The sequence below is a fragment of the Microcebus murinus genome, chromosome 1, assembly GCF_040939455.1.
Source record: "Microcebus murinus isolate Inina chromosome 1, M.murinus_Inina_mat1.0, whole genome shotgun sequence".
Classification (NCBI taxonomy): domain Eukaryota; kingdom Metazoa; phylum Chordata; class Mammalia; order Primates; family Cheirogaleidae; genus Microcebus; species Microcebus murinus.
The window spans coordinates 67,990,913-68,044,344 of record NC_134104.1 but is presented as its reverse complement, the minus strand read 5'-3'; the positions used below and the strand labels follow the sequence as shown (position 1 = coordinate 68,044,344).

The 53,432-nt window shown below is 51.7% G+C and overlaps 1 protein-coding gene across 9 annotated transcripts; it reads left to right on the top strand.

Moving 5' to 3' along the window:
• The first annotated feature begins 12,514 nt into the window (after positions 1–12,514).
• Positions 12,515–52,456, top strand: TNK2 (tyrosine kinase non receptor 2). 9 transcript variants are annotated; one of them, XM_012780380.2, is made up of 16 exons: positions 12,517–12,861; positions 31,495–31,675; positions 33,058–33,128; positions 35,067–35,288; positions 36,431–36,583; positions 37,018–37,295; positions 38,827–38,953; positions 39,331–39,477; positions 39,572–39,666; positions 44,327–44,521; positions 47,193–47,284; positions 47,844–47,888; positions 48,601–49,949; positions 50,033–50,128; positions 50,216–50,343; positions 51,643–52,456. In XM_012780380.2, exons 2-16 carry the CDS (start codon positions 31,513–31,515, stop codon positions 51,647–51,649), a joined length of 3,168 nt encoding a protein of 1,055 aa, XP_012635834.2. In that variant the 5' UTR covers positions 12,517–12,861; positions 31,495–31,512; the 3' UTR covers positions 51,650–52,456. The 9 variants fall into 9 exon arrangements, with proteins under 9 accessions (XP_012635836.2, XP_012635834.2, XP_075858678.1 ...); XM_012780374.2 differs by lacking the exon at positions 12,517–12,861 and adding an exon at positions 24,979–25,133 and having other exon boundaries at positions 50,039–50,128; XM_012780373.2 differs by lacking the exon at positions 12,517–12,861 and adding an exon at positions 24,981–25,133.
• Positions 52,457–53,432: the final 976 nt, after the last annotated feature.

Sequence of the window (53,432 nt, the reverse complement as noted above, 5' to 3'; positions counted from 1 at the left end):
AAGAAATTAATTGGCCAACTGATATATATATAAAATAATTAGCCGGGCATAGTGGCGCATGCCTGTAGTCCCAGCTACTCGGGAGGCTGAGGCAGAAGGATCACTCGAGCCCAGGAGTTTGAGGTTGCTGTGAGCTAGGCTGACGCCACGGCACTCACTCTAGCCTGGACAACAAAGCGAGACTCTGTCTCAAAAAAAAAAAAAAAAAAAATCAAGAAAAAAAGAAAAATTAGAAATCAGTAACAAGATATCCAGAAAACCCCCAAATAGGAAATTAAACAACAGGCTTCTAAATAGTTTATGGGTCAAAAATCACAAGGAAAATTTGAAAATATTTTGAATAGTAAATACAAAATAAAATGTGTTGATATAGGTAAAGCAGTGCTTATAGCTGCATTTTCCAATAAGGTAGTGACTAGCCAGCCACATGTGACTATATAAATATATATTAAAAAGTTAAATTCCTTGGGCAGGGTGGCCACATTTTAAGTGCTTGGTAACAGAATGTGGCTAGTGACTAGTGTATTAGACAACAGAAAATAGAATATTTCCATCACTGCAGAAAGTTCTATGAACAGTACTGACTGCTTGTGCTGCTATAACAGAATACCTTAGATCAAGTAATTTATAAAGAACAGAAAATGTATTCCTTATAGTTCCAGAGCCTAGGAAGTAAAAAATCAAGGTGCTGGATGACTTAATCACCTCCTAAAGGCCTTCCCTCTTAATATTACACTATCACGTTGGGGTTGAAGATCCAACATGAATTTTGTAGAGATATATACATTCAAACCATAGCACTGACCTAGAAACTTACGGTTTTAAATATTTATATTAGAAAAGAAACACGTAAAATCAATGACCTAAGTTTTCACCTTAACAAGCTAAAGAAAGAAGAGTCCCAATTAAATAGAAGGAAATAATAAAGTACAAAAATAGGGGGGCATGGGCAACATACGTAACTTTAACACTTGTACCCCCATAATATGCTAAAATAAAATAAAAATTAAATGGAAATCAGACAGTAGATAAAATTAACAGAGCCAAAAACTGTTGGCTAAAATCTGATTCTTTGGAAAGAATAAGAAAATGGAAAAACCCCTAGCTAGACTGATCAAAAAATAATTACAGAAAACAAATTATCAATATTAGGAATGAAAAAGAGATTATTACCACAGATCCTACAGACATTAAAGGATAGTAAAGACATGCCACGAATAACTTTATGCCAACAAATTTAACAATGTAGATAAAGTAGACAAATTTATTGATAAGTTCAACTTACCAAAATTAACACAAGAAAAATCAGGAAACCTGAGTAGCCTTATATCTATTACAGAAATAGAATTTATCAAGTTTTCAAAAAGAAAACTAGACTCAGTTTTACCGGTAAATTCTACTACACAACTTTTTCTGAAAATAGAGGAACAATTGCCTAACTTGTGAGGCCAACATACAATACCAAAACCTGATAAAGAGTTACGATAACAAAACTTACAGACTAATATTCTCATGAATATATATGCAAAAATCCTTAAGAAAATACTAACAAATTGAATCCAACATATAAAAGGATAATATCATGACCAATGAGGGTTTATTGCAGGAATGCAAGATTAGGTTAATACTCAAAAACCAATGTACCCAGCAATTCCATTCCTATGTATATACCCAAAAGAAATGAAAACATGTCCACACAAAAATTTATTCATGAATGCTCAGAGTATCATTATTTACAGTAGCCCCCAAAATGGAAATAAGTCCATCACTTGATGTATGAAGAAACAAAGTATGGTATAAGCATACAGTGCAATAGTTTTTGGCAATACAAAGTAATGAAGTGGAGTGATGTCATAGATAACACAGACTAGGAAGCTCCAGAAAATCATCTTTTCATCTGAACAACTATGGAGTTGGCAGGAACTGTCTGAAGTAATTATTTTGGAACTCAAGTTGAATGTATACAATGTCCAGGAAAGAACTTGATGAAAAGCCTGGTCAATAAAGGCATAGAGAAAAACCAGGCTTAAAAAAAAAAAAAAAGAAAAGAAAAGAAGAAAAAATGTAAAATAAAGAAAAATAAAATAAAAATAAAAGCCTGGTCAAGTTCAGTAAATTCAGGTTTTTTTTTTTGTTTTTTTTTTTTTGATACAGTCTCACTCTGTTGCCCTGGCTAGAGTGCCGTGGCATCAGCCTAGCTCACAGCAACTTCAAAGTCCTGGCCTCAAGCAATCCTGCTGCCTCAGCCTCCCGAGTAGCTGGGACTACAGGCGTGCGCCACCATGCCTGGCTAATTGAATTCTGGCGTTTTATGTAGTGGCTAACATCCTCACTTCCCAACACAAGGGCAGGCAGCCCAGAGATGGTACTCTGCATTCCTGGTGTGGCTTCCTGGAGCCACGGTGAACAATAATGACCTTGTCTTCCAAATATCAGGATTACGATTTTGATTGCCAATGGCTGCTTTTGATTGCTGAGGGTCCAGTACAGGTTGGCCATTGTTTGAACCCCTGAGAGTTGAAGCACCTTATGGGGAGATTTAAAGAGATAGTACTTCCTTTTGGGAGCCAGACATTTAAGAGAATCTTTTTCAGGGTGTTGGATGACTATCAAGATAACAGAACCAAAACCTCAGTGACCACACATAATGAGGCATACACACTTTGTAAAAATAGTTTGGAAAAGTCTCAAATGGATGGCTCCAGCCCTCAAAGAGCAAGATTCAGCAACCCCTGAAGATTGGGAGAATTAGATTTCCAGAGTTACCACCACAATATGCTTTAAATGTCCAGTTCTCAACCTAAAATTACAAGACAGAAACAGGAAAGTAAAGCCCAATCACAAGAGGGGAAAAAGATAGCTTGGCAGAAACCAGGAAATTTAAGCAGGCAGAAGAAAGGATCGGTAAACTTGAGTATAAGACAATTGAAACTATCAAGTCGGAAGAGCAGAGGGGAAAAATAATGAAGAAAAATGAACAGAGTGAGAGGGACATGTGGAATACCATCAAACATGCCAACGTATACATTATAGGGGTCCCAGAAGAAGGAGTCTCAGGAAAAGAGAGATAAATGGGCAGAAAAATATTTGAAGAAATGATCATTAAGACTTCCCAAATATGAGGAAAAACATGAAATACACATCCAAGAAGCTCAGTGAACTTTAGGATACATATTAAAGAAATCCACACTGAGACATATTATAGTCAAATTGTCAAAACCCAAAGAAAGGAAAAGAGAGAATTTTTTTCTCTCTTTTGTTTTTTAACTTGTCACTGAATTGAAGCTCAAGAAAGGAGAAAAAAATTTTTTGAGACAAGGTCTCACTGTGTTGTCCAGGCTGGGTGCAGTGGCACAATCATACCTCACTGAAACCTCCAACTCCTGGCCTCATGCAATCCTCCTACCCCAGCCTCCCAAGTAGCTGGCACTACAGGCACACACCACCATTCCCAGCTAATGTTTTTATTTTCTGTGAGATAAGGTCTTGCAGTGTTGCCCAGGCTGGTCTCAAACTCCCAACCTTAAGCAATCCTCCTGATCTTGATGTCCTCAAAGTGTTGGGATTACAGATGTGAGCCGCCATACCTGGCCAAGAGGAGAATTTTGAAAGCATCAAAAGAGAAGTGACACGTCACATACAAGAGAGCCTTATTAAGGTTATAGGTATTTTGTTTTGTTTTGTTTTTTCCAAAACCATGGAGGCCAGAAGGCAATAGGCAAAGCTGTCCTTCAAGAAAGAAGGAGAAATAAAGACATTTCCAGAATACCAGAAGCGGAAAGAGCTCATTACCAGCATGCTTTCCCTACAAGAAATGCTAAAGGGAGTCAGGCTGAAACGAAAGGACACTAGAGAGTAACTCAAGCCATGAGAAAAAATAAAGAACACTGGCAAAGGTAACTGTGGAGATAAATATAAAAGCCGCTATTATTGTACTTTTGGTATGGCTTGTAGCTTCCCTCTTTTTCTTATATGATAGGCCTTTATTTTGAAGACATTTTTCTCCATATGTAATTATAATTTCCTTCCTTCTATTATTTTGTCCTATCTGGAACTCTTTTTATTTGGATATTGGATTTTTTTGACTAATCCTCTAATGTTATCTTTCTTCTGCAATTTTCTGTCTCTTTGGCTACCCCCCCCCTTAGATTATTCTGAATTCAGAAAAAGTTCTCTAATTTTAATTTTTTTTTTCACTCTTTGTAGAGTGAGGTCTTACTGTGTTGCTCAAGCTGATCTCAAACTCCTAGCCTCAAGTGATCCTCCCACCTCCGCCTCAGGTGTGCCTGGTGTCCCCACCCAGAACTTCTCTGTTCCAACCTCTCTGGTCAGTTAATCTCTTGTCTTCTGGTAGCTGTGATGGGAAAGGGAACCTGCAGATCTGAAGGTTCTTAACAAAGACTTTACACCAACCGACATATTCCTGATTTGGTCTTCTTTCCACCCCTTTGCTCTCTAACACCATAAAAAACCTCAGTGTGGCTTCTGGTTTCTGGCAACCATGGTGTCATCTCATCTCTGGATTGGTTAAAAGTGCTTTTGAGAGTTTCTAGCTTTAAAACAAAGCAGAGCCAATAGTAGCCATGTAGAAAAATAAAATAAAATTGGATTCCTAATTGAATTCCTATTTCAAAGTAAATCTCATATGAATTATAAAGATTCAAATTTAAAAAAATAAAACCATAAACATTCTAGAAGAAAATACAGGAGATTTCTAAAATAATCTTAGGGGAGGGAAAGGCCTTTCAATGTATGACAAAAAAGCTCAGGTGCTATGTGAGAAAAGATTGATAAACTGATTTCATACAAACTATGGCTACATGGGAAAAACATTAGCATAAACCAAATCATAATGTAATTGACAAACTGATAAAAAAATATTTCCTCAACACATGAAGGACTAATTTCCTTAACACCTAGAAAGATTCTATAATGCCTTTTGGATTCTAGATCCTTATAAATCTTATCTCTGAATGAGGATAAAAATCTTTTCATTTTATTATACTTCTTTCTGGCGTACTTGCTGTCCTGTTTCCTACTCCCCTCCTTGATGTAAAAGCCATTCTACATTAAGTTCTAAAATCAGGAGCAGGAACCTCAACAGCTCAAAGTGTGTTTGACTATTACCCACGTATGCTATTAGTATTCAAGGAAAAAGTGCGTGGGTGTGAGCTTGTTCATGTATGTGTTGGAAGATAGCAGGGAAAGCCCAGTGGTATACTGCTAGCTCTCAATCCCAGCCTTCCTTGACATCTTGCTGGTCCCTCAACTAATCCCATAAAATGCTTTTTCATCAGCTTTAACCAAGCAAATAGAGATATATTAATATGATCCCTATATTAATATGATCCCTATATGTAAACCCCCAGGATTCACTGAAATATTCACTCTCTTCTTTTTGAGCTCATCTTTGGTGAGGTACACTTATGTATGTATTAGAGGGATTAGGGAGCTGGGTAAGAAAGAAATAGAGGAGCAGCCCTGGATTTCTATCTGAGTGTGGAGATTCTAATCCAAGTTCAGTCATTACCCTTAAATTGCTGACTGTCCTTGAATAACCTGCTACACCTCTCAGAACGTCATTTTTTCACTGCTAAATGAGGGGTTAGACCTAATGTTCTCTAAGATCTTTTTCAGTTCTAACATAAAACGTCTCTCCCATTGAGAATATTCATTCCCTCCTCCAAAACCAGATTCAATCCTGTCTTTCAAATTTATCCTTTTATAATATAATCCTTTCCTCTGCATCCTAGTAACTAACACAGAAGTGCTATTGCTAAGATTGTATTACTCTGCACGTATCTTGTATTTAATAGATGGCCTTCAAAAACTTGTGCAGGTGTCCTGCATTCCCCTCATTAGTGTTCCTCTTGGCCTAACCACTTGATCACCCTCTTTGAGGCTATTGATATTGAGGTGTCTTGAACATCTAAGACTAATGTTCCCATCATTGCAGAACCTATAGATTAGCATCTTTGCTGATGGTGACTTGTGCCTGCTATTCCACCCGCCTCCCTGATTTCTGACATACTAATTGCCTTGTCTTCTGGAAGCAGGCTTTCCATGAGTACTAACCCACCCACCAATCTTGACCTCTAGTTTTGGCTTATTGGCCCTTCTAGACCCAATGTCCACTCTGTTACCATGATGAATCAACCCCTTTGGGATTGCCATGATTTGAAGAACACTTGGGGGGACCTAGGGAGCAATTATGAGGTCTTGAGCAATGGAGTGACATGACGAAATTGATGTTTTAGGAAGATTAATGGGGAATTAATAAGGAGGCACAGAGACTGAAGTCAGCAAGGTCATCTAGAGAATGTTTACAGTAATAACATCATTCAAGGGTGTAAATATCGCAGCATTATCTTGTCTAATCCTTACAATCTCCCGGTGAGGGGTTCATGTCTGAGAAACAGAGGCTTGCTGATGAAAGGATTTGTTTCACCTCACATTGAAGTAAATTCATGGTTAGGTGTCTGGCATTTCAGAGATACTTGATTACCATTTGAGATACTTAGCTCCACGTGGTGGAGCTAAGACTCGGACACCGTTTCCCTAAGTGGACTGAAGTGGTAGCTGAGAGGCAGTGCGGCGGGAGAGGCGGCGGGAGGGTGGAATCCTGTAGTATTGGGGGCCTGCGTGTACAGTGCTGCAGGAGGAGATGGGTAAAAGACACTGCCAAGAATTTGAGTCTGGTTTCTGGGTGACTGAGAGAGCCAGGGGGGAGGAAGGGCTGGATTTGAGAGTTTGGATTCTGTGGCTACCTCCACAGATCAGTGTGACCAAAGAGAAATGTCTGATTGTCAACTGAACCTTGGGTCTCAAGAGGGCAGCCACAGATGCAGGGAGCTCTGTGGGCCTGATAACTCAGAATGGGTGGGGGTGGGGGGAATGGAGTAGGGGAGGGACAGTGAATGGAAATGATCTTACCAAGCTGGAGAGGGTGGCCAAAAAATCAGCAGGTACGGGCTTGCTTGCGATGGTCACCCTGGGAGCAGGAGAAAGGAACAGACAGCTAAGGATTGTTTGATGTCTACACTGCAAACAGGGAGTTTTAAGCAAAGGAGAGAGGAGCAGTAGAAACAGACAAGAGTGTAGCAATACCTTACCAAGACTGCTGCTCTTTCTAAACTTAGTACAGTAGGTTCCAGCGGAAGCTGGATTTCAGGGAGTTAAAGAAGTAGGTGAAGAATAAAAGGAGCCATTCATTCATATGATTAGCTGTGACTCCACTAGAAGTTTCTTGATTGTGTGTACTGGGCCACGTCTGCTATGCTTGTGCCTGACGCTGCCTGAACACAGATGTTGAGCCTCTGAACTGACTGGGTCCACTTGGTTACATCCGCAACTCCCGGTGTCCACCAGGGGGCGCCAGAACCCAGGACTCCGTGGTGCTCCGTTTCGGAATAGCCCGTGGTGACCTCTGGGTTCGTAATCTCCTGGCTCATTAGGCTCCTTACTCCCCCGGGGCAGAGGGGGCGGGCGTGTGGGAGCAGCTGGCAGCGCCTCCTCCCAATGCCCTAGTAAGGTGTTCACACGCTTGGGGGCCTGTGAGCGCAGCCCCCTTAGCAGCTTCAGGGACCTCGGACTTGGGTGAAGGCACAGGCTGTTCTTGGTCCTGGGAGGACTTGGCCTGGGTTAGAAGATAAACTCCACGCCTAAAGAACCCTTAGAAATCCCTCCCTTCACCTCCACTAAGAGGAAAATGGTCCCGCCCTGACTCAGAAATCTTTTGTCCTTTGTCAAGTCCTGCTCCCACCCCCTACTTCCCTTGGACTGCAGCCCAGGCACCCTTCTAGGCACTGAGATGCACTTGGGAACAGAGACCAAAATCTCTGGCCCCTCCTGCACCTTGCCTGAGCATACATTCTAGTCACGCACTTCCATTTCTGGTTGCAGGTTGGAATCACCTGGCAAGCTTTTCAAAAAATGAAGACTCCAAGCCCCATCCCAGAGAGTCCAACTTAATTGTTCTAGGGTGGGGCTGGAGCATCATCATCTCACTCTGTTGCCCTGGCTAGAGTGCCGTGGCATCAGCCTAGCTCACAGCAACCTCAAACTCCTGGGCTCAAGCAATCCTCCTGCCTCAGCCTCCCGAGTAGCTGGGACTACAGGCATATGCCACCATGCCCGGGGAATTTTTTCTGTATATTTTTAGTTGTCCAATTAATTTCCTTCCATTTTTAGTAGAGACATGGTCTCACTCTTGCTCAGGCTGGTTTTGAACTCTTGACCTTGAGGGATCCACCTGCCTCGGCTTCCCAGAGTGCTAGGATTACAGGCGTGAGCCACCAAGCCTGGCCTGGCATCAGTATTTTTTAAAGCTTTTCAGTGTGATTCTTAACGTGCAGCAGTATTGAGAATCTGGGTCTAAGGCTTTGCTACTCAAAGTGTGGTACGTGGACCAGCACCAGAAAATTTGACAGAAATGCTGAATTTCAGCATCCCCCTTCCAACTTGCTAAATGAATCAGAATATGCATTTAACACGATCCCTGTGTCACTTAGCTTCTCAAACACACTGAGGTTCGAGAAGCCCTGAGCTAGTCGGTATACAGTTGTTCTTCACCCATGCTCATCATCCTGGCCTGAACCACAGCTTGTGTGACTTTCTCAAGCTGTAGCAGTGGCTTTCAGAATTTTCTGACTATGACTTACAGAAATAGATTTTACATCAAGACATAGAGCACAAATGTGTATATGTAATGAAATAAGAATGTCACAAAAACAATACCTTTACTACCTGTGATGCACTCGCATTCATTCAGCAGATATTTTTGGCACCTGCTTCATGCTAGGCATTGTTCTAGTTGCCTGTGCCTAGAACAAAAACCCCTGCTGTTGTGGAGTTTATATTCTCTATGTGTGTGGCAGGAGGAGGGATCAGAAAGTTAAAAATAAACCCGGAATATAAAGGGCATGCTAGAAGATTAATATAATACAATTTCTTTAAAAAATTACATGAGCTTCTGGTTATGTTCTGTATCTTGATCTCAGTGCTGGGTATATTCTGTAAAAATGCAAGTTTGTACACTTCTTTGGATGGCTGTTGTACTCCAATAAGAAGTCCAAAAAATTACATTCTTATATTTTCTATTCTGTTATTATCCTCTTTCATTAACAAAAAAGATCAAAATGCACTAGACTCGGTTCACCTCCCAGCAATAGGTTGAAACAATAGTTTTAAAAAACTTTTTTCTCTTTAAGAAAACAAACCAGAATGGAAAAATTTCAGCCCAGTTGCTCAGCAGCACCTACTACTCTTGGCTGAGCATGTGCTTGCATCTATGAGCCAGGCTGTCACCCAGCAGTGGCCTTTCTTGCCCTCTTGCTTACCCCACAGTGCAACCATCTCACGGTGGAGATTCTTAAGGACACCACCAAAGGCCTCCCTCCAGCAGCTAGGTCCACCTCCGCTTAGAACTAGACCTGACAAGCCTTCCTGCTTGCAGAATCATTCTGCTGTGGGCAGCTCTCCTAAAGTTCCAGGTCTGGGGAGAGACTGGCTCAGGCACGTTAGAGGGTTAGGGTTATGCCTTCTGAATCTCCTGAGCCTTATGCTTCTAGTCTGGGATTCATTTTCTCCATTATGCTGTCAGCTGCCTGAAGGCAGAAGAGTTTCCCTTGATATCTCTCTGGCCACAAGTAGCAGAGTCACAGAATGATGTGAAGATGGAGACAGCCTCAGAGACATCTCCCAGCATAGCCCCAGTTCTCAACAGCATGGTGGGAACATTCCAGGACTTGGTGCAGAATGGGGCAGGGTGGCAGAATGAAGCGGGAGACTTCCCTTTTTCCCTCAAGCCTAAAGTTCCAGATAACCTGCACTGGAGTTGTATAAGGGGCATGCATCTGGCTCTCCAGGGAAACTTGAGATATGGGGTACTGAGGTGCTGGGTTCCCTAAGAGAAGCACCTAACAGGACCAACCAGGATAGAGGTGCTTTGACCCCTAGCTTTGTTTGATCTGGAGCTTGATTCACTGGTAGGGAAGTTTGTTCTAAATCAGTTGTTTGCATCTATTGACCAGTAAAATTTAGTCAATTCTGATGCTTCTAGAGGCAAGGCTCCTGGATTTGGCATTGCTGTATTGTGCTTTAGTGGTTCAGATCACAGACTTTGGCATCAGGAAATTGGATCTGAATCCTGGCTCCACTGCTACCAGCTGTATGACCCTGAATAAGTCACTTAACCACATAGAGCCTCAGTTCTATCATCTGTAAAATGGGGATGATAATAGATATCTTATTAGTTTATGGTGGGGTTGGGTGACAATAAATGCAAAATGCAGGGCCTTGCTCATAGTAAGGCTCTGTGAACTTTAGCAACTGTCATTATTGAGGTAATGTGAGGGAGCTTGGGGAGAGAACCCCCCTCAGGTTCCTTCCCCCAAATCTGTTTGTCCTACTGACTTTCTTTCCTGAGGCCAGGCAATAAGGGGGAAGACCCTGGCTGAGGCAGGCTGCATTTACCTCCGCGGCTCCATGGGGAACTGCTGCTGTAACTTGCTGTGTTACCAAATGATTTAGTAGAAAGTTGCCCTGCCCAGCTCACAGGGCAAGGCACCACAATCCAGATCCACCCAGACTAGGCCCTGTGTAGTGTCTGGAACCTGTATCCTTTCTCATTGCCCTATTGCCCTCTGGTCATGGCCCTTGGGCCCAATGCTGGACAATGTGAGTGCAGAAAGAGGCATCCCTTATACAGTTCTCTGATGTCTGATTCTTCATTCTGTCCTGAGCTGCTTTGTTTTTATACCCATTTTATAGATGAGGTGGAGACACAGTAACAAGGGCTGAGCCTTCACGTTCTAAACCCGGATGCCCAGGGCTGCCTCCCTCCATCTGGGCTAGGATCTAGGTCTGCAGGCTGCATTGTGGCTGAGAATCAGAGCTCTGATTGTTTACTTGCGGGGGGAGGGGGCGGTGCGGGGAAGAGAAGGCCTAAGAGGCGGCAGTTCAGGAAGGAGGAATGCCCCCTTGGCCTGAGGCTGTTTCTGCCCAAGTCACTAACAAGGAATATCAAAGGCCTGAGACAGTCTCCCCCTTCAGCAGCCCTCCCTTGGCCCCAGGGAAAGAGCTGGGATGGTCCAGGTTCCTAGGCTAAAGAGAGATTAGGACTAAAGTCCCATCATCACTGGATGTGACCATGGAAACTTCCCAATCCAACCTCCTCATTTTAGAGCTGAAGCAACTGAGATCCCATGGAAGTGACTTTTCACACTTTAACACAGTACATCAGCAGCAGCTGAATTGCTACTTAGAGACTCTCATTCTAGTGCTCCTCCACTGGGCCCCGTTGATTCGGTGGGACCTCCCTTTCTGCTTCACCTCACCTTCCTTTGACACCACAAGAGCGTGCAAACCTGGCCTGGGGAGTTGCGGAGGGGGGCGGAAAAAGAGGATGGGCCAGGGAGGCTGAAGGGAGGAGGAAGGGGGAGGAGTAATGAGACCGGGCCCTTTAAGAGGGCGGGCCGATCCTCCGGGCCCCGCCCTCGCGGGGCGGCGCAGGCGCAGGCGGGCTCCGGGAACTCAGGCTGGAGGGCGGGCGCTCGCTGGCTGGCAGCCGGCGCGCGGGGCCGCAGCACCTGCGGGGGCCGGCGCGGGGGCGGCGCCCGGCGGGCGGACGTCGACGCCTGGAGGCCAGGGCGAGGAGGCGGGCCCGGGACTAGGGGGCGGCCGCAGAGCCGGAGGGGACGGGACCCGGCAGCCCGCCCCCCCGGGGCACCGGGCGGAAGGAGCCGGGCGGGGGGCGAGTGAGCGGGCGCCGAGGGCAGCACCATCTGGAGGGGCGGGACCGCGCGGCCTCTGGGGGGCAGGCGAGTGCGCTGGGCTGTGCAGGCTGGGGGCCCCCGGCGGGGAGCGCAGGAGGAGCGCGGCGGGCTCAGCCCCGCGCTGCCGGAGCAGCAGCCGCAGCGCGTCGGGGTCCTCAGCTGGGGCCCGCAGCAGCTCCGCGGGCTGAAGCTCGGCGTGGAGGAGCAGGGCGGGGTGGGTCCGGCGGTGCAGGAAGAGGGCGGGGTGGGCCAGGGGGTGCAGGAGCGGGGCGGCCGTGGCCGCGAGCCCAGCCTGGGGGTGGTGTGGGGGCTGCCGGACGGCGCGGACTGGAGGCGCCCGCGGCCGTGGGCTGGCTCCGCGGGCTGGCCCGTGGCGCAGGAGGAGGGGTTGGGGCCCCGCAAGCAGTACCAGGAGAAGGGGGGAGGCAGCCCCGCAGTGCAGGAGCGGGGCGAGGCCCGCACCGGGGTGCAGGAGCGGGGGGAGGGGAGCCCACGCAGGCTGCTGCAGCAGCCGGAGCGGCAGCCCGAGTTCGGGGACCGCTACGGCGAGCGCGGGGAGGGGCTCGAAAGTTCTGGCGAACGGGGGGAGAGGAACTGGGAGAGCTGCGGGCACCTCGGACGGGAAGCGGTGGTCCTGGGAGCGGCCCCGGCGCGTCGAGGCAGACTCGAAGTGGTGGGGAGGGCCCGGCCTGTGGGGCCCCAGGGGCCTGAGGGGGAGGGGCGCCTAGGGGTGCAGGAAGCAAATTGGCTGCCAGGGGTGCAGGAGGGGCAGGTGGTGCAGGCTGTCCAGGAAACATATCTGAACGGGAAGGGGTCCCAGCAGGGAGGGGGACCCCCTGAGGGCTACAGGACTCGGAGGCGCAGGCGGAGGAGAAGGTGGTAACTTCCCGGCACCTGGATCCTTCCTAGTGCCAAGGGGAGCGCAGGATGTAGGGGTTTAGGGAGTGGGGAGCAGGAGAGCGCCGTGAACCTGGGAGCTTCAGAAGCCACTGCCCGAGGACAGGCAGTGGCCCGCACAATCCTGTTCTGCTACCTCAGCCTGAGCATCACTGAAGCTGTGTCTCCCGGAGGCAGCAAAAGTTGGCAGGTAAGGGATCCCAGTTCCGTTCTCAGCTGGAGTTGGTGTGTTTGGAAGTAAGGGTCTGCAGTTACCTCGGGAGAAGGTGGTCTCAAACCACCCTTGTACTGTGGGGTTTTCAACCCGGGGAGAGAGGAAGCAGTGTGGTTTTCAAGCGAAAGGTAGGACTCCTCCCTCCAGTACTGTATACGGCAACCGGAGGAATGGGGCATATTCTTAGTGTCTAGACTGGAGATGAGACCGTCTGGGTGACTGCCAGGTCTGGGCAGAGGGAAGAGAGGGATAGCCCCAGGGCTGAAGTTGCAGGGTAAGTCACCCTTCCACCTGCCTACCGGTGGTGGTAGGGGTGCCTTAGTGCCATAGCTGGGGTGGTGCAATCAGCACAGGTTGCCTCAAGTCCTCAAAACACATTCCAAAGAGGGGAAGAGGGCAGTGTTGCATTAACAGAATCTTATCTTCTAACCCTGTTGGCCATGTGAGCTGAGATGAGAGTGCAGCAGCCAGTGGCTTGGGCACGAGCCTGGCTTGTTCCTGCCACACCGTCTTGTCACAGCTCATTTACTGAGGGCCCAGAGCCAAGGATGATTAGTGGCAGAAGGGCAGAGAGCAGCTGGTGAAGCCTCCTGTCTCTTTGTGTGACCTGGAGACCCTAACCTATACCTGCACTGCTGGATTCTGGGCTGCCTGTGCAGCCCAGGCCTTGGCCCCACACGGTGGAGGATGGCAGATGAGCAGCTGCAGTATCACCGGCTCTGCACCCACCAGGGCCAGCTCCAGCTCTTGGCCACCCTAGGGGGATTGCAGGGCCAAGGCTGGGGGCTAGATTTGGCTTCTTATTGACTCTTTTGTGGACTGAGTGGCAGGTCTACTCATTCCTGGCCTAGGGGCTTTTGGGCATATGGGCCTTGCTCTCCTAGGGCTGTTCACTTCTTACCTGGCACTGTCAGGGTTCTTGCTTCCCTAGACCTGGGGTGCGGGTGGGTGCATAGTGGCTGCCTGCCCAGGCTCTGAGCTGGGACCCATCTCTGTCTCAGCTCAAGGTGTGGCTCTGAGTCAGCTGGCCCCCAGACTCCTCTCCTGAACCAGACTGGGTGGAGATAGTGCTCTCTGTGGGGGCAGAGGGAGTGGTGGCAGTGGCTGCTGGAGGAGCCGGTTGGCCTGCTCCTTGTGCAAACCCAAACCTGTCTGTTAGCTTCACCCCATGCCTGTCACACTGCCACCTGAACACTCATGCACCGGAAGTTCACTGCTGTTTCCACGGCGCCTGGCTCTTCTGGAATGGCCAGAGTGGTTCTGGCTCTCTGAATAAATTGGAGAGAAATATCTGTTTTAAACACATACACACAAGCTTATGTCTTCATTTATTTTAGGTCAGCGTTTTGAATTTGTGGTAGACGAGAGGGAGAAAGGCATTGGCATCAGATTGGTTTTGACCTGGTGTTATACCGCATACTAGCTGTATAATCTCCTTGGGCACAGTAATTGTCTCTGGGCTTCAGTTTCCTTTTCTGTGTGTTGTTGGCCTTTGGCTTTCTCTACTGTCCTGAGTGCGGAGGGCTCAGACCCTTCTTTGCCAGCCTGGTGCCCACCTTCCAGAAGCCCTGGCTAGCAGGTATTGGGGAGGAGGGGTTAGTGCTCCCAGACCTTTTCCTCTGGGATGATCCCCCTGCCCTGTGCTTATTCTGGAAGGTGAAGTGGGTTTTTGTTTTTGCTTTTAATAACAGGTTTATTGAGGTATAATGACATATGGTAAACTGAGCATATTTAAAACATACAATTTAATAAGTTTAAACGTGTGTATACCTGTGAAACCACCACCATAATCAAGATAGCGAACATACTCCTTATTCCCAAATCCCCAGAAGTTTTCTGTGCCCTTTTGGAATCCCTCCATCCCACCCCTCCTCTGCCATCCCCCTTCCCCAGGTAACAGACTGGTCCATTTTCTGCCACTACACTTGAGTTTGCAGCATTTTATGTAAATAGAATCAAATACCAGGTGCTTTTTCTTTTTGGTCTGGCTTCTTTCATTCAGCGTAATTAATTTGAAATTCATCCATGTTGTTTCATGTATTAATAGTTTATTCTTTTTTATTGCTAAGTAGTTCATGAATATGCCAGTCTATTTATCCATTACCTGTTAATGGGTTTTCAGTTTTGGGCTGTTACACATAAAGCTGCTATAAACATTTGTGTTAGTCTTTGTGTGGACATATGCTTTTATTCTCTTGGGTAATCTCTGGGACCAAAATGGCTGGATCAAAAGGTAGGTATACATTTAACTTGTAAGAAACTAACAGACTATTTTCCAAAGTGATTGTACAATTTTGTATACCTACCAGCTGTATGAGAGTTCTAGTTTGTCGACATCTTTGTCAACTTCTAGTATGATCAGTCTCTTTAACTTTACACATTCTAATATATCTGTAGTGATATGGCAATGTGATTTTAATTAATGTTTCCCTAATGACTGATGCTGTTGAGAATCTTTTCATGTGCTCATTTGCCATATGTGTATCCTTGGTGAAGTGTCTGTTCAGATTGTTTACCCTTTTTTAATTGTGTGGGGGTTTTTTCATGTTGAGTTTTGAAAGGTTCTTTATGTGTCATGGATATAAGCCTTTTATCAAACATATGATTTGCAAATATTTTCTTCCAGACCGTGGCTTGCATTTTAATTCTCTTAACAGTGTATTTTTGAAGAGAAATCTTAAGTTTTACTGAATGCCAGTTTACCAATTTGTTATTATATAGATTGTGCTTTTGGTGTCCTAAGAAATGTTTGCCTAAGCCAAAGCCACAATGGTTTTCTCATATGTTTACTTGCAGAAGTTTTATAGTTTTGGGTTTTACATTTAAGTCTGTGATTCATCTCGGGTTAATTTTTGTATATGGTGCAAGGTATGAATCCAAGTTCAGCTTTTTGCATGTGGAGATCTAATTGTTCCAGCATCATTTGTTGAAAAGATGTGTCTCTCCGCTGAATTGCCTTTGAATCTTTGTCAAAAATCAATTGTGTGTGTATGTCTATTTCTGTACTCTCTTTTGTTCCTTTGATCTGTTTGTCTATCTTTATCCCAATATCACACTATCTTGATTACTATGGGTTTATAGTAAATCTTGAAATCAGGGTAAGATCTCAAACTTTGTTTTTCCTCTTCAAAATTATTTTAATTATTCTAGGTTCTTTGCACTTCCATATACATTTTAGAATTAGTTTGTCAATTTCTACAAAAAAGTATGCTGGGATTTTTAGTGGAATTGCAATCAATTTGGGGAAAATTCATACCTTAGTAGTATTGAACCTTCTGGCCCATGAACACCATATATCTCTGTACTTATTTAGATTTTCTTTAATATCACTGAGCAGTGTTTTCTAGTTTTCAGTGTATAGGTCTTTTCTATCTTTTGTCAGTCATATCCTTAAATATTACATATTTTTTGATGCTATTGTAAATGATACTGTTTTTTTTTATGGTATTGTTTTTTTTATTTTAAAAAAACTTTTAATTGCGGTTAAATACACATACCATAAAATTTACCATTTTAACCATACAGTTCAGTGATATTAAATACATTCATAATGTTGTGCAGCCATCACTGCTATCCATCCCCAGAACCTTTTTTGTCTTGTGAAATTGAAACTCTGTACCCATTATGCTGTAACTTCCCCCAGCCCCTGATAACCATGATTCTATTTCCTGTCTCTATAAATTTGACTACTCTAGCTGCCTCACAGGAGTTATGCAGTATTTCTCCTTTTGTGACTGGCTTATTTCACTTAGCATAATGTATTCAAGGTTCATTCATATTGTAGCATATGTCAGAATTTTTTTTTTTTTTTTTGAGACAAGGTTTTACTCTGTCACCTGTGCTAGAGTGCAGTGGTGGCATCATCATACCTCACTGCAACCTCAAACTCCTGAGGTTCAAGCAATCCTCCTCCCTCAGCCTCCTGAATAGCTGGGACTATAGGCACACATCACCACATCTGCTGATTTTTAAACGTTTTGTAGAGACAGGGTCTGACTGGTCTCAAACTTTTGGGCTCAAGCAATCCTCCCACCTCGGCCTCCCAAAATGCTGATAATAGGCATGAGCATTGCTCCAGGCTAGAATTTTCCAAAATGCTGATTATAGGCATGAGCATTGCTCCAGGCTAGAATTTTCTTTTTTTTAAGGCTGAATAATAGTCTATAGTATGAATATACCACATTTTGTTTATTCATCCATTCATGGACACTTGGGTTGCTTTCACCTTTTGGCTGTTACCAATAATGCTGTTATAAGATGGTATTGTTTTTTACATTTCAATTTCCAATTGTTTGTTGCTAGTACGTACAAGTACTATTGATTTTTGTATATCAGTATTTGAATCCTGCAACCTTGCTAAACTTACTAGCTCTAGTAGCTTTTTTTTTGTAGCTTCCATTGGACTTTCTACATATAGAGCATCATATCATCTAATAAAGAAAATTTTATTTACTTTTTTCTGGTCCTTATGTTATTTCTTTTTCTTACCTGATTGCACTGGCTAGATCCTTCTGGTGTAATGTTGAATAAAAGAATAGATACATTGTTTCTGTTCTTTAGGAGAAAGCGATCAGTCTTTCACCATAAAGCATGATGTTAGCTATGTTTTTCATATATGATCTTTATCAGGTTGTGAAAGCTCCCCTTTTATTAACTACTATGCTGAGAGTTTTAATTGGGAGTGGATGTTAAATTTTGTCAAGTGCTTTTTTATGTCTATCAAAGTGATCGTTGGATTTTCTCTTTCAGTTTGTTAACATGGTGATTTACATTGATTTTCATATGTTTAAATAACCTTGCATTCCTGGGACAAGCCTCATTTGGTTATGATGTCTTATTCTTTGTCTATGTTGTTGGATTCTATTTGCTGAGGAATTTGTTAAGAATTTTTGCATCTATGTTTATGAGGATAGTTTTCTTTTCTTGTAATATCTACAGGATTCATCATAATAGTTGGACCTCTATCTGTGGGTTCAACCAACCATGAATTGAAAAAAAAAAACAGTAAAAAACACCAACACTTTCCAAACTCCTGGGTAATTTCAGTGCACAACAAGGCAAAGAACCACCACTCCAGAGCTTAGAGAAGACCCTTCTCACATTGTGGTATGTCAGCATAACTTGGAAACTTGTTAGAAAGGCAGACTTGGCCAGGCATGATGGCTCATGCCTGTTATCCCAGCACTATGGGAGGCTGAGGTGTGATGATTGTTGAAGCCTGGAGTTCGAGACCACCCTGGACAATATAGTGAGACTCCATCTTTACAAAACAAAAAAAAATTTTTTTTTTTTTTTTGAGACAGAGTCTCGCTTTGTTGCCCAGGCTAGAGTGAGTGCCGTGGCATCAGCCTAGCTCACAGCAACTCATGGGCTCAAGCAATCCTGTTGCCTCAGCCTCCCGAGTAGCTGGGACTACAGGCATGCGCCACCATGCTCGGCTGATTTTTTCAATATATATTAGTTGGCCAATTAATTTGTTTCTATTTATAGTAGAGACAGGGTCTCGCTCTTGCTCAGGCTGGTTTTGAACTCCTGACCTTGAGCAATCCGCCCACCTCAGCCTCCCAGTGTGCTAGGATTACAGGCGTGAGCCACCACGCCCAGCCTACAAAAAATTTTTAAAAATTAGCCGGTTGTGGTGGCACGTGCTTATAGTCCCAGCTACTCGGGAGGCTGAGGCAAGAGAATTTTTTGAGCCCAGAAGTTTGAGGCTGTAGCGAGTTATGATAGCGCCACTGCACTCTAGCCTGCATGACAGAGTGAGACCCTGTCTTGAAAAGCAACGACAAAAACAAAAAGAAATGCAGACTCTTAGGCCTCACTCCATGTCTGTGAGATCAGAATCTGCGTCTTAACAAGATCCCCAGGTGACCTGTATGTACATTAACGTTTGAGAAGCAGTGATCTGTACCTGATTTATCCATGCAACAAATGTTTAGCAACACCTGCTGTGGGCCACGCTATTCCTGGAGGAGTGGGGGTGGGTCTGTTGAATTTTTTTGTCTGCTGCCTTGTTTGTAATTTTTTGTAACCCCAATTTTTAAAAATCCTGTTTTTATTTTTTGACCACACACTTTATCTCTCTGAGGGAATTAATGAGAGTTTTCTGTCTGAAATTTTCTTCTGCAGGGTTTTTCTTGGTTGCTTTTTTTCTTCTGCTTGTTGTGCTCGCTTTCTTTCATGTTAGAAGCTTTCCTTGGGTGTCAGGCAATTTTTTTTTTTGTCTGCTCTTGATTAAGGGAGGGAGATTACAGTGTGGGGTGGCCTTGTTTGTTGACTGAGCTTTGTATGGTGACCAGGACGAGCCATTTGTTGGGAACTCCCCATGTTGGTATCTTTACATCTTTCTTGGCCTGGTCAGAGTCACCAGAGAAGACACCTCTTATCTCCTTCCAGGAGGTGGAGGCCGGTCTCCATGTTCTGGGAGCAGGTAGAGAAGGGAACTGGGATTTGGCATCTATTGTGTGGGCTTTCCTTGTTGTGGCACCCTTTGTTGTCAACCAAGCCTGTTGTGCCCCTGTACAGAGACTTTCCGTTTATCCTCTCTAGGGAAATCCCTGTCTTTTTCAGGCAGGTGGTGGGGCTGGTGGCTTTGTGCTAGGGAAGGAGTCTAACAGTCTTGTTTCTTAAATAGCTTTTAATTAATCCTCTGTATTTTAGTATTTCCCTTCTGACAAATCACCTATTCTTCCAGAGGTTTCTGGGCTGCTAGTTCCTAGGCCTTTTGAGGGTTTTGTGGGGTTAGTCAATCCCATCACCTTGGGATTTGTGATTTTTCTCAGGTCTGCTCTCAATTGTTGCTGGGCCTTTCTTTAGGCTGCTGACCTTCACCAGTCCCTGACCTTGGTAGGGCTGCACCTCCATTGTCAGAAAAGAATCACTATCACCCTGAACATTTGCTCTCTCCCAGCTCCTAGAGAGCCGTTCCCCCTACGGCAGCTTCTTGATGCCTTGGACCAGGGAAGCCCCTTCCCTTTTTAGGGTCTCAGTTCCTTCATTGATCAAGTGGGCAGACAGGATATAGTGGAATTTAAGGTGTCTATCTTGAAGCCCCTGGCATTTTTCTCACTCCCAGACTCTCCTGGGCCCTCCATCCTGTCCTAGATTATATGTTTCCAGCTCCTGGGGTTTTAGTGTAGATGTGGTCCCAAGGGGATGAGCAGTGCATCCTGCAGAGTAAATGTTCCACAAATCACAGCTCTGGAATCTCCTCACTACTGTTCCTTTCCCCACCCCACCTCCATGGCCCAACAATGGGCCCCTTCAGCTCTGGGCTCTTGCTGAGCGGGTGGGGGTGGGGCGAGGCCTGAGCCCTTGCAGGCAGGATGACCAGCTGGGTAGCCTCTGCCCAGCCCTGGGAGAGCTCCCGGGAGTGGCTGGCTGCTGGGAGCTGGACTGCATCCTTCCTCCCACCCACCATCTTCCTTTCCCTGGAGGATGCTGGGCCTTGGTGCTGTGACAGTGGCTGTGCTGGACAGTCGGTGAGAGGCAGTTCTCTGCAGTACTCAGCGTCCCAGGCCTGGCTCCCAGGCATGCGTGGTGTGCATGGGAATAAGACCCAGACAGCCGCAGGAATTTATCTTCTGTCACACGCTGCTGGCGTTTGTGTGCTGGGGGAGGGATGCTCCAGGAGCGCATTAGGGCTCGCAGTGTCCTGTCTCTGGGTGTCAGGGTTGGCACGCTGGTCTTGAGCTGGTGGAGCAAGAAACAGCTTCACAGTAGTTTCAACGCTAACTTGATTCAGGTGGGGAGTTCAGTGTGGGCTGTGTTGTTTGGTCAGATCCTTTTCCTTCTCTCTCTGAGTTATACCTCCTCTGCTAGAGTTGAAGAAAGTGAGGCATATGAGGGTCCCTGTCTGGTGTGTCTGTCACTGCCTTCCCACCCTTTCCTGTACTCCTCCCCTAGGTGAGCTGGGATGCCTGACAAACCCAGGCTCCCTTCCCGTCAACCTTCATGACATCCTACCCCAGCCCTCCCTCCACAGTCTGGTGGAAGACAGTTTTTGAAGGATGATTCACAGCTCTCCCCCTGCTTGAGGGACTGGCTAAATTGTCTCTGGGTCTGAAATGGCTTTATGGGAACTAAGTAGCTTAGTGGGTCTGGGACAGGAGTGGCTGTAATGAGATTGACAGCCCGTCTTCCTTCCAGTGAAGGTGCTGGCTTCTCTGGATTAGAAATAATGGGGAGGGGCTAAGCTAGGGAGAGGGGAGGGCAGCAGGCTTGTTCCTGGCGTCCCCTGGGAAAGTAAGGTGGCTGCTGCTTATGAGAAAGGAGGCAGACCACCTTTCCCCAGTGTTTGTCACAAAGGCTGTGAATGCCTTTTTAGCAAACTCTCGACCAGGTCTCTTACCAGGTTCTGCTTTTAAGGTGACAAATGTAGACAGATGTAGACAAATGTAGACAGACACTATAAGGTTACCGTATAGCGTACAAGCCACAGTAGAGGTGTGTACAAGGGGCTTCCTCAATAGAATTATGTACTAATACAGGAGTTTATAGAAATAGTGACCCTTTAAGGACAGGAATATGACGGATAATTTAAGACATTAACTGCCATGTGAGTTGTATTTAACTCATGCTAGTTTTGAGCCTGGGGCCTCATGAAGCCTATGTAACTCATGTCTTTTCACCTTGGGAGTTGTGAGAACTATTTTTCAAGTTGCATGTAACTTATGCACAAAAAGCAATAAATAACAAATTTTTCATTAAATTAGAAAGGATTTTTTTGTTTTCGAAATTTTTATTCATAATAAAACACCATGGCCTCAAGAAAAAAAATTTTTTTCTAGTGTTGCAGTCAATGTGTTAAATTTTTTAATTCATTTGGCTGTTTTCCATATGAATTAATGTGTTTGTACTGCTTTTGTTTTCAAGCATTTCTTCAACAAAACAACATGAGAGTATGGCAGAAGTAACCATTTGGGGATAGGAAGTGGGAATTTACAGAAGAGACGGCATTTGATTTGGGTCTTGAGGTGTGTTTAGGAGTTCATCATGTAGACAAAGAGGAGTGTCGCAGACAAAGAATAGCTCAGAGACATTAAAGAGCAGGTGTGTCTAGGGCATGGCAAGCATTTGAAAGAGATGGAAGCAGAGAAATAGGCAAGGAGTGGATCCTGCACGGCCTTTGTGCTAACAGGGGATTTGACTTCTTGAGGAGTTACTGAAGGATGCAAGCAGAGAAGGGACATCAGGTTTGTGTTCAGGTGACAATAATGGGCAACCCTCTGCCGGGTGCTGTGTCAGGTATGCTAGTCATTTTTCTCACCGACTCTTCATAATAGCTCTATGAATGAGATTCTGTTTATCCCCACTCTACAGATGAGGAAATTGAGGCTTAGAAATTAAGTGATTTGCCCCAAAGTTGCTCAACTAGAAAGTAATGGAACCAAGATTTCAGCCCAGGTCTGTCTGACACCTGATCTTGATGGTGTTGATGGGAGGAATACTGATGAGGTTGAAGCAACATGATTTTGTGGTGTGTCTGGTGGAGGAGGTAGAGGAAGGGAGGGCAGGGGGTATGGTCTCTAGCGCAGGTGGCTGGTGTCAGCTTGTGATGTTCTCAGTCAGGAGACAGGAGCATGGATTAGCAGAGTTTAAGGAGGGGATGATGAGCTCAGTTTGGACATGCAGTTTGTAGTACCTGTGCAGCCTCCTGGTGGAGCTGCCCGTAAATATCTGGAAATGTGGGTCTAGAGGCACAGGATCTCAGGAATGGAGACAGCACATGGTGGTAATATGAGCCCTGGAAGGAGAGGAGGTGACCTCCAGGGAGTAGAGCATCCTTTGAGAAGAGAACAGGCATGGGTTCAGAAGTCTTAGGAAATACCAACAGTTAAGAAGAAGAGTCCAGAGACTTTAGGGCTGGCCTTGGCCTGTGGGCCCAGTACCACCAGCAAACACAGCCTCAGCTTAGGACCTCAGCTGCCAAGCTTCCCTGGTAGGGATGGGCCTTGAGTGTCCTGGAGCTGGAGAGGGTGTGGACAGCCCTGGTGTGTGTCTGAATCACTCCCTTCTCTTTCCTGGCGCCTGGCCAGCCTCCTCCCCAGACCAGTGTGATGTCAGACCCAGGCTGACCTGAAGGTGTGGGATTGCCTGGTGCACTTCCCTCTGGGATGAGGTTCTGAAGGGAACCAAGCTGGTCTTGGGCTGAAAGCATGGGCCCTGTGCACTGAGGGGTGAGTTGAGGCTGACGGGACTTGGTGGGGCTGACATGTGGAGGCAAGATATTCCTTTGCCAGGGAGAGGAGTTGTAAGCCCTCGTCCTCCCCAGTGTGTTGTTTTTCCTCTAGCGCTTGGAGAAGAGGGAGGTGGAGGTGGGAGAGGGCCAGCTTGGAGGTAGGGTTGGCATATATTCCCAAGAATACGGTAGATTGTTTTGGAAAAATCCTCTTGGCCGGAAATTACATGTCATGTCTGCTTCTCAGCGTGGATTTGTCACTTCACTGATGCTGTTGGAGAGGCTGGGGAGAAAGGAGTGGACAGCAGTGGTGGGCTGGTCCCCAGCCTCTCCTGGCTGCCTTTAGCTACATGCTGTGAAGAGACAGAAGGGCAGGTGAAGACCAGAGGGGTGTACATGTGGGGGCTTCTCTGCAGGCTAGGAGACAGCTGTAAGAGAATTATGGAGGGATGAGCTGTAAGAGAATCATGGAGGGATGAGGCAGGGAGAAGGCAGGAAGGAGGAATGGTCTGGATCAGACCCTGCATCCAACCAAGGCAAGACAGAATGGGCCTGGCAGTTTCAGCCTTGCTTTCTACAGCATCCCGACTTTGGGTTTTTGCAGCTACTCCCAAGACTAGTTTCTCTCTTAGCTGCAGGAAGCTGCTGAGGAGTTTCTGCCTAGAATAGACCAGGTGTCCTGGACCCCCTGCCTCGCAGAGTAAGCCTCCTAACCCAGCTCCAAGGTGGGGAAGGGGCTGTGTGAGGAGAGTGGGCCTTATGGGCACCCACCCAGTGCCCTCCTGGGGTCTGTTTCCACAGCCTGGAAGGTGAGTGGGGAAGGTGTCAAATCTCAGCATCTCTCCCTTCTCTGCCCAACCCAGGGAGGGGTGAATGTGCCCTAAGCTCAGCCCTAAACACCTGGTACTTAGGAGTCAGTGAATGCTTCAGATGCCATCAGAATGAGAGGGTGCGTGTGTGGTGCCTTGGGGCCTTGGGGGCTGGAGGGAGAGGAGGAGCCTGTGCAGCAGGACTTCCTGGGCTGGCAGTGGCCTCACCTCAGTGCTGGGTGAGGCACCCCTGTGTGGGCACGTGTTGCAGCAGCTTCTCCAGCAGGAGTCTGGGCGCTGGAGTCACTTCTCTGAAGTCAGAGAGGTCAGCCCCAGTACCCTGGCCTGTCCAGCACTCCCAGGCGCACAGCTTTGCTGTCTGGGGGAAGGGGATGGGATGTCACAGCAGCCAGGCTTATGGGGCTGCAGGGCAGGCTGCATAGCCACGTCTCCCTCGAGTACAGGGAGGTGTGGCCATGGCTTCTCAGGCTAGGTGAGCCCAGCTAGGTGCGGGGACGGCGGCAGGTGGGCACCTTGCATTCTTGGAGCAGGGTGGAAGCTGGGGCAGGCAGAAGAGTAGCACTCAGGGATGTCTAAAAGGAGGGGTTTTAGATCGAGTGAGGAGGCTTTTCTTCTGTGAGCTTTTTAGATGGACCCCCTTATCATGGAATATGGGGGCTTTTAAATCTCCGGGGCCCTAATTGGTAGCCCTGGAGGTCTGGGGTCCTGGAGGCGGGCTGAGGGCAGAGTGGAGTTGTGGCTATGTAGTCAGGGAAGGCGTGGCCCCTACCCCGGCTCTCTCTGTCTCTGTGGGGGTCAGCCCTAGCTGGCACAGCCCTCCCCTCCGCTCCTCTCCTCCTCCTCGGAGAAGGGGTGGGAGCAGCGCTGTGGCGAGGGGAGAGGCGGAGTGGAGGCTGGGGTGGGGGGAGGGGACGGCCGCCGGCCCAGAGGACGAGAGGCCATGACCACCCGGCTGCCAGTTGGTGGCGGATGTGAGGCCGTGAGGTGCAGGGTCACCTGGCCTGGAGGCGCGCCGCGCAGGGGCGCACCAGCGGCCCCTGCCCTCCTAGAGGATGCTCGAGGCCCGGCCCCTCAGGACGCAGGGCAGTGACGCTGCCGGTGCCGCTGGAGGGGCGGGGGCTGCGGCCGCGGGCGCTGCTTCCCTCCTTGACGGCGCCGCCACCGCCACCGGGAGTTTGGGCTTCATGGGGGAGAGATCTGCTTACCAGCGCCTCGCTGGGGGCGAGGAGGGACAGCAGGTAATGAGGGGAGGCGAGGGCTCAGCCAGGTACCTGGGACTCAGACCCCATCATTTGCCAGTGCTGAGGGCCCAGCCCTCTGCAGCTGCCTCTCAGGAGTGAGTGGTGTCTGTGCTTCTGGAACCGCCCGGGGACAGCGCCTTGGGGTTACGAGGCTGGGTATAGAGTGGGGTGCGTGCGATGGTGTGGTGGGGTCAGGGGTTTTGGCGGTGGTGAATTAGTGATGCTGGCATCTGCCTCAGTGTGCACATGGGTCCCCCTGGGACCCAAATATGCTGCCCTTTGGGCATTCTTTCATGCTCCATGGGAGCCCAGGAAAACCTGCTAGGATTTGGGTTTAGTCTTTTATGGCAAGTGAGTCTCTGTGCCCTGGGCATTCCCATTTACTGGGCTTTCAAATACGCATATCAAGCCAAATGTCCATTTGCTTTGGAAAATATGGTCCCTGTATAGATGGGGCTGCTTCCGTTCCCTTTGGAGCACAAGCACTTTCTCTCCTGGCCGGCAGAGGGCGGTAGCTGACAGGAGAAAGCGGGACCTTACCGGAGAGTTGGGGCAGAAAGGTCTGACTGTTTTTCCCTGGCTGCAGGAGAATGGGGTCTAGGAGCACCCCCATTCTGACCCTCAACATACTTCACTTCTCACAGCTTCCCATGCTGGATTGCTGGGCAAGCTGCTAGGGTTTGTTCTTATTGACCATGAAAGGAAGTGTCTGGCATGGGGTTCTGGTAGCTTTGGGTCACATCTTTCTGGGGTGGCTAGGTTTTTTTTTTTTTTTCTGTTTGTTTTTTTGAGACAGAGTGTCACTCTGTTGCCAGCTACAGTGCCCTGGCGTTAGCCTAGCTTACTGCAACCTCAAACTCCTGGGCTCAAGCAATCCTTCTGCCTCAGCCTCCCGAGTAGCTGGGACTACAGGCGTGTGTCACCAAGCCTGGTTAATTTTTTCTATTTTTGGTAGACAGAGCCTCACTCTTGCTCAGTTTGGTCTTGTGAGCTGCCTCGGCCTTCCAGAGTGCTGGGATTACAGGTGTGAGCCACCGCGCCCGGCCTGGGGTGGCTAGTATTTAATCTGGCTATTTTGATCCAGCAGCCCTATCTTGCAATAGAAGGAGTAACCCTGCTTAAATTGCCCCCTGACCTCAGGTCCCCCTGGGTCTCCTTCCAGGTGGTGCCTGGTGCCAGGGTAGGCTATAGGCTTCTCTGGGCTGAGGGCATAGTCTGCCAGGATTTGGGGAAAAGTGAGCTGCAGCATAACTTTGACCTGACCTTGTCTTGTCCATTAGCTCTGACCTCAGCCCTCAGACTGATTGTTCACTCAGACTGAGGGGAAGCTGCACCTGCCTGTCTCCACGAGCTTTAGGCAGGAGATAATAGAGATGATGGGGATTGGGAAGAGGGATTGATGCCAGGGGAATCCTCCTACCTCTCAGGGTCAGACCAGGAAATGCCTGTCCCTTCAGGCATCCCCAGGGAGACCAAGCACTGGGAGAGGCCCTGGAAAGAGAGCCTGGGATACTGATTCCCCAAAACTCTCTCACCCCAGCTGCCTACCCTCCAGCCAGCTGGGGCTCCCTGAGCTGGTGGCCAGCTGGACAAGGACAAGAGAGCAGTGTGCAAGAAACAGGGGCTCCCTAGGCATGGCCTGGTGGGGGGAGCTGGGGGAGCCAGAGAGGACTTCCTGCAGCTGTCAGGTGTGTCTGGGGGCTGTAGTGGGGGGGGTATAAGAGCAGCTGGTGCTCTTTGAGTAGGGGCAGAGGGATCATTTGTCAGTTCTAGGAACGTGGGGGCCTACAGGGGCTTGGTGGAGAGTCTCTAGTCCCCTTAAGTGGAGCCTGTTGTCTGTGTGTGGGGGTATATGCAAGAGACATCCTACAGCCTAGGATCCTACAGCTTTGGGGTGGGGGCATCCCAGCAGGGGTCTTGGGGCATATTTGTTTTAAAGGGGTTTTGGACCTTGGCCAGCTGTTCTGGGTAGCCAGGGTGCTGTGGGCAGCAGTCAAGGCAACCCCAGGGGAGGGGGTGGAGATCTGCACCCCCACCCCACCCTTGCTCTTGGCTGGACTGCCCTACTCTGGCAGGCTGCCGGCCTCCTATTTCCGTCGGGCACCAGGGTAACAGGGCCACATTAGGGTCTGAGCCAGGAGATGCCCAGCCAAGGCTGGGACTGGGGGGATGGGGAAGGGTCTGCCTGCAGGGTCCAGGAAAAGTTCTTTGGGATACCAGCCCCCAATTCAGGTTGTGTTCTAGTCCCCACATCCCCAGACAAGCCTGTATGGGGGCCTGTAGTCTCTTTGTACATGCTGCTTGATTCACATAGCCCCCACCCTAAAAGCCCAGGAGTTGTGTGCAACTGTGAGAGCTGGGGTAGAAGCCAGAGACAGGGGGCCTTGTGTATGGGGAGGCAGGGGGGCCAGCGCGGGTGGCTGGAAGGAAGAGTCCCCCCCATTCCTGCTGCCCTCTTGGCAGTGATTCAGAAAGGTCCTTTTTCAGCCAGTGTCAGAGCTGCTCAGCTGGGAAGGGAGGGAGGGAGGGAGGCAGGAGGGAGGGCGGGCAAATGGGTGGGGAAGCCAGGGAGCAGGGCTGGAGCTGTGACCACTGCACTGGAGAGAAGACACAGAAACAGGACAGAGGGCCCAGGCTGCAGCCAGCAGGAGAAGAGCTAATCTGCTCCCTGCCAGACTGGCCAGCTGTGGAAGGCCAGCTGGGCTTGCAGCAGAGCAGAGGGGCCCACCCTGTTCTTCTGCTCCATTTCCTACCTCCACTGTGGGATTTTGGGGTCTCCTGGGGTAGACCCCTGGCCAACTTCCCTTCTGGGCTTGAAACTCAGAATCTGAGGCCCCTGCTCACCCACTTCCCGGGTCAAAGCCCAGTGGCCTGCTCAGCAGGGTCCAACTCCGTGGAGATGCCAGCAGCACGTCGGTTCCCTGGCCTAGAGCTCTCCTTTCCTCTCCTGGCCAGACTGCGGCGGCGTCTGTACACAGTGAGTGGGGGGCTGGGGGCAGGGGCTGGGCTGGCTGGGGACTGGGCTGCTTCCTCCAAGAGTGGTACTGGGAATGGCTGAGGGACCTCTCCAGTGAGGGCTTGACTCGGGGGTTTGGGCCAGGTAGCCTCTCCCTTCTGGCTGCTGCATTCATTTTTGTTGGTCTGTGTGTTAGAAAAGTGTGTGCAGGAGCCAGGTCAAGTGTGTGTTTGCATGCCAGCCATGGAGCTGGGGCGGACATAGGTGTGCAGACTCCACACTGTGCTGGGGGCCAGGCACATGCAGAACTGGAGACTGTCTGAGCTGGGGGGAGCTGCAGCCAAGCTCTGTGCTTCACAAAGAAACTTGGGCTGGAGGGGGAGTTGGGGGATGGGAGGCGACCTGTCCTGGGTTATTACCCTGGGCTTAGCAATAGAGGCAGCACTGGGACTCTGACTCCTTTCCTCAGCTGGGTCCCTGTGTTCTTCCCAGTCTTCCCACACACACCCCTACGCAATAAGCCCTGTCCCTGGGGTTGGGGAACAGGCAGGGGAGTGTACGGCTGAGCAGAGAGATTTGTTAGCTGGTGCTTCAGGAAAAGGGAACAGGCCTGGCTGTGCTTGTTGAGTAGCTTTGGGGGAGGGGCCTCTGGGTCTTCCCCAGCTCTGACCACTCAGGGCATGGCGTTGAGCTGTTTTCAGGAGCCCAGACAAGGGCAGGAATAGGAAGCCTGGAGCCTTGGGACTTGGGGGTGGGGGAGGGGAAGGAAAGGAGAGGACCTATAGACTGCTTGCCTTGGTGGGGACCAGAAACCCCATCTTGAGGCTGAGCCTTATAGGGTGTGGGGCCACTTTGCTCCATGGACAGGGTAGCGATGGTAGGAATGCTGGCTGGCCCTGCCTGGCCAGGCCGTGGGGAGAAACTGCCTGGGCCAGTGGTTTTCATGGTGCACCTCTGGGCTTTCTTCTGGAAAGCAGTGATGCCCTGTCCTCTTAAACTGTGTTTTGTAAACAGATGATTTTGTTAAGGATGAATGAGTTAATACAGCCGAAGGCTTAGAACTGTGTTTGGCATATAGGAAGTGTAGTCGAAGTGTTATGTGTTATTTTTATTGTTACTGTTTTTAAAACTAATAGAAATTTAACCTGTTATCTGTGTGTGTGTGTGTGTGTGTGTGTGTGTGTGTGTGTGTGTGTGTGTGTGTGTGTGTGTGTGTATGTATATGTATGTGTGTGGAGTCAACCAGTCAACATAATGCCAACTATAAATTAACAGAGAAATAAAAGGAAAATAATTTATAACATTTTATATATTCTGATGTGTCTGTACACTAGATGACAGAATGAAGTTGTCAGATACTAAGACCATGAAGGCAACATCTGCAAGTACCAACTGAGGAGAGTTTTGAAATAGTAAAGGTGTGGGGGGGTGCCTTCATTTTTTCAAATAGTGGACCTTTGCTCTATTCTGAATAAAACAAAGTCCAGTTTTCCCTCAGTTTACACAGTTGCTTCATTCTAGGAAAATTCAGTGTGTATTAAAACTACAGAAGTACTTTCTTGTTCATATGTTAAATGGGATTGGCGTCCAGGTCTGGATGATTATAAATAGGTTTTTCACCTGCGTGAATTGAGTTGTGTGGGATTTGGAACAGTGTGTGAGACTGTCCTGTGTGTTGTAAAATAACGCAAGTTCTTGTTCTCCAGCCACCCACTAAATGTTATTCATGCCCCCCCAAACATTGTGACAACCAAAGTGTCCCCTAGGGGGCTGTGCAGCCCTCATGAGGACTATCCAAATAAAGGGTTACGGCTTAAAGTTTGGAAACCACTGGCTGGCCCAGCTGCTTTGGTGGAAGAGCCAGGATTTGAACTGAGGGTTTCTCATTCCCATTTGTCACTCTTTGTACTTGCCTGAGCTGCCTGGGAAAGTCTGAACTGGCACTGTGTTGGCAGGACCACTGGCTCACGCTGGCCGGGCTGTGAGTGCCTGCTTCTCTTCGTGCATCTAATTGTGATGAGAGCTGGGGATGAGGCCACCTTGGAGTTGGCAGGGCGGGGGGGGGGGGGGGGTTGGAGGGGATAGCTTGGCCCCTAGCCAGGCAGCTGGCCTTTTTCCTCTTGCCTTCCTCATTGGGGATTGAGCATGGGTCAGGGACTGGCCTGGCCTGGCCAAATGCTCAACTCTGAGACGTCTTACTTGGACAGGGATGGGTTTGGTGTCCCAAGGGTCAGGTTGCTTAGCTTTGAAGGTGCCACCAGCCTCTTTCACTGGGCCCAAGAGAATATAGATCAGATGTCATTCACTGGTACCCATTGGCTGATTGTAGCCTGCAGATGTGTTTTGTTTGGCCAGCACTACATAGTACATGTTGTTTCAAATTTGAACAAACAGTGGACATGGTTAAAAAGTCAGGAGAAAGATGATGTATAAGAAACAGAAAGGTATGAATAGTGTGTGACTATTTATTTGTGTGAAGGTTAAAACAAAGTCTGAAAGAGTATGTAAAAGACATTATTGGCAGCTGACTTCAGGGACAAAGAGCTAGGTGGCTGGGCAGTAGGGGTGGGAATGAGACCTTATGGTTGCTGCATGCCTTTTGAATATTTTACTGTGTGCATATATTACCTTTTAAAAAAACTTTAATGGTAAGGTTTCACATATAAATTTATATTTCTGGCATTTCTTGAAAAAGTTGGAAGCTTTGACAACACTGGGCCAGTCTCTCGTGACAACCATTGACAGAAGCAGAACCCTTTACTGACTGGAGTATCTGAAAGCCTACCCCCATCCCCACCCTTCCCCATTGTCTTATACTAGCTGTGGCCCTGTAGGCGCTGGGGTGGTGGCCTGTGGAGTGGTCTTTGGATTTTTGGAAGAGACTCCAAGGTTGTCGAACATTGGGAGGAACTTAGCTTAGAGCTCGTTTGGTCCCAGAATCTTCCTGTGGAGCCCCTCAGATCTGAGGAGCCCCTGGGTGGACCTAAGGGGACACGGTACCCCCAAAAACATTTTATTAAAACTTCAGGAGTAAGAATGTGTCTGTTTTCAAGGAGAGAGAATTATGTTTTATCAGATTTTCACAGGGCTTGTGACCCCTGGAGACTTGAAGAGCAGGTTGATCTCAGATCACTTGACCCACAGATTGTGGGAGGAGACCCTGACTCCTGACTCCAGGGCCAAGGTTGTATCCCAGCTGCCCTAATTCTACCCTTGTAGCTGGCGGAATGGGGGACGCAGGTACAGGCTGTTCTATACAGCTGTTTTGGGGAGCAAGAAGGTGGTTTACAAGTTCTTCCAGACAGTGGTCTAGTAGATATGGGTAAGCCTCGGGCACTCGGGGGCAGGGCTCCTGTTACCTCCTGTATCCCTGGTCCCTGAGTTGTTCTTCTTGTCCCACAGCGGCTGGGCAGCAGCAGCATGCAGCCGGAAGAGGGCACAGGCTGGCTGCTGGAGTTGTTGTCCGAGGTGCAGCTACAGCAGTACTTCCTGCGGCTCCGTGATGACCTCAATGTTACCCGCCTGTCCCACTTTGAGTATGTCAAGAATGAGGACCTGGAGAAGATTGGCATGGGCCGACCTGGTAGGTGGGACGTTGGCCTTGCTTGTCTTTACCCTTCTAACCATTTACATCCTCTATCCTCAGGCCCACTAAGCGCATGGAAGACCCGCCCTCCTTTATTCCATGGGGTGGCAGCTGAGAACTCTGTCTGCTGTCCCAGAGCCCCCAAGGTGGGGCTGGAGGGACACGACTAGTTGCTGCACACAGGAGTTTGCAGTTGTAAAGGTGAATCGGAGTTTGAGGAGAATAAAGACTTATTGAAGCTCTGGCTACTCAGGACTCACTGCATACCCTTTTTGTTTGACGTCTGTGGGACGTGTTTCCTTGATCTCGCCATCTTTTACAAGCATAGCATTGAGTCTGTTCTGGTCACCATTCTGAACACCAGGGCATCAGTGTCCAGAGACCTATAGGGAGAAGAAAGACAAAAACTTACAGTTGATGATTTGCTAACTTTTTCTTTGTCTGTCTATCTCTCCCATGCACGCCTGCACGTGCATACACACTCACACACAGAAAGATTCACTCTAAGTTGAACTCATTTCTTTTTCTTCTTCTTTTTTCTTTTTTTTTTAAGGCAGAGTCTCACTTTTTTGTCAGGTATAGAGTGTCGTGGCGTCAGCCTAGCTCACAGCAACCTCAAACTTCTGGGCTCAAGCGATCCTTCTGCCTCAGCCTCCTGAGTAGCTGGGACTATAGACGTATGCCACCATGCCTGGCTAATTTTTTTCTATATATTTTTAGTTGGTCAATTAATTTCTCTGTATTTTTAGTAGAGATGGGGTCTCGCTCTTGCTCAGGCTGGTCTCGAACTCTTGAGCTCAAACGATCCGCCCGCCTCGGCCTCCCAGAGTGCTAGGATTACAGACATGAGACACTGCGCCCAGCCATCATTTCTTATCTTTGTATTTATCCTAGAAGTAGGAGTTATAGCATCTAGAAGTCATGGTGTTCTTTGTAGAACATGAGAGACTTAGTGCATTCAACTTAAAATAGCTAAATAGATAATAATTTGCTAGATTAAACAGTGACTTAGGCTGCTTTGGGCCCGGATAGTTGGTGTCTGATGCCAGAAGCATAAGAAAGTTTATAGGGGAAAAAAAAACTCAAAATTGAGAAAATTCTGTTTACTACCTTGATTTTTTTTCCTGAGAGCTGGGAGAAGATCACTATTATGCAATTCATGTGGTTACACATCTGGGAACCACTGCCTAGAAGTGGAATGCGGTGACCCTCTGGTCAGTTGAGGCTCTCGGTTAGTTGAGATTGATGTCATTGGTATCATTGTGCTGGACTGTATCTAGCGGTGGACCCAGCCCAGGGGGACCGAGGAAGCCAGCAGGGCGGGCTCTGGAGGTTGTGAGCCATCTTAACAGTGCTGGGCTCCCCTTGCCTCCTCGCAGGCCAGCGGCGGCTGTGGGAGGCTGTGAAGAGGAGGAAGGCCATGTGCAAACGCAAGTCGTGGATGAGCAAGGTGGGTGAGGAGTGGGGAGGTAGCAGCCTCGTGGGCCCACTCTGCTGTCAGGCCTGGGAGCCTTCTGCCAGTCCCCAGACAAGTGTAATCTCACCGTGTTCCCTGGCACTTTGTACAGACCTCACTCCTCCAGGGTCTTATCGGGCAGGGCACTTGTAGAGCTGCCCGGCTAAGTGTCCGTCTCCGCCAAAGCTGGACACGTGAGCAGCCTGTGTGCAGTAAGGTCTTCACGGCCCCTCCCCGAACGCCTGCAACAGGAGCTCATTGACAAGTGCGCCTTAACTTAGCCTTGCTCTGAGTGTTGGGGCCAGTGTCCAACGTTTGGTGGTGGAGACTGTCTGGACCCAGGACATCCTTGCTCTGCTTCCCGCCTCCCCCATCCTCTCTAGGTGTCTCTGGTCATCTGGCCCTGCTGACAGCTTCCTTCCCCAAGCCTGCCCCCACCCTTCCACCTTGTCCTAATTTGGGGTTGTGGTGTAATAAGTCCCTGGTCTGACTCAGTGGAACTTTGCCCATTGTCTGGAAGACAATGAGAGAGGAAGTGAGCCAGCCAGGCCTTCCCTCCCTACTTCTGGCCTCAGGGCTGGGGTAGGGGGGTGGGCCAGGCAGAACAGCTGGGCTGGGATTGGGCAGCAGAGATTTTTCTGGCTGCACTCGGCAAAGAGGCTGTCTCTTGGGATCCTGTGGCCTTTTCTGGGAACACTGTCCTGGTCCCTTGCCCAGGTTTTAGGGAAGGATGCGTGTGTTGGGGTGGGTAAAGGCAGAAGAGAAGGGCAGTGTGGTTTGCCAGGATTTGGGGGTCTTGGATTTGCCACTGGCTTTGGTGGTAGGTCCCTGGGCAATTGTTGATCCTCCCCAGACTTTAATCGTGTCTTCAGTGAGCCACTGTGGCCCCATTGCCCAGCTCACTTGCAGGTCTGTGGGGAGGGGCCCCAAGATAATGGCTGTGAAGGGCCTTGTAACCTGAACATTGCTTGCACAAGTAAGGGATTCCACTTACAGGGAGGAAGGAAGGACAGAGCAGAGGCCAGAAGAGGCCATCAGATTTGAGATACCCCTAGCCCATAAGGCTCCACCACATTTGGGGGTGGCGGGCCTGAACTGGGAGTGTGCAGCCTGAAGCCAAAGCTTTGAATGCCCCAGGGGAGATGGCCAGCTTTGACCCTCACAGCCTCCTTCCTCCTGTCCCTTGACCTGTGGTTTCCTTCTTCTCTAGCCCAGGTCTCAGAGTACCCTCCAGTCTTCCTTCTTTCTCAACCGTCAGCTCTAGGCACCCCTCCAGAAACCCAGCTGTCTCCCGGGCCCTTCCCCAGCAAGGACTAGCTTCTTCTGACACACACACACTCTCTTTTTTTTTTTTTTCTCTCTCTCTCTCTTTCTTCAACCCAGACTAAAATTATCCTCTCCCCTGGGCAGGATGAAGGGCAGCCGACTCCCTGGGGAGGGTGGAGACAGACAGTGCCAAATGGTCAGCCCAGAGAAGGGGCCAGGGCTAAAAATGGACAGGGAGGTGTTTGTGGAGGGCCCCTCAGGCTCCTGCCTCATCTACTTGGTTCAGGGCTGGAGTCTGTGCTGGGCTGGGGGTGTAGGGAAGGGGGGGTGGGCAAGAGGACTGGGAGGAGATTCAGAGCCAGAGTGGGTGGTGCCTGAGGGCTTGGGACTGTGTCTTTCCCACAGCTGGGTGTGGGGCCACGGCAGCCACAGGCTGCATGCCTGTCTGTTTCTAGCACCCACCTGGAGGATACTCTGAGACTGTGGGTGCCTGTTTGGGGGTGTGCTCCGGAGGGAGTATGGGCCTCCAGCCAGGCTGCCCCCTACAGTTTAGCAAAGCCAGGACCTATTTGGAGGCCAGGCTGAGGACCCAGGTGGACCTGGTGGGACTGAGTGACTGGTTCTGCAGTCTTGGGTTCCATCTGGCCCCTGGCTGCCTTCAAACAGGTGTTCAGTGGAAAGCGGCTGGAAGCTGAGTTCCCCCCTCATCACTCTCAGAGCACCTTCCGGAAGACCTCACCCACCCCGGGGGGCCCAGCAGGGGAAGGGCCCCTGCAGAGCCTCACCTGCCTCATCGGGGAGAAGGACCTGCGCCTCTTGGAAAAGCTGGGAGATGGTTCCTTTGGCGTGGTGCGCAGGGGCGAGTGGGACGCTCCCTCGGGGAAGACGGTGAGCTCTCTGTGCCCGGCCGGCATGGCAGAGGGACGGGCCCCCGAGACTGGTAGGGGCTCTTCTCCCCCCTCTGCTGGGATGTGAATGGGGACAGGTCACAGAGTGGCTCACCCTGGAGTCCATGCTCATTTTTAACTAAGCACATTTGTTTCTTGTTTCAATTATAAAAATAACTTGCCTATCATAAAAATTTGGAAACTATTTGAAAAATAAGAAAAATAAATGCCTGTAATTTCACTACTCAGAGGAAGCAGACGTAGCATTCCTGCCTCCGCCCCCTACCCCGGCCCCCAGGTATTTTACTGGATTTAGTTAAGATACAAATTTTAGATGCAACTTTTTAAAACTTGTCCTTTCTTTTTGGCATTTTAAAATTTTTCCGGAGGGATAACATGTATACACTAAAACATACAAGTTTCGAGTGACTTTTTACATTTGCACAGACTCACGATCAGACCCCTGCCCAGTGTATGGAGCATTCCAGCACCCAGAAGGCTCCTCATGCCTCTTCCACTCTATAGACCCTTCTTCCAAGGGAAGCCACTATTCTGATTTCTTAAACCGTAGATTAGTTTTTTGGCATTATATTTAAAGCAGGCGTCCTCAAACTGTGGCCCACGGGCCACATGCGAGTGTTTTTGCCTGTTTGTTTTTTTACTTCAAAATATGTGCAGTGTGCATAGGAATTTGTTCATAGTTTTTTTTAAACTATAGTCTGGCCCTCCAAAGGTCTGAGGGACAGTGAACTGGCCCCCTGTTTAAAAAGTTTGAGGACCCCTGATTTAAAGCATTTTCCTTCTACACTTAAAACACTTTTAAGGGTTCATTTTATTGTAGCGTTTTAATGTTCTGTTATCATACTGGTCCATCTCCTACCCTATGATGGCTATTTAACATGGAAATTCCTGCTGGAACAGGAGGCCCAGCTGATAGCTCCTGGGGACCAGCCAGCTGCCCTTGCTCAGTCAGGCCACATGCAGAATGTGTCAGTCCGGGCACTGGCCACATGCTCGCCCACCTAGATGAGCAGATCTGAGGCAGGAATCTTTGAGCTGAATTGGAGGTGGAGCAGGTTTTCTCTGCTCTGAGGGTTGGGGGCTGGGCAAGTCCTGACTCCTTGCAAATCCCATTCTGGGCAGGTGAGTGTGGCTGTGAAGTGCCTGAAGCCTGATGTGCTGAGCCAGCCAGAGGCCATGGATGACTTCATCCGGGAGGTCAACGCCATGCACTCACTTGACCACCGAAACCTCATTCGCCTCTACGGTGTGGTGCTCACACCACCCATGAAGATGGTGAGTGCTGTGGGCAGGCAGGGGCTCTAGGCCCCCAGTTCCCTTACCCCTCCCCGCCCCATGTGGTGAAGGGGCTCACAGTAGACTGCGCAGTGCCGACTGTCTGCTGGAGCCCATGTCCATCCCTGGGCTTGGCTGGTGCTCGTTGGCAGAGTTGCACCCATGGGAGGGCCTGGTCCTTGAGTTTAATTTTTGGAATTGCAAGGCTTTGCCTCTTTGGGCTACTTCTCTTTGGGCCTTAGTTTTCCACATTTCCTGGAGGGAGAGGCCTGGGAATTTGTAGGTCTCCTACAGATCCTCAGATGACAGGCCAGGAAAGTGCATTGAGCATGGCTCTGGGAGGCCTTCAGGAGAGGGACTGGCAGCCTAGCATGGGGTACTGAGAGGGCGGGGCTCACCCAGGCCTGTTCCTCCTGCCTCTTCCGTGGCCTCAGGTGACAGAGCTGGCACCGCTGGGATCGTTGTTGGACCGGCTACGTAAGCACCAGGGCCACTTCCTCTTGGGGACTCTGAGCCGCTACGCCGTGCAGGTGGCTGAGGGCATGGGCTACCTGGAGTCCAAGCGCTTTATTCACCGTGACCTGGCTGCCCGCAATCTCCTGTTGGCTACCCGAGACCTGGTCAAGATCGGGGACTTTGGGCTGATGCGAGCACTGCCCCAGAATGATGACCATTACGTCATGCAGGAACATCGCAAGGTGCCCTTTGCCTGGTGAGGGGCAGGTGCTGCCGGCTCACGGGGCCTGGACCCCACCCTGGTTCCTGCAGACCCAGGCCTCAAAGCTTCCGGGCCCTTCTGTACCCCATAGCCCTGGGCTCTGCCTGGGCCTGCCTTTGTCTGTTGTGGGCCTAGGGTGCCCTTCTTGTGTAACCATCCGTTCACCCATCCATCCAGGACTTCTCGAGGGCCCATGTGTCAGGGTCTGGGTACTGGAAGGCACAGGGATAAATGCTGTGGGACTTGTACAGCAGTGTGTTGCTCAGTGGGGTATTAAAAGGCTTCCTGGAGGAGTCCATGTTAAGCTCCTGAAATATCAGGAGAGGTAGCCAGGCAAAGATTGGTAGTTAGGCATGTTCTAGGTGGAGCTAGTGGTAGGCAGGGCCAGACCACACTGGGCTTCATATCATAGACTGCCTGGGGCTACCCACCTGCACACTGGAATGGTACCTGGCCTTGTGCTGGCCCCTGTGTGGGCATATCCTGTACTGAGACCGTTGTGGTCCTCTGGTACCAGAGGTACCCAAAGGAGTAGCGCTCTCCCTGCTTTGGGGTGGGAGGGGTTGGTCCAGTTACACTTGCCAGAGCTGTGGCTTTGGGCACCTCTTATAACCCAGCATGTGTGCTACCTTAATTAGTAATTGACGTTACACCCAGGGTGACCATAGATCCTAGATTATGCCTGTTGTACTGGAGTAATTTATAGCACCCCTTTTGTATTCAAGTACTCTGGTTTGGATGGTAAATTATAAGGTCACCTTTTTTGTATATAGCCCCTTTAAACAACCCTGTGGAGTGGGCAGGTTATTGTTCTCCTTACGTAGATGAGCAAAATGAGGCTTAGAGATCTTGAGTGACTTTCTCTGGGTCCTGCCCCCTTTGAGTGGCAGTGCCAGCTCTTGAGTCCCACAAGAGATCCTTTGGTTCCACTTCCAGGGCACCATCCTCCTCTCTCTGCACCCCAGTCCATGCTGGAATGCCCCACTGCCGTGGTGCTCCTCCCTCACCCAGGAAGGAGGCCCAGGGAACAGTGTGGGTGTATTTGGGTGAAGCCAGTGTGACTGTACCCATTTGGGTTCTTCACCAGGCCCTATCTGAATTTCCCACCCACACTTCCTGGCTGAAAGGACCCAAATCCAAGGATCCTGCCGTAAATCTGGAAATTTGTCATCCTCCACCACAGTTAGCAAACAGCCTGCACTCTCATCCCTACTGTGTCCTGGAGCCTTCCGACCTCCTCCTTTCTGCTCATGCTTCCCTGACTGGGGAACGTTACCACCTTTCCCCACCCCAGGGTGTGTGTGAACAAGAGACACCAGCATAGGGGATTTTCTCCAAGTCTGTGCACCGTGTAGTCAGGAAGTCCTGCCCCTCCCCGTCCACTTCATGTTGTACCCCTGGTACCTGTTGAGCCTGGCACATGTGGCAACCACAGATGCTTACTGAATGAATATTTTATGTCCATTGAGGCTGATACACATGGGGGTGCTCAAGGAGCCTTCTCTTTGACCCCTGCCTCCGCCAGGTGTGCCCCTGAGAGCTTGAAGACACGTACCTTCTCCCATGCCAGTGACACCTGGATGTTTGGGGTAACGTTGTGGGAGATGTTCACCTATGGCCAGGAGCCCTGGATTGGCCTCAATGGAAGTCAGGTGAGGGGCCTGGGAGGCGTGCTGCCCATAGGGTGTTGGGGGGGAGTTGTTAATTTGGTCCTTGGCTCCCAACCTGACCATGTCGGATCTGGCTCTCATCTGACGGACCCCCTCCCCCACCCCCATACAAGACCTCTCAGGGAGAACCCAGCAAAGAGAAGGGGCTGCCCTTGTTCCCTGGCCCTTGCCACGTCCACTCATTCCGAGGCCCCAGACTTGGGAAGAAGGGTCAGAGTGTCCTGGAGAGGGCGCCTCCGCGGAGGGGAGGAATGGCACTGCAGCCAGCAGCTGCAGCTGTGGCGTGGGCTGGAGGAAAGGTGGGGAGTGAAGAGCTGAGTGCTCTGCTGATCCTGAAACTCTGCACCACCCCTCTTTAGATCCTGCATAAGATCGACAAGGAGGGGGAGAGGCTGCCCCGTCCCGAGGACTGCCCCCAGGACATCTACAATGTCATGGTCCAGTGCTGGGCTCATAAGCCAGAGGACAGACCCACATTTGTGGCTCTTCGAGACTTTCTGCTGGAGGTGAGAGTCAGGTCTGCCTACCAGAGCAGGGGTGTCCAAGCAAGGGCTGCCCAGGGGTTGGCCCTGGTGGGTAATGAACTGTCTCTGCTTCCAGGCCCAGCCCACTGACATGCGGGCCCTTCAGGATTTCGAGGAACCGGACAAGCTGCACATCCAGATGAATGATGTCATCACCGTCATTGAGGGAAGGTAAGGAGTGCATGGGCTGTGCCCTGCCCTGGGATACCTTGAGGGCATAGGTTGGAGGGGCATGTGGACCGAGATCTCTTCTGCCTCCAGATTCCCATGGCCACACACAGGCTGGTGATTGGGCCTGAGCCCTCAGTGTGAGGGAGGACAGGCCTGGGTCAGACTCTTCAGTGCGTGGGGTTGAGGACTCAGATGCTGCTGCTCAGATGGGCTTTTCCCTGCCTAGCTGCCCCCGTCACCCTTTTCCACTGGGCTCTAACCCGGCTATGTGGATGGGGCCAGGCTGCCCGCCTAGAGCGCTGGGACTCCCAAACATTCCTCCTCTAGGTTTCCCCTCCTCTCCCTGCCTCCTCTCAGCATGAGGACTCTTGACTATCTACCTGGTGCCTTTTGGGACCCAAGCAGCCTCCCCCTTGCCCGGGCCTCCCCTAGTTTGGGACTTTCCTCCATTCTCTGCCCAGTCTCCCCTCACAGGGCCCTCTCTGCTCCTGCCCCCACCCCAGCTTCTCCTGAGTCACTGGCTCCTACCTGCAGCCAGAGTGCCAGCTGCCGCCCTTGGAGGCCCCACCCACCGCTGGCCCCGCCTGCTGCTATCTGATCCCAGAGTGTCTGAGGAACTGGTTGGGGCAGGGCAAGCTTCAGGTGCCTTTGGGGTAGGGGGTGAGTGTCGAGGATCAGGAAGAAGAGTGAAGCTGAGGAAATTCCCTGTGCTCCCCGCTCCTCTGACTCAGAACCAGGCAAGGATGGGGGCTGGGGGCTGCTTTCCATGTAGCTTTGTTTACCTGGACTTCAGGGTTTGGGGCTTGCAGCCTTCAGTTAAATCTTGTGCCTCATGGGGAGTTGGTGAGGTGGGAGAGCCTCTCGGTCCCAGTCAGGTGATAGAGCAGGGCTGGAACCTGGGCTGGCTGTGTAGGAACAAGTCGTGCATGGCTGTGGCCCCAGCACCTCCCCCAGGCCAGAGCTCCCTCACTTTTGAGCGCAGAATCTGGGAACAAGAATGGCATGCCAACAGGTTGCAGGGGTCAGCTATGGCTGGGGAGTGAGTGGCGGTGGAAGACAGCAGAAGGCTTCTAGAAGGAGAGAGACTGGTTGGACAGGAAGGAACACTGTCTATAGGTTTGAAGTTGAGGGGCCAGGGAAGGGATTGTGGGCATGGCACTCTAGGGAGGATTCTGGAAATAGGAAGATTAAAGGTGGGGGCTCCCCTGAAGGTACCTGGCAGGGCCTTAAGCCAGAAGTCTGGGCCTACTACCATTTCCACCTCTGGGAGCCAGAGAGCTTGGACCTGACCCCTTCTTGTGCTCCTACTGCAACCCTAGGTCTTCACCACCCACTTCTCCTACTTTCAGTGGGAGCTTGTGTGCCAGCCAGTGTTCCCTAGGGGTGACTCAGGAGCCTCCTGTGTTTACGGGGCGTGAGTCTCTCTCTCTCAAGCTGGCGCCCGAGGTCACCGCCAGAGCAAGGCGGGCAGTGGGAGGAGCCGGAGAAGCGGCTCCTCCTGGGAGGGTCGTGGGTGCACCAGCCCTGCCCTTCCGCCACAGGCTCCGGTTGGCCCCAGCTGCTGGGTGTGCTTCTGCTACTGCCACTGCTTGGGCTGGCTGGGCTCCTCATGGGCCACCAGCCCTGACTTGGACCACAGCACCTGGCTTGTTGGGTCCCTGGAGCTGCTCAGGAGGTGGGAGGTGAGGGGCAGGAGGTCACGACAGCCGGTGAGGCTTTGGGAGTGGGACCGGGTGTTGGTGGAGGCAGAGCTTTAACCCTGCCCCCTTGTTTTCTCAGTCCCGCATATCTGTGTTTGTTTGGCGGACTCTGTTTCCATGTCTCTGGGTGGATGGGCTCTGTTGTGTGTCTTGGGCCTGGGTTTGTGCACGTAGGCTCTGTCTGTTCCTGCCTGGCTCTCAGCTCCCTCCTTATCCATGCTTTTCTCTTAGCCTTGGATCCCAGAGTCCGGAAGCCACTTGCCCCAGCTCTGACTGATTCTGTAGTCTTAGTGTTTCTCAGGTACCAAGCGGTGGGCAGAGAGAAGACACCTAGATATTGTGAGCTCGGCTTAGGAGGCTCTGTCTAGATTTAGAGAGATATGTGTTAACTGATCTTTCACAGGGGGTCTTATTGGAAGGGTGGGGTGGCTGGCAGCACTTTTGTTCTGTGTTCAGAACTGGTGAAGGACAGAGGCTTTTAAATCCATTTTCAGGGCCTGGTGTGGCCCCGTAGCTGTTGCTTCCTGTGATAGGTCATGGAGGTGACAAAGATCCATGTTATCCTTGAGGCTAGGGATGCCTGGGGCACCAGAGAGAAGGTGGGAGCAGGTGTTTTGAGCAGAATGTTTAGCTGATATTTGTTTAGCCGTTTCTGGACTACCTTAAACCAGGACTGGAACAGGTGCTAAGATTTCCAGAGCTGGGACAGCCTTAGGCAGTTCTTAGTTTAGGCCTTGGTTTTCCATCTCGCCTGCCCCAGGGAATGCTGACGGGAAGGGAGGCCGCTGGGGCAGCAGGAAGTAGAAAGTTCATGCTGGAGGTGCTGGTCCCTTTGCCTACCCGCCCAGGATTCCCCATCTGTCTCTGCTTCAGTCACTGCAATGGCAGGCCTGGCCCTCCCATTGCCGTGGACACTCTGGCCAGTTCCTGGTGAGAAGAGAGGGTTCGGCCAGAACAGGCTGGGTGGGAGGGGCGTCTCCATCCTCTCTGGGATACTGGCCCCTCAGCCCTGAACCTCAAAGGGGGATATGTGGGCTGTGAGAGGCAGCATTGGCCATCTTGGACGTTCCATTTCAGCCTTGTCAAGGGAGAATGCTGCTTCCGAGCGTGCCTGGGTGCAGTCCCAAGGGGCTGTCCTCACACACTGCACCCTGGCTCCTGCCCCCCAGTGGCCAGCATGTTTTTGAAAAGTGCTGTCAGGACTCCCCGCAGCCTTGGGGGCTCTTGTCTTAGCCGTGCCTGTCATAAGGGGAGGTGGGCTTGGTGTCTCTTTTCACTCTCGCAGTTGGGTCCAAGGCAGGCTTCTATGTGAGGAGCTGGGCTGTCCTGGCAAACGGAGAGGGGTGGAGGGAGCAGCCTCCTGCCGGCCCTGGCCTTGGGCACGAGTCCACTCTACTCTGAAGGCCATCTCCACCCCGGCTGCAGTTCTCACCCCAGTTAATGAGCTTCTCTGGAGAGAGGTGGAGAGCAGAGTCTGGCATCTAGCTGGGGTGGTAAGAGCCAGTAGGGAGCCTGTGGGTGTTGGGGGCAGGCAGCAGCCAGGGTCCCTGGTGCTGGGTACCCCTCTCCTAGACAGTTGACATAGGAGGCTGTGTGCATGGTGCAAAGCCATTTCTCTCCTCCTTTGAATGGCCCTGCTATTTTCGGATGGGCCTTGTCCCTGCTTGGGGTGTTGTCCTCTCTTCTTCCTTCCCCCGCTGAGGGCAGGGTGGTAACCACAGGGTTGCTGCGTGTGGCAGTGGGGCTGGGCTGTAGGAGCTCAGCCCCACCTCTCACCTCCCTGGGGACTGCTGTGCTCATGGGGTTTGACCTTTGGCCCCTGGGAGAGGCTGTTGTGGAGGTCTCCCTGCCCCAGCCGGGCCTTGTCACCTCACGAGCGGTGGGTCCAGGTGCTCAGGCATCACGAGCACCCCATCCTCTCTCCTCCAGCCCCTGCTGTCTGGCTGCATTTCAAGGGGGCCTTCTTTACATTCCTGGGTGTGGGGCAGGTGAAGGTGTGGGGGTGACAGGGAGGGCACGCTGCCTGGCCCCACGTGTGCCCGCCACAGCAGCGTGGGCTGCCAACACCTCTGCCGAGTCCATGCTCTGCCCACATCGTGAGGTGTGAACGATTCCAGCAGCAGATGCAGGAGCCACACAGCTTTTGGGCTTTACAAGTGTCCAGGGGAGAGCTCTGTTCTTTCTTGTCCCCATCCCAGGCCCCGGCTTGGGCTTTGTCAACGGTGGTTTAGTGTCTGAGGTCAGAGCAAGGGACCAGTCCTATGGTCTGGTCACTTGGGAGTACTGAGTTCCCTCCCAGACCCTTTGTCTTAAGACAAGATAGAGCTCCTCCTGAGCAGACGAATAGCAAGGGTGAGGCTCCCGCAGGCCTGACAGAAGGTGGTGGAAGGCGCTGGAGAGTCACAGAGCAGTGAAGAGGAGGCTTGGGTTGCCCCGAGCGCTTCCAGACCCTTGAAGGTCTGCGGGCGGGAGGTAGGGTGCAGTTGGAGGGCTTGGCCCACATCCCAGTGCTGAGGCTCCTGATACTCTCTCAGGCCCCTGCATCTCTTAGAACCTGACTGAGGAGTGAAATCTAGTGGCCGGAAGAGGACTGGGGCCCAGGCCTTGCGGGGGAGAGAGGCAGGCAGAGTGGTCTTGGGAGAGGGGCCTTGCAGACAGAACAAGTAGGTTTGAGTCCTGGGTCTGCTGTAATCTTTCTGGTAATCTGGCAAGTCATGTTGCTTGTTGGAACATGTTGCCTTGTTTGTAAACTTATAGGAAAAGCTGCCTGACCCACCTAGAGAGCTTATGGTAAGGCTGTGTGCAAACAGCCAGGCCTGTATGGGGCTGCGGGGAAGGAGGGCTGATGGCAGGCCGCCTGGCTCTGAGGCCTGCCAAGGTGGCTAGGGTATGAGAAGGGTCCCACTGCCTGGGGCCGCCCTGCCACAGCTGGTGCTCACTGTGTCATCTCTGTCGGGCAGGGCTGAGAACTACTGGTGGCGTGGGCAGAACACGCGGACGCTGTGTGTGGGGCCCTTCCCTCGCAACGTGGTGACCTCCGTGGCCGGCCTGTCAGCCCAGGACATCAGCCAGCCACTGCAGAATAGCTTCATTCACACGGGGCATGGCGACAGCGACCCCCGCCACTGCTGGGGCTTTCCCGACAAGATTGACGAGTGAGTACCTGGGCAGGCCGCCGAGGCCGAGGCCGAGGCTCCAGGGCCTGCAGCCCCTCACATGCCCCACGTGAGCTCTTGCTGCCCTTCACCCTGTCTCTGGGTCTCCTCAGCCCTGACCCTGCCAGTCTTCCCTCCTGATCCCCTGCTCGCTCTCGGCAAGCTGCGGAACCTAGAAAGCCCCAGCCTGGGAGTCGGCATTCCTGATCTGGGTGCTTTCTTTTCTGTTTGGAGGGCGTGGGCAAGTCTCTTAACTCTGAGGCTTACTTCGTCTTCCATGAAAGAGGTGCACCCAGCAGAGGTGGCTGTAGGTCCATCAGTGAGGCGAGGGTTGTGAATGTTCTCTGCAGTAGAGAGTGCTGCTCAGATGCAGGGCTCACGAGGGAAGCTTTCCTACTCGACTTCTTCCATGGGCTATTCCCAAGTCAGTTTTCCTAAGGCCAGCGTGCCAGGAGGGCTTCCACCCAGTGGCGGTGCAGTCCAGACTCAGAAGGTCCTGACCCCAGTTCTGCCTGCAGTGAAGAGCTAGACACTCTGTCCCACGGCCAGGACAGGGGCCCAGGAAGCATGGCTCTCACAGTCACCTGTGTTTGAAGGCGTCACTGAGCCACGCCTTAGAGCTCACACACACGCCCTAGCCTTGTGTCTCGAGCTGACACGGACACTGCCCCTCCAGCCGTGCGCACACAGCTCTCGCTGCGGCCAGCCTCTTCCTCTCCTGACCTCTGCGGCTGCAGAGGCGCAGAGCAGGCGCTTTCCCACGGCAGCCGCATGCTTCCTCCTGTGAGCCTCCCTCCTGCGCAGCCACTGCCTGACAGGGGAACTTTCGCTTCCCTCCTCTTTCTGTGCTGCCCTATTTTCTGCTCTTTGCATTGTGGCTGTCTGCCTCCCTCAGCGCTCTCCTGGCCTGGCGCTGGACGTGGCGTCCGTGTGCTCGTGAGCCTGGCACTGCACACGGGCTCTGTGGAGCGCACGGGCTCTCTGGAGCGCACGCAGCATTGTCCCTCTCGCTCTGCAGCAGAGGCCCGCGGGACCTGAGTGAGCAGAGCCACTTTCTGGGTTCTCTCTCCCTCGGTGTCCCCTGCAGTTCCCAGCCTGGGCGTGCTCTTCCAGCCCCACACATAGTGCTCATTTCTCTTCTTCTCTTAGCTTCCTTTCCTTCCCAAGGACAACATGCTAGCGCTGGATGTAGAGGCTGAGTGAGGTGCCGGTCTAGGTGTCAAAGGAAAGGGACCCAGGTTGGGTGCTGGTTGTCACTGCCGGGGATGGAGTCGGGGCGAGGCAACGTCTGAGCCTGCAGTATCCTGCTTTCCCCCGCACATCCCCTACCCCAGTCGTGAGGCAGAGGGTGGCTTGGTTTCCAGCAGCTTTTCACTGTAGACAGAACTGGGGTGAGGTGCTTCCAAGAATGCACCCACACAGCCATGGCTTCTCCTGGCTCACTGGCCTTGGGAAGACTACTGGGACCAGCCATTTGGAAACAGTTGAGTAGCAAAGCTTGTCTTGTGACTCCTGCATTTGAGTAGCCGTTTTTCTTCTCCTGCTGGGTCAGGCCCTGGGATAAGTGCAGGCCAGGGGGAGTGAGCTTGCTTCCCAGACCAGGGCAGCAGGACTCGAAGCCTGCGGGAACATCAGAGGTGGTGTTAGGTGGCAGCTCAGCCTCCCCCACCTGCCCACGCATCACCCTGTGAAGCTCACTCTGTACGCGGGAGGGCCTTGCCGTCTCCTTTAAGTAAAAGGATGAGGCCACTGGGGGCACGTGAGGACCACACAGAGAAGAATCAGTCACTTCCTGGGTGCCCCACCCCAGGGAGCCCCCTGGCAGCAACTCACGCCAGGCCTCCAGCCCTCTGCTGGCTGCACGGGGTTCCAGGCCTCCTGCTGACTTCTGATACACATGGCACCATGTGAGGCGTGGTGAACAGGGAGGGCCTTCACCCTCCACGCCTCACACGCCAGAGCCCCAAGCTGGGTGAGGTCGGCCTGTGTCTCTTGCCTCACAAGAGCCAGGCAAGGGCCTGAGAGAGAGTGCAGACACCTCCCGCAGGGGCCAGTGCCCTCTGCCCCACTCCAGGCGTGCCATGGCCAGCCCAGCCCCATTCCTCCAGGCTTTAATCAGCCCCAGTGACTAAGTCCCAGCTACTGACAGTTGGCACAGGGGTTGAGGGTGAGTTGGAGCAGGGCAGGTGGGCCGTCCTCTTCCCCTTCTCCCGGCAGTGTGGCAGAAGGCTGCCTGCCGCCCCCCGGCTGGGACACAGTAGCCCTGATGCCTCTGTTCCAGGCTCTCCCAGGGTGGCCTGCAGCACAGGAGTGCGTGCCTGCAGGCAGCTGCCAGGTGTGGGTTGGGGTGCCGTGGGGTCGTGGAGTGTTGAAGGAGTCCCTGAAGTCCTAGACTGTTCAGCCCTCTCTCCAGGATGTCCTCCCGGTTACAGCCTGGATCTGTGGAAGAGATGCCAGGGTCTACAGACTGGGTGTTGAGCTCTGTCCTTCATGCCCGACTCTCCCACTCAGCTGCTCCAAGATGAGGGGGCTTTGATGAGAGGATGCCCCGGACACGCTCAGGATTTTATTTTCTGCCTGACCCCAGGGTCCAGGCCTAACGTTTCTACCAGAGGTTTTCTCACTGTCCCCCTCCCTTTCCCTGCCATCTGACCTGGCTCTCTCCCCACAGACTGTATCTGGGAAACCCCATGGACCCTCCTGACCTGCTAAGTGTGGAACTGAGCACCTCCCAACCCATTCAGCATCTGGGAAGGGTGAAAAGTAAGAGCCTTCCCACCCCTTGCATCCCATGTCCATTGGCTCCCCAGGAAGGGGTACTGTGTGCTCAGGACCCCTCAAGCCTGCTGTTCTGGGGACAGTTGGGTCAGGGCGGCAGGCAGAACAGCTGTGTCCCTGGCTCCGGCCGGGCGTGGGGTGGAAGACAAGAGGCAGCTGTATCCGCCGAGGTGGGCATCCTCAGGCTGGCCCTGCGTCAGCCCCGCCCGCCTCGGCTTCCCTCCTCCCTCCTTCCCGTGCTCAGATCCTGGCTTTCCTCACTTCCCCTGATCCTGTTCTCTCCTGAGCCAAAACCACCCCACGGGCTCCATCCCGGCCAGGAGTCTCATCCATCTCCCGGATCCTGTGCCTGCCATTCCAGCACTCGGTTCCCCTTCCTGCCGCCCCATGGCCTCCCATGTTCTGCTGGGTGTGTACACTCGCTCCCTCTATTCACTTCTCTCCTCTCTCTCTCTCTCCACACTCTGCCCTCTCCTCTGGCTCCGTCCCCTCCCCTGTTTTGCCCTGCTCTGTCCCTGTCTTCTCTGCATGGCCTTTCTTGCAGGGGAGCCTCCACCTCGCCCACCTCAGCCTGCCATCTTCACTCAGAGTAAGTGGGGCTGCTCTTGGTGCCTTGGCCCCCGCCCCCGCCCCCTCTCCTCTCTCACTCCCCTCCTCCTGGAAGGTACAGAGCCCTGTGGTGGCTGGGTGGGTAGGGATGAGGGTGTGTGCTGTGAACTTTTGCTGCTGACCTGGCCTATTATGCCTGTCTCCCCCCACTGTACCCCAAATGCCTGGGCACCTGGAGCAGATGTAGTCCTGGTGCCTGCCTCGACCTCTCTCTGCTGCTACTAGGCCCTGCCTCACTCCCTTTCGGACCTGCAGAGGCTGCGTCTGGGCTTTCGTGGTGGTTGGTCAGGAGCTCTGTCCACTCCAAGGATGGCTCCTGTGGCCCTCGATGGCAGGAGTCTGCCCTATGCCTGCTCTAATGGTGTGCCGTGGTGGGGGTAGGAGTAGGGGTTTACTAACCAGGGCCTAGGAGCAGGGGCATTTGGAGTCTTGTGTTGGTGGGGACAGGTAGGAGTAGGGTGTTGACCACTCAAGCTTAGGTGGAGGCAGGGGGCTCACCAGCCCACACACAGAGGGCTGACAGTGCATGGAGCGGGCCCTGCCCTCCTGTTTGGATGAAGTGGGGTGTGCACTGAGAATGCTGGCAGATAAGGGCTGACCTCTAGCGGAATTGGCCTCCTTTCCCACATCCCACCACCCTTGTGCCCCTTCCTGACTCTGCCTTCCTGTTGGGGTCTCCCTTTCCAACACAGAGCCGACCTATGACCCTGTGAGCGAGGACCAGGACCCCCTGTCCAGTGACTTCAAGAGGCTGGGCCTGCGGAAGCCAGGTCTGCCCCGAGGGCTGTGGCTAGTGAAGCCCTCAGTCCGAGTGCTGGGCACCAAGGCAGGCCGCAGCAGTGGGGCCGAGGTCACCCTCATCGACTTCGGGGAGGAGCCCTTGGTCCCAGCTCCACGGCCCTGCGCGCCCTCCCTGGCACAGCTGGCCATGGACGCCTGCTCCTTGCTGGACAAGACCCCGCCGCAGAGCCCCACGCGGGCACTGCCCCGGCCATTGCATCCTACACCTGTGGTGGATTGGGACGCACGCCCACTGCCCCCACCCCCTGCCTATGACGACGTGGCCCAGGATGAGGATGACTTTGAGGTCTGCTCCATCAACAGCACGCTGGTGGGCGCAGGGGTCTCCACTGGGCTCCGCCATGGTGAGACCAATTACGCCTTTGTGCCTGAGCAGGCGCGGCTGCCCCCTCCCCTGGAGGACAACCTGTTCCTCCCCCCCCAGGGGGGGAGCAAGCCACCCAGCTCCACCCAGACCACAGAGGTCTTTCAGGCCCTGCAGCAGGAGTGCATGCGACAGCTGCAGGCCCCGGCTGGGCCACTGGCCCTCTCACCCAGCCCAGTGGGCGATGACAAGCCCCAGGTGCCCCCCCGGGTACCTATCCCCCCTCGGCCCACGCGCCCACGTGCTGAGCTGTCTCCAGCCACCTCAGGCGAGGAGGAGATGGGTCGGTGGCCTGGACCTGCCTCCCCTCCCCGGGTGCCTCCCCGAGAGCCCCTGTCCCCTCAAGGCTCAAGGACCCCCAGCCCCCTGGTGCAACCTGGCAGCTCCCCGCTGCCATCTCGGCTCTCAAGCTCACCTGGGAAGACCATGCCCACCACCCAGAGCTTTGCCTCAGACCCCAAGTATGCCACACCCCAGGTGATCCAGGCCCCCGGTCCGAGGGCTGGGCCCTGCATTCTGCCCATCGTCCGTGATGGCAAGAAGGTCAGCAACACCCACTACTACCTGCTGCCTGAGCGCCCGCCCTACCTGGAGCGCTACCAGCGCTTCCTGCGGGAGGCCCAGAGCCCCGTGGAGCCGGCCCCTCTGCCTGCATCCCTGCTGCTGCCCCCACCCTGCACCCCAGCCCCTGCCGCCCCCACTGCCACCGTCCGACCAATGCCCCAGGCCGCCTCAGACCCCAAGGCCAACGTCTCCAGCAACAACAACAACCCAGGGGCCCGGCCACCGTCCTTGAGGGCCGCTGCTCGGCTGCCACAGAGGGCCTGCCCTGGGGATGGGCTGGAGTCTGGACGGCCTGCAGACAAGATCCAGACGGTGAGCCCCAGGCCTGGCCTTGGGGTGGGGCAGGGGACGAGCAGCAGCCCAAATGATGCTGACAGTTGGGTGGGTGTGCCCAGCTGCAGGCCATGGTGCACGGGGTGACCACGGAGGAGTGCCAGGCGGCCTTGCAGAGCCACGGCTGGAGCGTGCAGAGGGCTGCCCAGTATCTGAAGGTACCACCACCTCCTGCTCTCGTGCTCCCAACCCCCCATCCCTGCCTCTGCCTCTCCGCCTCTACTGGCACCACCCTCTGCCCCCAGGTGGAGCAGCTCTTTGGGCTGGGACTTCGGCCAAGGGGGGAGTGCCACAAAGTGCTGGAGATGTTCGACTGGAACCTGGAGCAAGCCGGCTGCCACCTTCTGGGCTCCTGTGGCCCTGCCCACCACAAGTGAGTGAGCCCCACTCTCTGGCCCCCATCCCAGGAGGGGTGTCCCTGGAGCTGACCACACTAGGAAAAAGCCCAGCACCTCACAGGCAATTCTCGGCCAGGCAGACACAGGGCTCTCCGGCTGGGGGGAGGTTAAGAGGACACAGGTCCCAAGAAGCAGGCAGTTTTAGTTGAAAACAATTTTTCCTAAACTCATTCACTTGGTTTTCAAATGAGCTAAGGAGTAAAAAGGAAATTGGAGCCTCTCTGGTTAAAGGGGGCTTGCTTCCCTCACCCACAGCAGCCCTGATGGCTCCAGGGAGCAGCACTTCAGGACCCCATGATTTAAACAAATATTTCTCTTTTTTTCATATTTCTGTTGAAAGTAACGTGTTTAAAATTGTAATGCCTTTTAAAGGAATGTCCAACAACAACAAAATATTCATTATGTCTTTCCAGTAAAAAGTTTTATAGCAAAGCATATAGCTATATATAGTGTAACAAAATATAGAGAGATATAATTAAATATAGATATGTTTTTTTGTTTTTTTGCTGTTGGGAGAGGGTCTCACTATGTTGTCCAGACTGCTCTCAAGCTCCTGGCCTCAAGTGATCCTCCTGCCTCAGCCTCCCAAAGTGCTGGGATTACAGGCAGAAGCCACCACGCCCAGCCTAGATATGTTTTTAAAAACACAGATATGTAAGATAACATGCTAAATATGTATATGAAACTTTTATCAAGTCAAAAAAGTAGTGAAGCCTGGTCAGACGGGTAGGCTTAGCATCGTCCCAGGAGGTGCTGGTAGCATGTTGTCAGACAGCCCGAGTTAGAACCAGCCTTTGTTGTCACCAACAGTGTGACATTGCACACAGTGTTCAGTTTCTCATCTGTAAAGTGTATGAATAATAGCACCTACCTCATAGAAGCGATTAGAAAGATTAATGAGTGATATATCTGCCATCTAACACACCAAATGTCTGGCACACAGGACACAGTCCCTAAGTGTTAGATATTTGTTAGATACTATCTCGTAGTTATTCTTATGAACTTGCATCCAGTTAAACTTGGGCTTTATCGTACCTGTCGTCCTTGGATACTCGTGATACACAATAGTGCTATTCTCTTCATTCATTCATAGTTTATTAAAGACAAAAGATAAACCAGGATGATAAGTTCCAAAGTTATTGCCTGGGACTACATTTTCCACCTCCTTCACCTGGCACCCAGAGGCAGTGACTCCCCTGGCCCTCTGGAGCTCACACTGGATTTTCCATAATGTATTTAATGGAGGGACGTTTTGGTTGTTTCCCTTCCCTTAGGCGCTGAGATACATCTGCAGAGCCAGAGGGCCTGCCCTGAAGGAATCACTTGAGCCTGTCCATCTGACAAGGGTGGGGCAGCGGCGCCCATGTACAGGCCTGGAGGACCTGCTGCCACTTCTGCTCCCATGGACAGCGAGGCCAAGGCAGCAGGAGGCTGGAGCCCTGCCTTACCTGTCCCTTCTGCACCCAGTGCTGTCCCTGCACACTTTGGTTCAGCTTTGACGCCCAGCCGTGCTGCAAGAAGGAGCCCTGTGAAGGCAGGCCCTGCGCGCGACCTGCTTCTGGCTCCAGCCGTTGGCCGGCCTGTGGCTGGAGTGGTGCCCCCAGGCCCTGCCCAGGGGGACCAGACTGAGAGGAAACCAGGCTTGGCCTGGGCAAGGAGGATGTGTTGGCCACAGAGAAAGGTGGACCAGCACCCAGTGGGCCCTCCTCAGGGCTGGGCCCTTTGCAGGGAGCCCCTGGCAGGCAGTTGGGGTGTCGGACAGAATGTGACTTGTGGCCTCACCATGGACATGTTATGGGACTTGGCTGGTCTTAGAAACTGTGCCTGGAAATAGCCTGAGGTGGCTCAGGAAGCAGGGAAAGGGTGCCAGACCGTTCTCTGGCAGGGACCAGGGCCCAAGGCCCCAGGGCTGGAAGGAGACCAAGGAGGCAGCTGCCCTGGAGGGACATCAGTGCTTCCTCTTTGACCCTAACTCTTTCCCTTGTGCTATTCCCTGTTTTTCCACCAGCCTCTGTTGCCAAAGTTGCTGCCCCAGCTATCTGTACCTGCTTCTCCCAGAGAAATAAACTTAGTTTCTATTTTATGTTACTTACTTGTGCCTGCCTATTTCTTTGCCTGTTGGTCCACATACAGGGCTCCTCAAACTTTTTAAACAGGGGGCCAGTTTACCGTCCCTCAGATTGTTGGAGAGTGCGCCACACATGCGCACTGTGGGCCCGGGATGAGGGCTGCTAAGCAGGACAGGTAGCCTCGGAAAAAAACACCTGGCAGTCCGGATAAATGTCCTCGCTTGGCCTTAGTTTGAGGACCCCTGGACAAGCTTGAGGCCCGGAGGTCGCTCAGGCTGCTGGTTTGTGTTCAGGACGTCAGGCCTTGTAGCACCACCTGTAGGCAGAGGGAGGAAGTGCAGGCCTGGGAGACCCTAAGGAGTCCTCCCATACAGGGCTGGTGGAGGGGCCAGAGTTCCCGCCTCACCTAGTCACTGATGCTCACAGCCCCCATCATTTTGCTCTGTGGGTTTCTGTAAGACAAGATATGTTGCAGGAGAGAGTAAGAAACTCAGTTACCTGGAGCTAAGCCAGGAATGCCAATAGCAAGGAAGGCTTCAATATGTATATTAAATTTGTTTTTCTGAATATGTTCGTATGGTTCAAAGTTCAAAAGGCACTATAGCCAGGCATGGTGGTGCATGCCTGTAGTCCCACCTACTTGGGAGGCTGAGGCAGAAGGATTGCTTGAGCCCAGGAGTTTGAGGTTGCTGTGAGCCAGGCTGACGCCACAGCACTCTAGTCCAGGCAACAGAATGAGACTCTGTCTCAAAAAAAAAAAAAAAAAGGCACTACCGGGTGAAGTTCCCTGCCCCAGCCGCCCATCTTCCATCCCCAGAGGCTGCCTGTTCTGTCCATTCTTGTGTAGTCCTTGGTTTTTTGTTTTGTTTAACTTAACCATATTTTGAAGAATTCCATAGCAATACTTGCAAGAGCTTCCCTGTTCTTATTTAGGGTTGCATGGTATATGGAGGTACCATAATCTATTTAACCAGGCTCCTTTTGATGAAGGGATG

Coding starts and splice junctions, on each gene's coding strand:
- TNK2 (XM_012780378.2), top strand. CDS start 28,036: ATGCCAGCAGCACGTCGGTTCCCTGGCCTAGAGCTCTCCTTTCCTCTC. Junction 28,114..31,494: donor TGCGGCGGCGTCTGTACACA/GTGAGTGGGGGG, acceptor CTTGTCCCACAG/CGGCTGGGCAGCAGCAGCAT. Junction 37,296..38,826: donor CGCAAGGTGCCCTTTGCCTG/GTGAGGGGCAGG, acceptor TGCCTCCGCCAG/GTGTGCCCCTGAGAGCTTGA.